At 47.0% G+C, this 72,089-nt stretch overlaps 2 non-coding genes across 2 annotated transcripts; one reads left to right on the forward strand and one right to left on the reverse strand.

Moving 5' to 3' along the window:
* Window positions 1-28,559: 28,559 nt before the first annotated feature.
* Window positions 28,560-28,640, reverse strand: trnas-gcu (transfer RNA serine (anticodon GCU)). The gene has a single exon. It is a non-coding gene; the product is annotated as a tRNA-Ser (tRNA).
* A 2,305-nt stretch (window positions 28,641-30,945) lies between these two features.
* trnar-ucg (transfer RNA arginine (anticodon UCG)) lies at window positions 30,946-31,034 on the forward strand. The gene is given in 2 exon segments: window positions 30,946-30,982; window positions 30,999-31,034. It is a non-coding gene; the product is annotated as a tRNA-Arg (tRNA).
* Window positions 31,035-72,089: the final 41,055 nt, after the last annotated feature.

Below are 72,089 nucleotides of genomic sequence, written 5' to 3' on the forward strand. Positions count from 1 at the left end.
GCCTCCTGTAGATACTGCTCACTCCGAGAAGCGATGTGATTGTGATGCGTTGGACAGATTCACTGCTTCGTTGAGAGAGTGGGGAGTGAGGGACATCGGACAATTCGAAGCCCAGAGGCAGAAGCAGGAAGATGTTGGAGCAGGGCTGGGCACAGCTGGACTGTGGCTCCCAATTCTGGTTCCGTCAATTTAGGATGGATGTGGACGTCTCCGTCATGTAGCCGAGAATATTCCTGGGAACATTTCCACCGGTAAGGAACCTCAGACGCAGGTTAGACCGGAAAAGCTGTTATCACTCGTCCTGGAGCAGAGAAGCCGAAGAAGTGTACAAAGGCTGTGGTAAATCTAGTCAAGAAGAAAAGAAGAGCTGACGAAAGTTTCAAGAAGCTCGGTAATGATAGAGAGCTGGAAGATTATAAGGCTAGCAGGAGGAGCTCAGGAAACAAGTTAGGAGAGCCAGAAGGGGCCATGAGAAGGCCTTGTCGAACAAGATTAACGAAAACCCCAAGACATTCTAAAAGTAAGTTAAGAGGCTAAGAAGTGAGAGAATAGGACCAATCAAGTGTGACAGTGGAAAAAAGTATATGGAACCGGGGGAGACAACGGAGGCACTTACTGAGTATTTTGCTTCAGTATTCACTACGGAAAAATGATCTTGGCGATTGTAGGTGTATCCGTGCCCCCAATTTAACCCCGTTCGCCTAAAGTAAACCGTCGTCGCCCCGCCAATAGTGCAAAACGTCAGTGTAAATAGGGTGTAATGCCACTCCCTCTCCCCGGTGTGCTGCGTGGCCAAGCGGTTAAGGCGTTCGACTAGCAATCTGAAGGTCCTGAGTTCGAGCCCCATCCAAGGCAATGTGTTATTTACTTGAGCAAGGGACTTATTCAGTCCACCCAGCAGAAAGTGGGTACTGACAAACTGCTGGGGGCTAACCTCTCGGTAGGCTGGCGCCCTGTCCGGAGTGGGGGCAGTCTCACGCCACAGAAACCGGCATTAGCACCGGCTGATGAGCCTATTTTTAAAAAGTACACGCTCGCAAAATAAATGCCAGACAATACACCAAAGGCGAGTAGATAATTGCAACGTTATACTTCTTAGTGAAGAGTTAGTGAAAAAAGATAACCGAAAGGCGCCAAATCAGTAAGTTTATCAGATTGTGCATCTAATATTTTAATACGTTGGAGCTCACGCCTCCGGTTCCATCCACAAAGACGTTCGGCCACGAAGCGAACCGCCGAAGTCCAGTATCCACCGCCCCGGAACCGCTGTGTCCGCTCTTCACACGTCCGTCCTCCTCGCTCGCCTCCCGGAAAAGACCGCGAACTCCCTCTCAGCTCACACATACGAGATAGCATGACAATTCTCCATTGGTTAGTTCAACCTCTTATCCACAGTTATAATCCAAACATTCCAGATACAGAAACCCGTTACAGCACTGTAACATTACGGAGAAGCCATTTTGTTAGCCTGAACAGTTAACATCACAGTTACTGGTACTGAGAGTCCCACAGGGATAACTTACAGCAGACTGAAAAGCCTGAGCAGGTAGATTTTAAGGAAGGGGATCTGCTGGATCTTTTGGAAAACATCAAGTTGGATAGATCACCGGGAATAGTTGAAAGCCTACAGCAGCAACGTTCCCCAAATCTTCCAACGCTACATCGACGATTGCATAGTTGCTGCTTCCCGCACTCGTGCTGAGCTCGTCCATTTATTCAACTTTGCCTCCAACTTCACCCTGCCCTCAAATTTACCCGGTCCACTTCCGGCACCTCCGTTCTCTTTCTCCAGCTCTATCTCCATCTCCCGAGACAATCTATCCACTGGTATATTTAATAAACCTACAGACTCACAGCAGTCAAGACGGTACCTCTTTCCACCCTGTCATTTGTAAACAAAGCCACCCCTTCTTTCAGCTCCTCCGTCCCCTCTGTATCTGCTCTCAGGCTGAGGCTTTTCATTCCAGCGCAACTGAGATGTCCTCCTTCTTCAAAGAAAGGGGCTTCCTCTCCTCCAACATCAACACTGCCTCACCCGGATTTCTTCCATTTCACACACATCTGCCCTTACACCATCCTCCCGCCGCCCCATTACGGATAGAGTTCCTCTTTTTCTCCCTTACCACACCATAACGCACACTCTGCGCATAATTGTACGTAACTTCCACCACCGAGCATCTTTCCATCCTTGTACAACCCCCGACCATTTCTGCTTTCTGCAGGGATGACTCCCTGTGTGACTCCCTTGTTCCTCCTCACTGATCTTCCTCCTGACACTTATCATTACAACTGGAACAAGCACAACATCTGCCCTTACACCCCGTCATGGCTACACCTTTTGGTTGAGGAAGTGGGAGGATCTAAAGGAGAAATTATTGAGAGTGAGGACAATGGTGGAATGAGATGGTGGAATGAAAGTCATTGCGTGGAATGAAAGATAGAAATGGGGAGCTTTGGGAACTTTCTACTGATGGATAGGGTTATATAGGAACTGGGGGTCGATGGTATATATAATATGATATGTATCAGTGCACGAGAGAACATTGAAAAGATCCAAAACTTGTGACCTGTCATGGATGTGTATAAGAAGGGAATGAACCATGGGGAATGAAACTGAGTCAAGGAATACAGATATGATTTCAGTGGGGCAGAACAATCTGTAACAAAGTGTTTACCTGAACAGGGTCGATTGTGGGTATTGGGTATGAGGTAGAAACGGGAGACGCCGGTTACGGGAACTATGAGGGTGCTGCAGTGCAATTTGATCCCCAGAGCTAGTAAGGTTGGTAATAGAGTTGGGGACAAAGGCCTGGTGCTCCGTGGTGGGTTCCTTTTCGAGAGGTTATTAGCAGAAGATGTCTGAGAGCTGACGCTGGGCCTCCAGAAGGTAGTTCTGTCTGAGCGCAAATTAACCTTTCTGGACTTTAGAGCAATAATCAAGCACTGATTGCACCTAAAAGTAGTGGTGAATTCCTGATTTCACTACACCTTAAGTTATAAACATTCTAATAGCGATAACTAAACTGAAACTACAGCTCACCTAACTTTTATGAACCTTTGTTTTTGGAGAGGGAAACGTGAAGCAAATCGGCACGAGATATTGAGGAATTTCGAGATAAGTTTGCTATTCAGGAAATTGCTAACGACTTGTTACTAGCTCAATGTTTTTGAAGTGAGATAGCAACTCTGTGTTGCACAGTATGTTTCCAGAATTTCCGAATTACACACAGGGGCAATTTTACCGTCGGGGCTCGATCATAATATGTTGCTCTACTGATTGGGATGTGTGTGTAAAGTGATTTGGAATGGCATTAAATTGTCCGTTTAAGTGGGTACAGTTGACTGTCAGCGCGTCACTTTAATTTTGATTTAATACTGGGTAGATAGCCTTAAAATAAAGTTAACTGAATTGAATTGAATATATTTCTGACATCCTTCGTATAATGAGGATCAAAAATCTCTACGTTTTTTAACGTCTAAATGTGCAATGTGCAATTACATTCATTTAAAATAAGTTGTGTTTAGTACTACTTTTAGACAATTTGTACTGTTCTTGATATTTTCGGCAGTCAGTGTCTGACCGGAAGAAGGACAGACGTCTGGATTTCCAGACATGTCAACCTCTTTTCACCACAGCCTGATAACACATGCAGCGTGACAGAGAGAGACCGGAGTGAATGTGATCGGATGGGAAAGAGGCATCGAGCTTCCTGTCACTCACGAGCACACAAAAATATTTCAATAACTTAACCATATAACCATATAACAATTAAAGCACAGGAACAGGCTACCTCTGCCTTTCTGGTCCGTGCCGAAAGCTTACTCTCACCTAGTCCCACTGACCTGCACTCAGCCCATATCCCTCTATTCCTTTCCTGTCCATATTCCTAATATAACCATATAATTGTTAAGGAAAATTCGGTTGAGAAAAAAAAAGATCGGGGAATGCCTGTTTTGATTCTAGGTTTACAGTTTAAAATCTAAGTGTAGGTGTTGAAGACTTGAGAAACTGGCGTGATGTGACGTGGAATCAAAATAATTTCCAGTATAGATTAAGACTACAGGAGGCAGAATTAGTCGTTCAGTCAATCTTTTAAGATTCAGCCAGACGAAGAAAAGATCGATAAATCTCCCGGTGACATGCTGGTAAAGGAGGCAAACTGGAACAGTAAATAAAATGAAAAATCCGGACAAGAAGGGAAAGAGAATGGATGCCGGGATGCCGGGATGCCAAACACGGCCGGGTCATTCCAAAGGTTTAGATAATGGCAACTCCGAGAGTAAATCTCTTTGTTTTCGATTCCGGATGTTAGAGGGATTGATGTGCAAGGTAAAATACATTTTACAGGACGGAAATATCTAAGCCTTCTAATCTATATATACATATTAAAAACGATGCTTCATTTCCTGAAATAATGTAAAGGCAGAACTGTTGGGAACAGCGACGTTTTCAGGAAGTTCAATTTATTAATCCGCTTGTAGAGCAGGTGTGGATTTATTTTCGAAATGGGAGAACTACTTGACCCTTTCAACTGAGCGGTATAGACATCTGAAATGTTTCAAAACTAAAATAGCGGGGGAGATCAAAAGAACTTTCACCTGCTCTCTGAATCTGGTCTGGGTCACTCCGTAGATAAATGTATTCGTGCAGCTGCTGAAATTCTGAATCACAGAACCCGCAAATTGTGCCTGAAAAAGCCGAATGGACATTTCCAGGTCTGCGTAGAGGCATCGCATGAGAATGAAGACCAAAGTGGTTGTCGCCCAACAGAGAAGGAAACCCGCCGACAGGCTGAAGAGCAGAATGATGGATTGTCTCCGACTCTCCATCTCCGGGTCTCGCTGTTCCCCGCAATTTCCCCGTCCCTTCAGTCCCCTGCGGACTCTGCTCGCCGTCAGTATCTGTCTGACGGTCAGAGCATTGAGGGTCAAAATGAAGAAGAAAGGAAGTAGCGGATTAAACAGACGGTCCACCCAATAAAACCCCGCAAACGATCCCGAGAAAAGAAGCCGGGGTCTACCGAAATAGACCCAGTTACCCGTCACCATCAACGCTATTGTTTATATATACAGAAAATACAATGGGATGTTTTTTAAACAGAAACCGATAGATAATGGACCGATCACCAAGCCTGCAATTCTGGGGGTGCAGTATTTTGTTTCAAATTTAGCGGAGCAAATGGCCACAAAGCTATCGAAAGTGAAAGCGACAGTAAACCACACGGAACAGTCAACGGCCACGTGACACAGGACGTAGTGGACAAAGCAGAACGGAGCGTTGCCCAGGAATCTGTATAGTCTGTATACTTAACCCATCTGGTAGAACAGGACTTCGATAATCACCACCATTAGATCCACCGCAGCCATCGCCACCAGGTAGCGCGTCACACATTTGGAGAGACCACATTTTCCTCGGCAGAGAACGATGATTGCCATAAGGTTAACTACAGTAAAACAAAAAGGACCAAAGACAAGAATTAAAAGTCAAACCACATTTTGTGTAGTCATACCAACATCTTTTGTTTGCTTGCAATAAAATCCATAGTTCGTTTCTACTGGGCTGTGTCACTGGAAGTAAATAAAATGTGTTCATATGGCTTCTTTCACCAGCTGACCGCAGCATAAAGCACTTTACAGTCGAGGATGTTCACATTATCTCTTCACATTCATGATTGTAGCAGCTATAAGTAGAGTCCGAGAATAGTCGAGCACAGGAACCTCGGCCCAGTATCTCCATTCCGCCCATTTAAGCCTGTCCCCTTTGTCCACGCTTGGATCGCATCTCCATAAACCTTTCACACTGATGAATTTGTCCAGGTGTCTAATATTGTTAATGACCCTGTATCAGCCACTTCGTTTGCCAGGCTGCTTCCTACAGAGACCATCTTCTATGTGATAAAATACCCCTCGAAATACAACTACATCTCTGCCGTCTGACCTTAAACCTATAGTTCGTGACTCCGCAAGCCCATGGAGCGAAGCTGATTGGACACAGTGACTGTACCTATACATTATCAGTGTTTTACGCTCATCTGCCAATCACCTGCCTGAGGGAATAAAATGACACACGGCCGAAACTGTCCCTACAACTCCGGCCATTCTGCATCTTTGAACGTCCTGCCTGCCCTCCTTTAGTGTATTTTGGCCTGCCCTATAAGACGACGCCGGAACTGTCACCAAACCTCCAAGCACGGCATCTCCAAGGAGAAAGGTCGTGTAACTAATGTGCGGACGGAGAATTATACAAAGGTGACATCAGCAAGGGAAGCGCCAGAGATTCTTCAGAAGAAGAGCCAGGGAAGCCCCGGTTGTAATACGATTGCCAGGCCAGATTCCAAAACCACGGTCTTGCACGTCAGCAACGATCCCCCGTTTTAGAACACAGAACACAGAAAACGTGCAGAACAATACAGTCCCTTCGGTCCACAAAGCTGTACCGATCATGTCCTTCCCTTGGCAATTATCAAGGCTTACCCATAGCTCCCTGTTTTACTGAGCTCAAAGTACCTATGCTTTCTTTGTTTTCTTTTAGTTTTACTGCAACGCATGCATTTATGCTCATCAAACATGAACTACAACTCAACACAAGTAAGCGATGGCAGACGGTCTCAGCGAGTTGAAATCGAAGCTATTTACTGTGAGCTTAAACCTCAATCGATCGCTCAGGTGAACGGGTTCTAAGGAGTATGGTCCGCTAATGACAAGAGATTTTTATTGACATGGATTGTGAGTGTTGTGTCTGTACAGATCGAAGTCTCACGTCACCAATGAGAAGACAGCAGGCAGTTCCACTGACAAGTCCGCATGACACAGGTTAAAATAGCTACAGAGCAGGAGACTGAGAGGAACGAGACAGCATTTTCGGGACTGACGGGGACGAGTTGAACATCTGAAAGGGAGTGCTGACAGATGAGGTGATCAGTGAACAGCTCTGGCTCTACAAATTGTTTCAAGCGTTCGGGATATTTTGGAGCAACCCCATATGAATGCGGCCCGCCTACACAACAATTCTGACATGGAATGAGAGTGAGAAACAGAAAGTCACCCCGTAAATAAAAATATGGCATGGGCTTTTTGTTTTAATAAACACGGATTAAAATAACACCAGGAGTAGCTGAGAGCGGGGTGAGGTCCGCTTCCGTATAAGTAACTGACAAGTACTTACCGGGAATACCGACAATCACAATCACTGTGTAACAAACAGTCCTGTCTTGTAGCATCGTTAATCGTAGGCTGTTAGAATTTGCAGTTCTGCTCGGAATGTTACCAATTTCTACTTTCCATGAAAGACAGCGCCAGGAAATAAACTCAAAAAGGTATAACAATTTCCAGGAAGGAATTTCTTTAGCGTTTATCGGGTGAAATATTCACGGCTCAGACGTTGTTGAGAGTCCACCGCATCTGCGTGTTTCTGTTCTAACTGTATCTGAGTCACGAACTGGCATTCTTTTATAGAATAATCAGTTACCGACAATGAAAACAGCTTGTACAGTGATTGGTGTTAATTACCGCTAATTAGCAATGATATCTCTGCTTTAGCGAACCGTAATGCCGATGGGGAAATAACACGCCTCTGAGTTCATGGAACCGAACGCTCAGCATCATGAAGCCTCAAGAGACGGCCGATGATAGGATCGCAACACCAGATGCGATGTTGTCAAACTACTGCGTGTAATGACAGGACATTATCTGCGCATCGCTGGTGACGACAGGTGTCTGTAATCCTGTGGGTGAGTCCACCTCATGAGCGCTGATTCCGCTCTCACACTGCGAGTGGAGTCTTTGCTCAAATACCAATGATAGTAAATCTAATTAAACAATAAACTGCCTTGTTGCTTTTCCGCGATGACGCATCTTTTTATACGTTTCACAGTTACTTTGTTCAGGTGATTTGTGTTTGTTTGTGATACATTAACATTGACGTTATTGGCGCAGACCATTGATGTTGTTACTGTTACCGTACTCACAGCAAACACAGATATTGGCAAGAATGCAGCGCGAAATACAAAACAACGACCCCCTGCATTACAGACCCGATCCTCTACCGTTGCCGTCGCTTTTAGTCCCAGAGACAGAGAAAAGGGAAACCATTGTGTCAAATTAGGATGTAATGCAAATAAGTCCTAGCAAAGATATTAAAAATGTTACCGAGTAATCAGATGATGTTGAAAGTTGGACTTCAGAACATAATTCAGTGAAAAGATAAAGTGCTTATCAAGCTGCTAAACAGAGATGAACTGCGTAATGGGGCATCAGTACACGGGCACAGTAAAGCATCAGGATAAAGTGAGCTGTATCTGAAGCACGCTGTTCTCGGGTTCAGATAGTGAAACATGCAGAAGCAGGGAGCAGGGGTTCTTTGACAGTTCATAGAACCTCAGATTACAATAGGTAAATCAGGGAGCATTCTGGCACTAATTGTCGAAACCCTTTGTACGTGCTGAGAATAAAATGTTTGATTTTGCGCAGCGCTCCCCTCCTCGACGATCATTACGGAACGCCCCGGTTCACATGCTCACTGCTGTGCAGTAGGTATCTCGCTTTAGCAGCTTATCTCAGGAGCAGTTTGCTCTGTTTTCAGCCGTTTTTAGGTTATCGTTGAAGATAGACGTTGAGGAACGTGTCTGGTCTAATTAGGATGGTGGGACTGGGAGAAGGTTCTAAATAACGCTGGGGACGGGGACTGGTGCAGTTTGTGAGCCACACGAAGGTTTGTCTTCTTCCTCGTTCCTCTGGAGAGAGGATGCAGGACGGTGGAGAGAATCGGTCGTAGGATGTGATCCAGTGGCGAAAACGCGTTTCGATGGAGACAAATTGCGGAAGTCTACCAACGATCGGTGACCATGGCTGTTTTGCAAGATTGGATTTCCAACCTGTGCACATTTGACTGTTGAATTATAACAGGCCCTTTTATTTATGTTTTCTTTTTTTCACTAACCCTCTGGTTAAGTTGACGTTCATAGATATCATTGTTTGTAACGGTATGCAGTGTGCGATCTGTTACTTCCTGCCGGCCCTCCAATGCTGGTGCAGTAGACAATGCTGCGTTCAGACAAGCAGGGAATCGGGTGGGCGGGACGTCGCAACCCCAGCGATTTGGCGAAACAAACTCCTATACACCCTAGGGGTAGGAAGGCTGAGAAAAGTCGTATTTTGTCGCGGAATCGAGTGGCTGTTACCGAGAGGCGAACGAGCTTCATTTCCAGAGATGCCCAGTAAAGGCGATCTCATTCTGGGAGTATCGTTATCAATCTGTCACTGGGTGAAAACAATTCTTCTTAATATTCTCCCTGAACCTCTTACTCCTTACCTTAACTCGTGCCCTCTTATTATAGGTCACACTTCTATGGGTTTATACATCACTATCAGATCTGGCTAAAGGAAAATAAACTCAGCTCATACGGGCTCTCTTCATATCTGAGGCAGATTTATCGTGGATTTCACACTTTCTCCAAAGCAATTCTTTTATATGGTAGCATCAAAATCTACACAATATTCTAGATGTTTTATCAAGTTGTTGTTATGCTGCGGCATTCCAAATTGCATGCTGTATCACTCTGTCTAGCATCTAGTGTTACGTTCTGGGATTATATTGGTTGAACGCTGTGCCATTGCTCTAAGAGTTGATTGAGTGAGTTTGTGTATAAACCTGTGTTGAACTAAGGTCCGGAAAGGTGATTCAGACACGTGGGTATGGACGCCGCAGGGATTGAGTGTTGGAGCGATTCAAATGGATGCGTGTGCTCTGACCGGGCTGGATATACGCAGCCCAGATGAGTTGTTACTTAGGGTTTTAAGTACCGTTGGAGCATTAGGAAAGTTTACAATCATGGAAGGGAAGTTAGACCAAACAGCAGGCAAATATTTCGTTTTATTTCAGACTGGCGCAGACGTAGTGGGAGTGGATCTGCCTGGTACCATGATAGTATCCGGAGAGGCGGGGCCATGGGCCGTCCATGGTTTCAGAGAAGAGAGAAGTGTATGTGAAGTGCCGAGTTTGGAAGCCGAGTTTCCTGTAGCTGAGAGCGGAGAATTTAAAGACAAGTTGCTCTCGTTTCTGCGAAGTGCGGGTAAGTCGGGGAACTTCGGAGAGATCCAGTGAGGGAACATCCTGGCTTCTCGTTCGGAACACGTTCCTATCAATCTATCAAGGGAAACACTGAAGCGAAAAACACTATTCCTGCAGGCTTAGTGGCGCCAAGCTCCAGTGTATCCCTACGGATCGAGGGATTTATGCTGGAGACATACGACGCAAGTTCTCAGCTTTTCTGCTATACAGACCCTTCTGCAACTGGCATTTGACGCATTTACCATTGACACCGCTCAGTGCCTAGAGCTCTGGGACTTTGGTACTGATGACTACCCGTATGCTGGTTACCTGTCATTGAAGCTGGAGATTTCGGAGGCAAATCTGGGAGTAGGTGAGGTCCATGATAACTTGCTGTTGGCAGGTCCGGACCCGATTGCGATGAGCGAAGCTTCAATTCCTGTGGGAACAGATACTCCTATTGTGCGGAGGCTAGTGGGAACCTGAAGGTGAAAGTTGGCGACAGCTTTCTGAAAACCTTGCCGATTCACCCAGTTTTCAGAGCCGCTTTTGAGGAACGGCAACAAAAACCCCAGTCTGGATGTTGAGCACAAACGAGGAACTGTGGGGTACACCCGGACCTGGCACGTCGTGCTAGGCCTGGAGAAGTCGCTCGAGTGATTAGAAATCGCAAATATCCCGGAATGGCTGATTGCTGGATGCCCCGGAAGACCATGGAGGAGTTTCGCTTACCTGCTGGGGTACTGGTGAGTCCCGAACAGCAAAGTCCGTGGGTTGTACAGATAGACAGTGATTGTCAGGAACACCTCGGAGAGGAAGGTGAGGAATGCGGATGGTACAGCTTTTTCCTGTGACTGTAATGTCTAGTTTCCCCATGGGACAAGCAGGAGAGAAAATATCTCCAGGAAATGGTAGGTTCACAGCCAAGTCATCCAACTTTGGTGACTCTCTGGAACCCGGAGTTTGACAGAGAACATGTTGAAGTTCCAAGATGTCTTTTCCACTGACAAGTCTGATGTAGGTTGTTCCATGAGCACTCGCCACACCGTTCGAGTGACAGAGGGCCCGCATTCAGAGAAAGGTCTCGGCCATTCGCACCCGCCGAAATGGAGGACGTTCGCTGTACATGCGAAGCTGAAGGAGGCTGAGATTATCACAACGTCCAGCAGTCCCTATGCGACCCCGATAGTGGTAATGAGGAAGAAGAATGAGAAGGCCCGAATATCTGATGACTATCGAACTGTGAACCGACGCACAGTCGCAGACCAGTGTACTGGTCGGAGACTCAAGGAAGCGCTGGCCTGACTGCGTGGAGCGATACTGTTCAGTATACTGGACCTCAGGAGTGGGTATTATCAGATGCTCATGAGTGAGGCTGACTAGGAGAAGACCGCATTCATACGTCCACGTGGATTACCTCAGTCTGCAATAATTCCCCAGGACATATCAGGAGCCCCTGCTACATTCCTGCGTGCCATGAAATTGCTTGAGGTCCTGGTGTACCTGAATGATCTCATTGTCTTCGGTTCCACCCTGGAAGAACACGAGGCGAAGCTATTGAAGGTGTTTGGCCACCTGAAAGCTCGAGGGTTAAAACTGCCACTAGACAAGTACCAGTTCTGCAAGTTGTCCGTCAGTTATGTTGAGTACATATTCTCACGGGATGGAGTAGTTGCGGATTAGTCAAAGACACAGGCGGTGACCAAGTGGACAAGGCCTCAGACTGTGAGCGCCCTGCGCTCGTTCCTTCAATTCTGTGGGTACCAAAAATGCTTCATGAAGGACGACTGCAAGAAAGTCGACCTTTGAATCAGCTTCTGTCCGTTTACTCTCCTTTGCGATAGAAGAACGTAAGAAGATGCTGATGAAGTTTATCTCAGCCTTCCGGATATATTTTGAGAAATTTGAGCAGGTTTTGCTGCTGAAAAAGCCGCTGATGTAAGCGTCTGTGTTGTGTTTTGCAAAGCCTCGGCTGCAGTATGTATTACATACAGACGCCAGCCAAGAGGTGTTAGTGGGCCGTCTGTTTCAGGTTCAGGGCATTGGGTTAAGACCTGTTACTTCTGTCATCCGGATTCCGCCACTCTCCGAGCGAAACTACCCTACAAACAAGTTGGTGTTCCTCGCATTTAAATGGTCTGTGGTGGATAAGCTAAGTGATGAACGCTGAACGACACGATGAACACGATCACACGGACGGAATTATAGGCCAAACGTTAACTGATCAATCGACCAATCCCGTCATGTCACATGACACACCAATAAACAGTCGCCCCGTGGATTGGACATCTCTCCGTTCTATATGTTTTTAGGCGAAACAAGCTTGATAATATTCCTCCGGTTTACTGGTTCGTTCTGATCGGCGCAATCCAATAAACCCAGGTTCGAGAGATTCACCGAATCCCGTGATTTCAACTGGGGATTCGCTTCGTTAGGTTGCCGGGCTAAACTGGCTTGTTTACTAGATCGCTGTGGAACGAGGGATTCACTTGACCTTCTCCCGTTGTGGTCCAGATGTCGGCGGCATGCACTATCATCCTCACGTGCCGAAGTTTCTTGCCTGTCCTCTTTCACCACGACTTCTCCTTTCATCCAGGGTTCCAGCGAACGTAAACCGGATCTCCCACTTCAAAGTTCCGATGTACGGCATTTCAATCGGACCGCCGTTTCATTGTCTCTCTTACCCGGTCTTCCGGTTCTGTCGCAATAAATCTAATCTGGAATGGAGCTTGCTGTCCGTAAATCCCTGTGAGGTGGTTTGTGAGGTTTTCCTGCATTCGGAAAAGAAGCCAGTGGATCCAGTGGAGTATGTCCCCATTCAACTTTTGTGTCCCTTGTTCGACAGTCTGAACAACTTATTCAGCCATACCGTTTGAAGATGGGTGATAAATGGGCGTATGTTGCGATCAAACTCCACTGCCTTGTAAAATAGTTAAAATCTCTTACTTGTAAACGCGGGACAATTATCACAGTATCGGGGATACCATGCGTACAAAATAGTGTACGTAAAATGTTTATCGTCGAAAGGCCGGTCGAAGTTTTAACCCATATATGTCAAACTCAAGGCCCGCGGGCCAAATCCGGCCCGCGGTGGAATTATCTTTGGCCAACGAGATAATATCTAATTACTATTAAAGCTGGCCCCAGTAATCGAAGCGCCTATGGCGTATGATATGGCTAATGATGAGTTTATTCAGGCACCATGTTTTCAGGGTTTTTAGTGTTTATTCGGCAGTCTTGCTCGCCAGTCTTCTTCATAAGAAACGGAATTTGTAAAGTGAAACACTTTGTAGTTATAGCAGACACTGAGACACATGAGAGCAGGCTGAAAAAACGGAGGCAACGAAAGCTGCGTTCGCACGCGTCCGACTGATCCGGCCCGCATGAAGCTGCATTTTGCTCAATCCGGCCCGTGACCTAAAATGAGTTTGACACCCCTGTTTTAACCGCTTTGTCCTCAATCTATTTAAAATTCCCATCGGCGATGACCAGGGAATCCGCGTAGTGAACGTGTAAACGTCTCCAGGGACTGGTTGTCAAATGCAAATGGAAGATGCAAATTTGCCAACTGGTTGGCAAATGGGAGCGTTTATAGGTCGCATGCACGAGCAATGTGCTCGATGCCTTCATCAATTTTCGGCCATCAAACGTAATTCCGGGCCAAAGCCTTCATACGTCTTATGAGGAGTAGATCATTTGCCATTTCAGCGTGCTTTCTTAGACTTCAACTCCTTTATCAATATCAAAATACGTTAGTGTCTGGGAATCCATTTTACCTTCTTGCAACTGCTCGGCAAATAATATTTGGGTTGTGTATTTATGGAATGGTGACCTACATCATCAGTGAAATTCAGCGCATCTTTTTTGCATTGGATTTGATGAGTGCCCTACTGTGAACACTCGAGGAAAGTGGAAGTTGGTTACCAGAACGTAGCTTCATCAGCAATTCCACATTGCTCCCCTTATCACTTCATTTCTTGAATATTGAGATCACAGCTCTGTGTATCAGTGTGGGAATGTCATGGGAAAAAATCTGGTTAAGAAATTTTATGCATATACAGCTCAGAAGGCAGTTCATCTAAGCGAATAAGGAGTCAGGGTGGTCTTGTGCCGGGGACGTCATATCTTACAAATATAACTGAGATTTTAAAGGAATAATCTCGATGATTTAACGAAGCAGGAAGGTAGGTGGAGTTTGGATGGACTTCAGTAATATTTCTAAGAAGGCTCCCATGGCAGATACAGGGACGCCGAGATGAATTGGCAAACTAGTCACAATATTATCTCGGTAAGTGGATGCAAATGGTACTATGTGCGTGCCTCTCTCTTCCCGGACGCCGGCAATAAGCGGCGAGTGTAGATTTGCTGCTGGGTCCTTTATTGTTTGCAAAACAGTATGTGAACCAAAATGTAAACTTAATGCACTTGGTGAAATAAAATTCTGGGACGACATACAGACCTTTGCAGGGTCACTTTTAGTTGTAACCTTGCAATGCTAGGTCATACCTTTCTGAATGCAGTGGGATAAGTGGACAATACAAGGGTTGTTTGTTATACGTGCATTGTTCACCCAGGCTTTGAGTGGAAGAATTCAGACTCGGTCTTACAGCTGTACGGAGCACTGGTTAAAACAGACTGAGAGCAACGTGTGCCACGCCATGGGAAGGATGTTGTAAGGACTGAGCGATGGTGGATCAAAATTTACCAGATTGTTTCCTGGTCTGTGGGGAAGGGGATAAACTATAAGGAGAAGTTTGATTGTTTCAAGTAGAAAATAAAGTGAAGGGTCCTTGTAGAAGTTTATACAATTAGGAGGAGGTGTATAGCCAACAACTTTGTCTTTCCCTCGTCAGCAGTGGCTAAAACTACAGACAGATCGGAAGATATTCTCTTTTCACCCGGTGCTGCGTGTTTATGTCTACAGCAGACGTGCTGGATGCAGGTGATAATAAAATAATGGAAACGTGTCTGGATTAACAGAGGTAGAGAGGGATACGGGCTGTATTATGGCTCTGGGGATTGACATTGGTCGCCATAATTGAGCTGGGGTAGAATCTATGTAATAATGACTCCCCGCTGCAACCTACAAGAAGGTGGCTCTGTCACAGCCGTGACCGCGGCGTATCTCCGGTACCAGTATAAAGGTCACTGCGGTTGCTCCACCTTTACCCGAGTTACGCTGCGGCCAAATGAGCCCTGAGCGTCAACGCAGCTTTGAAGCGCAACGAGTGAATGAGCGATCAGGTGCCTGGACTGTTGATGACGTCACGGTTATGAAGGACGCACCTGCACGGAAATGGAGTGTTATTTTATTCCAAGTCAATTGAATGACGCGACCCATTATACATAAAACCCAAATATACATCGCGACCCAATGACGGATGCCCGATGCGGAGAATTAGTGGTTAATGAACTTTCGACATTTAGGAGCATGTGCTTTGCTTTATTTGTATTTTTTAACCAATATTAAAAACAAAGTCCAAGGGGATTTTAACACCAGCCGCATGTCTTCTCTAAACTTAGCTTGGGTCGCTGTATAAATGCAGGTGTTCGTGCAGGAACTCAGGTACATGAGCATATAGCCGGCTTCAGTGGCGACATAGGCAGAGTCGGTGTAATCGCCGTCATAATGCGCGGTCCCTGCGAGTCGGGTGGTCATAAAGCTCACGGTGACCGTCAGCCACAACAGAATGAAACTGCCAGACACACTAAAGAGTAAAATGATGGATTTCCGGCGGCCTTCCATCTCGGGATCCTTCTGCGCTTGACTGCTGTGACCGCGCAGTCCGCGCCGTACTTTACTGGCTAATAAAATGCATCTCACTGTCAGTCAGTTAAACAGGGCTATCAGAACGAAAGGTAATATAACCGTTAACATACTCTGCAGAAAGGAGAATGCGACTCCCGCAACTGACGACCTGAACCACGAGCTCGTCTGACAGCCCCATGGAATACCGTTAACTATACGCACAGGTTTAGACTCAAATAGAAACGGGACCCTCTGTAAATGCACCAGGAGCGGCACGGTTATAATGCCAGCAACAGCTGTTCTCGCTGTGCAATATTTCGCTTTAAGCTTCTGACAACAGATCGCTACAAACCGATCGGCTGTGAACAGGACAGTGTACCAGACCGAGGTTTGCAGGCTGGTCGACGTGAAGTACAGGACGACCTTACAGGCAGATGTGTAGGACAGGAAGGAGAATGGAAACTGGTACATGACGATATGATACGCAATTACACAGACCATCATCACCAGGAGATCTGCTGTTGCCATGGCGACCATGTAGTGGGACATACATTTGGAAAGGCCGCAATTCCCTCGGGAGAGGACCACCATCGTCAGTAGGTTAGCTAGGGAAAGAGTCAGAAATTGTGAGTTACAAACAGGGAAAGGAGAATTGTTCTCAGAATCCAATGTGAAAATACTATTCCGACAGTGATCGGCAAAATTACCGCCGCAATATGTTCCAAGACAGAAGAAAATCTCCCAATTCAGAGAACAAAAATTGATAGGAGCTGAACGTGCATTTGCTCTGGGTTCAGTTGCTGGTGAAATGCTCTCGATTTCCCTTGGCGATGTAACCGAGAGGGGGCAACACTGCTGCTCATTCGCCATCACAACTCAGAAAAATAGGAGAGATCACCAGCTTCCCCCATACCTCCCTTGCGCCCTACATTCCCTACCCGTGCGATAGTCATTTCGATTACTCCTACCCTCTAAGCCCCATTCAGACACCAGCTGTAGGGAATGAGAGCCGTGATAGAGCTGAACCCAGTAGCTGCAGGAGGGTCGGCTGATGTGCAGCCGACAGATTCCACTCATTACTATTGAGCCAGTACTGGCCGGGAGTAAGTGGGGTCGCGCTCGCTGTCGGTCACCAGTCCCAGGGTGAAACCGATGCACTCGTTCCCTCGGTTTAATCAATGAATGAGGACAGGACCCAGTGAACAGGATCGGAATTCACTGACTCGCCTATTGTCGCTTCTACACAATCTAGCTTAAACTAGAAGAGTTTCAGAAGCGTCTACCAATAAATAAGCTCTTCCACTTAGATATATCTGCCATTTGGATCCCATTCATTTTCAGCTTAAAGGTGCGATAGGGAGAGATTAATTCAAATCTCTAGCTGGACACCCCATTCTTGTGTTAGCTATATTTACTATAATTCCCAACTGGTACGGGTAAGACATATAATCAAAGGTTTGATCGGAATTCCACAAAGGGGGGAGGGAGTGACAGCGAAAGAGCGAGAGAGAGAGAGAGAGAGAGAGAGAGAGAGAGAGAGAGAGAGAGAGAGAGAGAGAGAGAGAGAGAGAGAGAGAGAGAGAGAGAGAGAGAGAGGGTGGGTGGGAGAGAGACAGAGACACAGAACGACAGAACGGGAGAGAGGGAGGGAGGGAGGCGGAGAGAGAGACAGAGAGAGGGAGAGAGAGAGACAGAAAGAGACAGAGACAGAGACAAATAGTTCAGCTACGGCGGCAGTTTGTACAATCCACAGCGTTCCACAATTCGTTCTGTTCCACTGCTCATTCACCAAAATTTCGGTCACAAAATGTATTTCAATCTGCGGTATCAAATTTCCGCTGGCAATGTTCAACAGTGGAGAGGATTGATCTCTCTGAATTTCAGCAGCATCGTCTGCGATGAACTTTGGAGGCGGGGGTGGCAGTGAACTTGATCCTGGATCAGCGTGGAGAGCGGAGACGACCCGTTCAGCAGCAGTAGTCTGCCGTGTCTCCGCGCTGGGTTGGTTTCGCCGATAAACAACACCCAGTGAAATGTCTGTTAATGGAGGACCGTCCATAACATTTCAGACAGAGGATGTGTCGACTTACCCGGAACACCGAAAGCTGCGAGAATAGAGTAAAAAACAATCCTTACATGCCGGATTGTTGGTAGAGCCATTATCGGGTGTTGTACAAAATGTGCCGCACCCCTTCCCTAAGCTCCACTCGCCTGTGCTCTGAGCTCTCTGCCCTTTTATACCTTAATCTATGTCCCGTTTAAAAAAAAACAACAGCAGCAAAGATTGCACAATAACTCCAGCTGGTTACAGTCAGTTAACAAACAAGGTACCGTCTCTACTTTTGTGCTTTCTCGGCACCACAGGGAATATTGAAAGCTCAGTCCATAACGCCTTCTGGTAAAGTATACAATCAGAAAGTTTTTAAAGCTGTTCCACGCAATCTGTATTGAAATGCCAGTCATGACCTGTCACCTACTTTATTGCTGCCTTCACATTCATTTTATTTGATATTAATTGAATGACATCTCCCTCCATATCTCTCAAAGCAAATGTTAGCTTTGAGTCAGCTCACGATTTATCCTGAAACCAACCCCACGTCATATGAACATTAGAGGGAGCTTTCACATTCTGCATTAGTTGCCCAATGTAATTGTAGACAATACAGATTTCATCACCTCATTCCAACTTTGTCCATGCTTCTTCAGTCACAATGAGCTCAGCAGCCCATTGTGCAGGCATGATTGACACTGACAGTACGAAATGTATCGAAGTATCCCTTGACTGTTAACGTTAAAGGCTTAAAATCTCCACTATAACCCTTGGGGCAAAAATTACCAATACCGATGGGCATCGGCTTTTGTAGTTCCGAATAAGGTCTCAATAAATGACGGTGCATATTATGGATCATCATTGGCTCCTCATTTCCATCATCAGAATCGGAACCAGCATCACGTTTACTATCTCCAGTAAACGTCGTGAGATGTCTGTATGGCGCAATACGACCAAAAGCGCTAAAATAAACAAGAAGAAATAAATAAGTAAGAGAGGTAGCGCAAAAATAATGCAAACAGTGACGTAGTTTTTTTTTAATTTAAAAAAGCTTAGAAATAATTTAGAAAGCCGGTGCTTGAAGAGAATAAGCTCAACTAAGATAACCATATAACGATATAACAATTACAGCACGGAAACAGGCCATCTCGGCCCTTCTAGTCTGTGCCGAACGCTTACTCTCACCTTGTCCCACTGACCCGCACTCAGCCCATAACCCCCGATTCCTTTCCAGTCCATATACCTATCCAATTTTACTTTAAATGACAATACCGAACCTGCCTCTACCACTTCTACTAGAAGCTCATTCCACACAGCCACCACTCTCTGAGTAAAGAAATTCCCCCTCGTGTTACCCTTAAACTTTTGCCCCCTAACTCTCAACACATGTCCGGATATACGAGGCTTAGCGAATATTTTGGTGATACTGACGACAACTGCCTGAACTGTTGCACAGCCATGGACAAGGATATGAGCAGAATATATTGGTAAGTGTTTAATTTTGGAGGAGAACCCATCATGATGCTATGAGGCAGGAACCTGGGGATGTAAACTAGGAACGGATGTGTTCACGGAAATGCCCAACGTTAGTGTGTCCTTGCTTGGCGTTCTGGGTAGGTAAGTCCCACTGAGGTAGGGAAAGTATGCTAACTCGAAGGGGTCATGGCTGTACCGAGATGTGGAATATCCATTCCCGAGGAAGAATGAAGTATGCTTAAGGCTTAAGAAGTGGAGATCATCAGAGAGGTTTCTGGAGAGTTACAAGGTCCCCAAGAAGGAGCCAAACAATGGACATAAGTGTTAGGAGTGTACATTGGCGAGGAGGAGAACAGGAGGACGAGTGCGCAGAAGCGATGAAGGATGCAAGAGGAAAGAAACATGTGCCTGCAGTCGGAGGCAGTAGTCGAGGTCGTCAATGAATGATGTGCTTCAGTCTTCACCAGTGCAGAGGTTCCCAACAGATTTTATCCCGTGGACCAGTACTATTAAACAAATACTCCGTAGAGCACAGAGTAGGAATCCCAGAGGGAATTTGATGAATGTGGGGGCAGCGTGAACAGGCTGATATGCTGGAATATGTCAAGGTTTCGAAGGAAGATGCATTGGAGATTTTGAGGAGCATGAGGGTAGATAAGTCCCCGGTAGGGAAAGGAATATAGCACATGTTACTAATGGATGTGTGGGAAGAGATTGCTTCGGGTTTGGTGATTATCTGTGCGTCCCCACTGGAATTGGTGCGAAGCTTTAGATGGTGGGAGGTTCTGACAAATATCACTATTTTGTTCAAGAAAGGTTCCAGGATTAACCCTGGGGATAATAGACCAATTACTCTTATTTCAGTGACGGGCAAAATTGGGGAGAATTTCTGGAGATACGTTTAGGAGCTCCACAAGTCTCGGCACATCGACCTGTAATTGGAAATTAGATGTCCTCACTATTCATAACGAAACGTTGAAACGAAGCAAGTGCGCATCAAATCCCTAAAACTTCAACACAGGTGCCCGCAGTGGTGTGTACGGAGCCCACGTCTCTACTCTCTCTCTCTTCGCCCATCACTGCACTCCCGCTCTTGCTACAAACTCCGTCATCATAGTCGCAGAGGACACAACAGTGACTGGCCTAATCACAAAGACTAATGAATCTGCATATAAAGAGGATGAACCTCAAACTTCGACCAGCATTAAGGTGACAATAGAAATGGTAATCGACTTCAAACATGCAAGAAGTCTCGAACAAGCCCCGCTATCCCTAAATGGTGACGTAATGGGGAGTGGTCAGAGGTTCAGGTTTTTGGGGATGAATATCACCGAGGAGCTCTCTCGGTCCATCAGCAAAAAGCTCGTTAGCAACAGAAGCACAACAGTGACTCTACTATATGAGGTGATTAGTGAGAGCTAATCTGTCTCAAAAATAGCAGGTCAACATTTTATGTGCGATAGAGAGCATACTGACACACGGAATGGCAGTGCTGTACTCTAAATCCAACGAGACAGATTGAAAACCATTCAAACGGTGGTTTAGGACGGCTCCAAACATCTCTGCGGCTCAACTCCCGGATGGGAGAAAATCGAACTCTCGATGCCTACGGCAACAGTAAAGACCCACTCGATCCTGACACTGTTTGTTTAATTTCCTGCCATCTGGTAGGAGATAGGGAAACATCTTCACCATGGCCTCGGAAATTTCATCCCGAGGGCCGTTTTTCTGCTGTATAATGCTGCGCCCTGCCTGGCCAATGACCCGTGAGTGCTACCGAAATCATTTGTTTATATAAATAAAGTATTTGTCTTGTTTTAATGAATCCGTACCGCACGCATTGCAAATATCTGTTTTGCCCAGGCTGGAGCAGCACCGCAATTTTGTTGTCTTCAGCCGTGACAATAAAGTTCAATTGTATTCTATTGATTTGCCGAAGCACAGACTGATTAGGGATAGTCGACAGGACGTACAGAAGAGCAGAACATGTCTCACGAGCATAATTGAATGCCGTGAGGAATTGCCAAGACATATTGATTAAAACCGAGGACTGGAGATTGTGAATATGGATTTTATAATGGCCTATTCGCCCAACGATAAGCTCATTGAGGAGGGTAGGAGGCATGAGTTCCATGGGAAATTACCTGTGCGGATTCAGAATTGGATTGGCCGCAGAAGGCAGAAGCTGTGCTGGTCTTCATTAGATAGGGGAATGAGTGTATGAGTCGTGAGATAATTTTGTAACCCTATAAAACCCTGCTGAATCCTCACTTTCAGTTTTCTGTTCCGTTCTGATCGTCATATTATAGGAAGGATGTCGAATCATTAGAGATGGAGCAGAGGAGATTTACTGTGATGACGCCAGGATTATGAAGAGAGGTTGAGCGAGCTAGAGGTTTGTTTTAGGAGTTCAGAAAATAAGCTGTGACGTTGGAAAGGTGTAGAAAATTATAAGAGGCAGAGACCGATTGTACAGCAAGAGATACTGTATGTTTCCCAGGCAGAAATGGCGAATACATGGAGGCATAACTTGATGGAGTTGGTTGAAAGTATTGTGGTGATGGCAGAGGCATTTCTTTTACACACTGAGTGGTGTGTAGGTGTAGCGCTCTGTACTCAGTGACGTAGTGTCGTATCCGTTAGTGACATTCCACAGACTCTCAAATAGGCAGGTAGCTGAAGGAGAAAGATGAGGGCCATGTAGTAGGAAAGGGTCAGATTGATAATGGAACAGACTAAAATATGGGCACAACCGAGTTCCTGCGATGCCATATTGTTGTAAGCTTTATGCGATCATGTGTTAATGAAACGTTCAGGGAGTGTCTTGTGACCAGGTACCTCCTTATTGGTGCCAGCAATGCAAAGTGCTCTGGATCCTGAGGGTCCTTAATGATGGATGCCGTCTTCCTCAGACATTGCTCTTTGAATATGGGGGGAGCCTGATGCCATTGCTGGAGCTGACTGACTTTACAACACTTTTTGACTTTTTCCGATGTTCTGTATCAGCGCCTCCACACCTGACGGGATTGAACAGCCCGCATACTGTCCAGTGTATATCTCTAGAAATTTTCTGGAGTCTTTTGCACATCACATATCTTCACAGACTTTGACATCATTAATCATCTTATACTTTTTCGTAATTGCCTCTTCTCCAGCTCATCATCTGCAGAGCAGTGGACGGGAAATGGAAATGGAAACCTCTCGGCCTTTCCACTGCTGGCCCATCGATGAAGACGTACATGTTTACAGTTCAAACTCGGAAGTGCATTTATTATCAAGGTATACTTTTTTCAACATTTATATCCGGCTCCTTACAAATAACCACAAAACAAAGAAAGCCAATGGAACCGGTTAAGAAAGATGACGGTCAAACCCCCAATGTACAGAGAAAACAATCCGGAATGGCCAATGCTGCAAACGATAAACCTCACCAAATAACGTTCAGGACTGAAGTTCAGGAAAGTGAATCCCTTGACAGGCAAGTAGCCAGACATTGCAAAAACCGTTTCAGGGATATGTCCCTGCCTCAGTTCAGTGCAGCACCGAGTAAACGTCGCGGAGCACCGAGCCGAAGCGACCCGACCCTCATCCAATCTGGTCCGTCGTTTAAAACGTCCAAACATTGCGTCGTTCCTGTTTTCGGTCCCGGGCCCTTGTGCTTCAAAAATCTCTCGGGCCTGGCCTCACCGCCTCGGTTCTGCTTGTTCCGAAATTTCCAATTCGGCCCCACTTCAAAAACGATCTAATCTCGGATCTGTCCTCGGTCTCGAACACGGGGTCGGACTCCGCCTCGCCTTTGTACTGCCACATCGAATCGCCTCTAAGTCCGCTCCAGCAATGGCTGCACATTGGCTCTTTCTCGGATCACCGACCTGGACCCCGACGGCTAGATTCGGCCTTCAAAGAAGCACCGTCCAGCGCTTTTGAGCTTTCAGTTCACACGCAGAAATGCCGGTTCATACAGGCGTTCCGAAGCTCAGCTCCGAATGGAAAGATAGAGCCTTTTGTTTGCAGCAATCGTTTACCAGGAAAAAATTATAAAAATATAATATTTGGGCTGTTTATTTATGGAATGGTGACTTACATCATCGGTGAATTTCAACACCTCTGTTTTGCATTGGATTGATGAGCGTCCTACTATCAACACTCGTGGAAATTGGAAGTTGGTGACCACTGACCAGAACGTAGCTTGGCGAGCCACATCCTGATCAATAGGAAGAGATCGGATACTGTGGAACGTTTTGGTTTGGATGGAGGCCGAGTTCGGCAAACACTGGCCAAGTGCCCTTTCTTTTGGCAAGTAGAACTTAATGAGTCTTGGTGTCAACGGTCAGTAGGCTTCTGGTGAAATTCAGCGCAACGGTAACATCGGAAATCCCGGAGTATAATTCCTGTGATTCTTAGCTAAGGACACATTGTTAACGTCAGTACCATCTGCCGCCCTTGTAGATGATGTCACTGCTCTTTGTACTTGGCACTCTGGCAACAAAACTGCATTTTTATCCGCCGCTTCGATGCCATTTGTGATATCAAAGGCTGATTGAAGTGAGAGCTCTGATTCTGCCGATAAGCGACGCTGAATGCGAACATCACGCTGACGAGTGAGCTATCTTATATCATAACTCCTTGAACAGCAACGTAAGCACAAAGTTCAGTCAGTTTTCTTAATTCAGCAAAAAACGTTGCTAACGATTCATCTTCTAGCTGAAAACGAGAGCTGAATCTAACGCGATGCACAATATCTTTTCGCGGTGTGCTACATGCAGCGCTGAAATAACGACACGCAGTCGGTGAGCTGCAGTTGCAAAAGAGATTTATTCAAACTTCGCGGACTCGCTTTAAAGTCTTCCTGATCCCGCTCTCCCCGGGCGGGAATGCTGTAGGGGGCACGTATTCACAGTCCCGTCCCGCGCGCGGGTTTTTCCCCTTGCTGGTGAAGCAGGCTTGGCGCCCTTTTTGGGACCAGCCTCTATTCCGGCGCGCGCCACTTTGTAAGCCGGTTCGAGTGCGCTGGGAAGTGCGTCGCAACAGTCTAATGGTTTAGGATTGTAATGAGATACAATTAATCTCAGAAGTTCCTCAGAAAATTTCAAAGAAAGCAAATCGAGATTCATCAAACTTCGGACGATGTTGTTTGTTTCCAGTCTGCATAAATCGAGCAAGATAGTAACCTTTTGATTGGCTCAGTGATATTGTTTGCCGCGAAGAACTAGTCAAATTTTTCAACGCAAACCTCGTTGTCTGTGAAACACAGTGTTACTGAACTTGTCCAATTATGGCCACTGTTCAAATGTGAACATAGATTCTAAAAGAGCGAGTGTCACAGATCGCATCCTCGTCACCATTGTTTTACGTAAGAATATTAATCGTATCCAGTGCAGCCGAACAGGTCTGCTTGACTCGTAATCACGCAGAAAAAAAATTAGCACGCTCACACGCACAGAATTTGTAGGCCAAACGTGAATTGATAGATTGAGAAGCCGGCGACATCGACCCATCCCGTGAAGTCACATGACAGTCTGACAACGCCCACACGGTAGATGGGATACTCCACTCTCACCTCTATAACCCTCACTTCCTCACTTGTAACCCCATTCTCCCTTTGTCTTCTTATCCCTCTTCCTCTACCTCTGTCTCAGCATTCACTTTCACCCTTCTCACACTCTCTCTCCCCCTCCTTTCCCAACTTCCTCTCTCCCAGCTCGCTCTCCACCTACTGTATCTCTCGACCTCTCTCTATTCCGCCCCTCTCTGCGTTTCATTCTATCCATTTCTCCATTCACCACGACGAGTCCCTCCCACTCCAACCTCTCCCGACCTCTTTCTCTCTCTCACGGGACCGTGAGTGTGGTCACGGTGACTTTTATGATAAGCTGTTTCGAGGAGCTGATGATGTCCGTCCTCATCTCCACCGTCAATTGCAAGAACATCGAATGATTCACGGAAGAGGCTTCTGTGGTGAGTAGGATTTTTCAGTGTACGAGGTGTGTGTGGGGAGAGATGAGAGAAAGAGGGCAGAGATGCAAATGAGTGATGTGGAGAGAGATGGAAGAGAGAGGGGATGATAGAAAGGGAGAGAAAAAACTGAGAGGTGTGGTGAAGAAAGGGGTGAGGGGAGGAGACGGTGGAGAGGAAGCGAGAAAGGGGGAGAGAGGTGGGGTGATGGCTGACACCGGGTGATGATGGTTGTACTCATCTTGTCCCCTCTCTCCACCCCTTCCTTTTCACCACTCTGCTCTGCAATCTCTGACCGTTCCGCGTCTCCCTGCCGTGGATTGTCGTCACCCATGCCAACCAGTCCGGAACTACAGACCTCGTCTCCATCTTCTCCAGAATACACGCCTTCACTCGTGCCTTCGACGGAAGTCTCTGACGATCCCCTCCCACTCCACCGTACAGTCTGATGCAGTTGAGGCAAATGGCGTGAGAAGGGCAGCCAAATAGTAGGGCGGGGTTCGGAGACCGGTTAAGGATTCTGGTCTCTCCTCGTAACCACCTTCCTCCCCTTGCGCACCCCAGATCCAACCATGCTGTGAGTTGACCACTCCGCCCTCGCCATCCCGTCACCGTCGGCTCGGCTTTACTCGTCGTGCATCGTATTCTCAGCCAGCGGTCATTTTGTGATGGAAATCTGACCTTAGCTTCACCCCACTGCCATTCCCCCTTACTTAGTCACTGCCCCACCTCACCGTCCCGTCACTCCTGATTCCCTCCACCCCATTATTGCCTTTGTCCTCCTTTGAGTGAGACACTTGCCCACGTTCACTGTCCTGTCACTCATCACTGCGTCCCGTTACTCCTGAAGAATTCCACTCTCTGTCCACTTGCTAAGCTCTCTATCACTTTCCATCTCATCCTGGCTGACGGCCAATTTGGGCTGGATTCTCCTACTATCTTAGAAAGACTTTCACCGTCCGCACATTCCTCTCCCTGTTGATTCAATCCCAACTAGCCCATCCCCACTCCCCTTTCCATAGCCCTCCTCTCTCACAGCTGTCCGCCTAAACTTTTGCAAGCAGCCATTTTGTGACAAGAAGTGCCGACCCTCTCAACCACCTCTCCACCAATAGGTGAGTCACTCCCTCACGTTCACCGTCGTCACTTTCCTCCGCGCCTGTCACTTGCAAAACTCCACCCTCCCACGCCCCTCGATCCACGCACCACTTCGATGTTGTACATCTTTCGCTGGTTGACTGATATTGCGTGTTGCCAACTTTCACACCTCTCTCCCAACTCTACATCCCTCTGTCATCCACTGTCCTACTCGTTCCATCAGTCCCGTCATTTTCCTCCCCAACCGCTCGCCCTCTCTCTGGCGGTACCTCATCCTGGATAGGGAATATTTTGTGATGGGAACTTTCGCTCCCCCACTCGCAACCTCCCTCCGTCTTTGAGCAACTCGCTGGGCACCAGCCAGGACAATTTGGCGGCGATAGAGAGGATAGGGAATGGTCAGAGAGCCGAGTGTTTCAGGAGTAAAGGGACGGAGTGAGGAGTGACGGGACAGTGAGTGTGGGGCAGTGACTCACTGAAGAAAGGGGGAAAGGGAATAATAACATGGAGGGGATCAGGTGCTCAGCTCTCCGTCCCATCCACCCTGACCGCGTCACCGACTCCTCACTCTCCATTATCCCCTCGTTCCCTCCCTCTCCCATTTGCTCCCGTCCATCTTATGCTAGCCAGCGGCTGATCTGGGAAGCAGGCACTCTCACCACCCACCCATCTTCAACTATTGAATAAGTCACTCACTACTATCGCTCTCCTCACTGTCCTATAATTCCACTACCTAACCGTCCTTTCACTCCTCCCCGTTCTGCCATTGGATTATCCACGTTGGTCTCCATTTTCTGACAGGAACTTTCGCCCCGTCAACAAATGTAAGCGAATCAGCGGCCATTTTAGTTCAGTCCGTTACTCTCTCCCAGTCAACAATTTAAATCGGCCCATTAATGTGCCACTCCATCCGTTTTGGCCATTTTATACCGGTGGGTCTCTCCCTACCTGTTGGCTGCTTTAAGACTGCCCGTCTCTTCCTCCGTGTCGGCCATTATAACAAAGGAGACAGGGACTATTTCCGGTCGGCCCGCCATTACTTCTGACTTGTCAGTTTGACACTCCGTTCCTGGCCTCCACTTTGCTGATAGTGTATCCCTCCCTCCCGGGTCCGCGAGTCATTCCCTCCCTGGTGACAATGTTATGTCGGCGAGTCACTCCCTCCCCACTGATAATTTTATATTCTGGCTTTAATCCATCCCTGGCTCCTATTTTAATCAACACGCAACTGGCTCCATGGTGATCATTTTCAATTAATCATACCCACCCTATCGGCCATTTTAACTCGGGTTGTCACTCCCACCCTTGTATCACTCCCTCCTTGTACCTCCTTGCCAGCTTCTTTAAAGTAAGTGACCCCGGCCATCTTAACTCCGTGCGTGACTGCCTCCCGAGTGCCCATTTCAACAACAGTGATGACTTTCAGCTTAATTCCGCCCATCGCTCAATGCAATTTACACTCATCCAATGTATTCCTCCTTGGAGGAAGGATGTAATGCTGAATCTTTATAAGGCATTGGTCAGACCGCAGTTGGAATATAGTGAACAGTTTGGCTCGCTGATGCAAAAGCGAATATGTTGGCATTGGAAGCGGTCCAGAGGACGTTCGCGAGAATGATCCCGGGAATTTCAAGGTGAAATATGAAGAGCGTTTAATGAGTTTGTACTCTCTGTAGTTTCGAAGAATGACGCGCTGATGCCATTGAAACTTATCGATTATGAAAGGCCTGGGTATAGTGGACATAGAGAGGATGCTGCTGGTCGTGGAGAAGTATAAGAAGAGAGGAAGCAACCCCAGAATATAAGGACGCCCATTTAGAACAGAGATAAGGAAGGACTTCTGTAGCCAAATGGCTAGGAATTTGTGGAATTTATTGCCACAGATAGCCGTGGAGGCCGTCAATCGATGTATTAAAAGAGGTGATTGACAGTTCCATAATCAGTAAGAGGGTCACGTGTGACGAGGAGAAGGTAGGAGATTGGGGTTGAGAGGGATAATGTATCAGCCATTCCCGATGGTCTCAACGGTCTAATTCCTTTCCTAATGCTATTGTTTTATGGGCAAATTTGAACATTAATTCTAATTGTGAACATTATTTTTCATGACTCACAAAACAAACTATCTGGTAAACACTGTAGATCTGGATGTTTTCCAACCGATGGCTCCTCAGATAAAGAGGTCGCGACGAGGGTGGGATTCGAACCCACGCGCGCAAGCACAATGGATTAGCAGTCCATCGCCTTAACCTCTAGGCCACATCGTCTGTTCTTCTGTCTCTTCTGTTCCAAGTTATGAACTTCTTCACAGCACGTAAAATCTCCGCTTATGTTCTACACATTTGTTTTCAGATTCCACCTCTATTTAGTTTGCCTGTAATGCTTATTGAAATTCATGGACATGGGGAAGGAAGGCTTACGGAGATAGATGCTAACCACAGCAAAAACAGAACTAGCTATACTGGCATTTCAGCCGCTACCAGCCGTGCTATGCCAGATTTGAACGATTCAGTGCTCTGTAACTCTGAGAAACAGCGTGTTTCGAGCTGTACAGTGAGATAGCACCGTATCGAAGTAAATATACGTCTAGTGGCTTATTTATCATGTTGTCTGACTTCAAGAAAACGGATATTATAGTTAATTCTCATCCGGCTCCAAAATAAACGGCTTTTCGTGTATTGGCAATTGTAAGAATCCGATAGCTACTAAACTAGAGAAACACTGAAGCGCACCCAGCACTGCCTGAGGCAGCAGATCCCAATGTCCTAACCTTCACCGACACAAACGCAGGCCGGTCGGTTCTGGCGTCTGCAAGTGCTGGCTGAAATATAGAAGAAGATAGCACGCCCTCTCTATCAATGACGAATTCATTTTATTGGACCATTTTTTGTTTATTCCAATCCCAGAATATAAGACCGCCTCAAAAGTCTGTGGCGTGCGTCTTTACGGATGGCATTTTTTGGTAAGAGAAACCAGTGAAACAAGAATATTACATTTAAACGAAAGTTGCCAAAATTTAGTGATATTAACAACCGTAGTCGAATGTTCATCTGGGATGAAAACACCTGCGTTTTAAAATTACGTTTAGATCGGTCAGCTCATGAGTCATCGCGCGGAAATGCCTGACGGCAATTCGCACGTTTCGCATTTCTTGCTGAAGACGATCGTGTGGCCTAATGGGTAAGGCGTCTGAATTCGAAGTCATCAGAAGATTGCAGGTTCGAGTCCGATCACGGTCGTTTTACCAACCTGACTGTTTTGGTTCCATTCTGTCACCAACTCTCTGCAGCACATTTGCCTCATGTGAAACAACTGCACGCACGGGGATTAACCAGATTACTCCGCCCTGCTGGGAAACGGAGCGAAATATCACGTCTTCATTATACGCAACATATAATGTTATGTGTCGCGTCTGTGATGTACTTCTACAAAAACTTACATACACAACGCGTTGAAGCTTCTCAAACTTTCGGGACGAGCTGATGTTTGGGAGGTGATATGTACTTCACATTGACCTCCGTTTCCGACCCTACCTTTTCTGAACGAATTTTCAACCCCGCACTGATAATCACTTCTCCCGTCTCGAAATCCTCCTCTAATTCTTGGACAACCCGATCTAACTCTCTGCCTCCCCCGGACGTTTTCATCTCTACTTGCCGACGAGACATTATCCGGCTCTACGTTACATCACTTACTCCTCGTCGAATTTGATTCTCTCCGAACGCACTTTCCACCTTCCACACTCTCAATGTACCATCGAACAGCAAGCAAAGGGGTTGCTGTTTTAATGTGGCGGACTATCGCCTATCTTGTAGAGACCAGGCAGTAGCTTTCAGACACCTCCACCTACACGGAGAGGGAGATACATCAATGGGAAGGGATAGCTGGAGAATGACAGACCGACAGACCAACTCAAACGGGATCTTCTGTAAACCCCAGAGAGCTAACCTGCGATTTCTCTCTCTCTCTCTCTCTCTCTCTCTCTCTCTCCATCTCTCTCTCTCTCTCTCTCTCTCTCTCTCTCTCTCTCTCTCTCTCTCTCTCTCTCTCTCTCTCCTCTCTCTCTCTCTCTCTCTCTCTCTCTTCTCCTCTCCTCTCTCTCTCTCCCCCCTCCCACCACCCCTGTATCTCTCCATCTCTCTCCGTTTCTCCCTTCCTCTTCCGTTCCCCTTCTGGCTGGTAGACTTTTTGTGCTGGGTACCATTGACAACCGCTCCCCAGAAATTGTCAAATGAATGGCATCGACCCTGATCGTCCACTCACTCCTGGCCCTGCTTATGCAATCCTAATTGGGATTCCAATCCCAGAGTATAACGCCGCCGCTAAAGTCAGTGACGTGTGCTTTTGAGAATTCCTTTCTGTGTGACAGAAAGAGATAATTGAATTTAAATGAAGAGCCCAAAGCCAGAATGAATGTAGAGATATTGAAAACAATGGCTGAATGTTCACCTGGGATGAAAACACTGCCTGCCAGTACTTTTAGCTCGGTTGGGAAATCAGTCTACACGTGGGAAACTACTTGCAGCAGTCAGCAAGTTCCCCATTTCCCCCCTGACATTTCTCCTGCAATAGGACCGTGTGGCCTAATGGATAAGGCGTCTGACTTCGGTGCTTGATTGGAAGTCATCAGAAGATTACAGGTTCGAGTCCTGTCACGGTCGTTTTGCCAAACTGGCGGATTCGGTTCCATTCTGTCTGTCACTCCCTGCAACATGGTTGTCTCAATTCCGCGTGGGGATTAATCGGGTACACCACCCTCGGGGAAAAGGTAATGCCTCGTCTTCGTTGTAAGCAACCTATAATAGTATGTGTCTAGTCTTTGCAGTATTTCTGAAAGCACTTTCATAAACAATTCCTTGGGGCTTCTCAGTGCTCTCCATCAACTGACTAATATTCTCTGGCCGTGACCGTCTCATTTTCTCTATGGATGTCCAGTTCCCCCCATCAAAAGGGCCTTAAAGCTCTCCACTTATTTCACAAAATATAAAAAAAAAACAATTCCCCTCGTCACCACCATCCTCCGTCTGGCAGAACCGGTCCTCACCTCAACAGTTTGTCCTCCAGCTCCTCCCACTTACTCTAAGTTCAATGGGTATCCATGGAACTCGCATAGGACCCAGATACATCTGCATTTTCGTAAAACAGTCCATGTACCAAACCTTCGCCGGTAATGCACCCCAACGCTCCCACCGCTACGTCGACCAATGCATTGCTGCCGCTTCCTGCAGTCGTGCTGAGCTTGACAATTGCATCAGCTTTGTCTGCAACTTCCACCCTGCCCCACGTCTCACTCCATGCAAGTAAGTCAAAAGGAAGGAGAAACCAGAGGTCCATAAGCCAGTCCTCTTCGGAGGACGAGAGAGGGTCAGCAACTTTAAATTTGTGGGTGCAACTATTTCAGGGATCTGTCCTGGACCCATCACGTGCAATTGTTAAGAAAGCACGACGGCGCCTCTGTTTTCTTAGGAGTTTGCGGAAATTCGGCATGGCTTCATTCAATGCCTTTGAATGTGAGTTCCTACAGTCTGTGGTGGGTTCGGCTCAGTACATATCCGGTAAAGCTCTCTCACCTTTGGGCACATCTCTCTTTGGGGACTTTGCTATTGCTTATTTGGTGGGTGGTGGGCGCTGATGCTTTTTCCTGAAACGTGGCGGGGGGGGGGGTGCTTACTGTTGCATGCTTTATTATTTCCCTCAACCCCCATTTTCCTGCCTTCTGCCGTAACCTTTGACACCCTGACTGATCAGAAAACTACCAACTTTAGCTTTATAAACAGCCAATGACTCCGCCTCTGCAGCCGTCCATAGCAATGGGTTCCACAGACTCACCACTGAGATGGCAGAAATTTCTCCTCATCTTTCTTCTAAAGGGAAGCCCTTGTATTCTGAGGCAGTGCCGTCTGATCCTAGACTTTCCCCACTATGTGAATTATTTCCACCACATCCACACTCTCAAAGTCTCTCAATATTCTGTAATTTTTAGTGATATCACCCAACATTTATCAAACGCTTCCCGCACGTTAACCCTTTAATTTCGGGATAATTGCCGTGTGCTTTCCCGGGCACCTTTCCAATGGCCGTGCATCCTTCCTTAGATAAGGTGATCGAAATTGCTCATTATCCCCGATGTGCTGTCTGATTATATTAAGCCTCAGCATTTAATTTTGTAGTCCATACAAAATGAATGCTGACGTCTCATACACGAGGAAATCTGCAGATGCTGGAAATTCAAACTGACGAAGGGTCTCGGCCCGAAATGTCGACAGTGCTTCTGCTTATTGATGCTGCCAGCGCCCGCTGTGTCCCACCGGCATTTTGTGTGTGTTGTTGTCTGGAGAAGGGAAGATCTGATTGGGGAAAGAGGTAAAAAGCTGGAGAACAACACACAAAATGCTGGTGGACGTCAGGACGAAGGGTCTCGGCCCGAAGTGTCGACAGTGATTCTCCTTATCGATACTGCCCGGCCCGCTGTGTCCCACCGGCATTTTGTGTGTGTTGTTGTCTGGAGAAGGGAAGATCTGATTGGGGAAAGAGGTAAAAAGCTGGAGAACAACACACAAAATGCTGGTGAACGTCAGGACGAAGGGTCTCGGCCCGAAATGTCGACAGTGCTTCTCCTTATCGATGCTGCCTGGCCCGTTGTGTTCCACGAACATTTTGTGTGTGTTCTTGTTTGCTCACATAGCATACCGGCTGATTTGATGTATATGGGGACGGCAGCCTGTAAGATTTTGAAGATGTCCATGATGACGTCAGTACTCTGGCGTGCACACTGCCTGAGCAGTCGGCCTGGGATTTTGACTGACCCGGCAGCTTTATGGGGACCGGCTGCGTGCTGAGTCGTTCCTATGTCTACCGGTGCTGCAGACAGCGGCTGCCAATCTGTTAGACTCCATGTTCATGTGAGTTTGCTCTCTGCGGAATCCATCTCACGTTCGGTACCACTGCTACCGACAGCGTCTGCTCACCTGTAACGCGTTATCTCGACGGGGACTGGCTCTCTGCAGATTTGCTCTCGTCTCTGCCGCTGCTGCAGATAGTGGCTGCTCAGCTGGGAAGTGTTATGTTGACGGGGACTGGCTCTCTGCAGATTTGCTCTCGTCTCTGCCGCTGCTGCAGATAGCGGCTGCTCAGCTGGAAAGTGTTATGTTGACGGGGACTGGCTCTCTGCAGATTTGTTCTCGTCTCTGCTGCTGCTACAGAGAGCGGCTGTTCAGCAGGGAAGTGTTCTGTTGCATCCCTCGAAGCGTGCATCGCATTTCCTTGAGATATTCGGTAGGGAGGCCGACCTGTAAGACTTTGTGTTTTTGTGGTTTTGCTCTCTGCAGAGTCCTTCTCATCACTCTCACTGCTGCAGACCCTCATGATATAAAACATCTCGTTAATCCACCCCTCAGCGTCCTGTGCAGCAGGGAGACATCTGTCAGTTTACGCAACCTCGCCTTATAACTCAAACCGGGTGTTCCAGGTAACATTCTTATGAAACGTTCCCGGTATGCTTTCCAGTCTAATGCCTTGTCTACGTGTATAACCGGTTACAACGAATATGCTTCCACAGGCTTGGTTCATCCAATACTACGAATTCGCCAGCACCCTGCCATTTACTATGCAAGAATTGCCTTGCCTTAACTTTACAAAGCCCAGCATCTTGTCAAGTTAAATTCCCCCTGCCATTCGTTGGCCCCTTTCTAAGTTGGTAAATTTAGAAATTTGTAAATACATTTACATGAATGTAACATGATTCACTTTTTCTGCTCGACTATTTAAAACTTCATTATAAACAAAGAGGAAGGCAAATACTAACTTAATTCGTCAGTACCACTGAACATGGAAGATTACACACAGAAAAATGCCCTTTGTCCCACCTTGTCTGTACTGAACGACACCAATCGAAATAGTTCATGGGGACATCTGAATAAAAATATATGAACACGCAGCAGCAGCTATTCAGTAAGGACCCGGTTGATATGATCGTGACCCGCATTCCCCATTCCCTCACGCACACCCGCCGCCGCCATTGCTCTTCACCCCAGTTCATATCAACAGGCAAGACGGAGTGCCTGTTCCTTGGGTGTATGGAGGGGGGCGGGGTGCATTCGGTCCCGGAACGTCGTTCCGTGTATCAAACTGAGCAGAAAAGACATGAGAGCTGCCATATTCCCGCGACATGACGGCAGAATCCCGATCTCACATCCATTCTATTATGTACTGTTAGCCAGAGACTCATTCCACCGATATGCAACTCTGAGCGTCAAAGGAAGTCATTCCTGCCTGTGGCCATCAAACTTTACAACTCCTCCGTCGGAGTTTCAGACACCCTGAGCTAATAGGCTGGTCCTGGACTTATTTTTCCACTTGGCATGATTAACATTATTATTCTTTAATTATTTATGGATTTACATTGCTATAATCTTCACTACTCTTGGTAGGTGCGGCTGTAACGAAACCCAATTTCCCTCGGGATCAATAATGTCTGTCTGGCTGTCCGGCTGTCTGTCTGACTATTGCCAGCCATTAGCCATGATTTGTTGTCAGGTAGATATTTTGAATAACGGTGACGTCATCAATACCCTTCAGAGATCTCGCATATTCATCGATGTTGATCTGTCCGTCGTAGGTAGCCGTCTCTCTGAACATGATCCAGTCCGTGGTTAAAAAACCGCCCCGAAATGCCGGGGTTCCTCCCTCTGGTCAGGTTTGTATCTCCCTCTGAACTCGTTTGACTAGCTTCATCAGTGGTTGATATGCAGGAGTCTGCATAACCGATAACATGTCAGAGAGGCAGACACAGTGCCACAGACCCGGCCACTGTGGCTTCTCTCTGTTAGATCACCGCCCCACAACAGTGTCCAAAGTGATGAGGGGGTCTGGCCACAGGGATACTCTGCACTGGCTCCTTAACCCCTTTCCTCTTCCTGATGGTCACCCAGTTTCCTGTGTCCTGCACCTTGGGTGTAACTAACACTTTATTTGTCCTAGCTGCCTCCCCTCAGCCTCCCGATTTATCCGGAGTTAATCCAGTTCCAGTTCCAGCTCCGTAACGCGGTTTGTTAGAAGCAGCAGCCGGATGCACCTCTGGCAGTTGTAGTCATCAGGAACAGTGGAGGTCTCCCTGCCTCCCGACATTGGTGAAGAGGAGTATTCAACTATCCTGCCTGGACTCTCTGTTGTCCTAACTGATCAGATGTAGCTTACCTCGAGATTCTATTTACTTATCTATCTATCTATCTATCTATCTATCTATCTATCTATCTATCTATCTATCTATCTATCTATCTATCTATCTATCTATCTATCTATCTATCTATCTATCTATCTATCTATCTGTTTGTTTATTTATTTATTTATCTATTTCTTTCTTTCTTTCTCTGATTGAAGTCTCTCTTCGTTGAAGCCCAAAAAACTAAAGCCTGAAGATCACCACTCTCACTCAGTCCACTCAGACTGTGGCCACTGCGACAATACACAGACACTGAATTATTTGTACATACTGCTATAGAGTTTTATAAAGTTTCAACGTAACTTCCTGGCTTTTTAATTCAGTGTCTCGACTAACACAGGCAACCATGCCATTTGCCTCCTTAACAACCTTATCAATCTCTGTAGGTATATTCAGGGAGCTGCGAATTTGTAAATCAATATCCTTCTGCTCATCAACACAGTTCAGGGTCTTGCATTTGACAGTGTACTGTCTCTTTACATTTGACCGACCGAGGTGCCGAGGAGAGCGTCCAGAGAAGCTTCACAAGGATGATTCCAGGAATGAAAGGGTTATCATACGATGAACGTTTGATGGCTTAGCGTCTGTACTCACTGAAATTCAGAAAGATGAGGGAGATCTCATTGACTGAACTGATAGCAACGTACTGCCCTCTACAGTGCCTATTGTCTTGTTCATTATTTATTGTAAAGCCTGCACAGTTTTGTGCACTTTATGCAGTCCAGGGTAGATCTGCAATCTGGTGTAGTTTGTTTTTGTTTTTTTTTTTGCGTTGTTTTACGTAGTTCAGTGTAGTTTTTGTATTGTTTCATGTTGCACAATGGTCCTGAAAAGTGTTGTCTCCTTTTTCCTGTGTACTGTACCAGCAGTTATGATCGAAATGACCATAAAAGATGACTTGACTTGACTTGACTTGACACTAGTCGGATGCTGAAAGGACTAGAGAGAGTAGATGTGGAAAGGATGTTTCCCATGGAGGGAGAGTCCAGCACAAAAGGGCACAGACTCAGGATAGAGGGGAGAACTTTCAAAACAGAGATTCGAAAAATGTCTTTAGCCAAAAGGTGGTGAATTTGTGGAATTTCTTGCCACGGGCAGCTGTGCAAGACAGGTTGATCGCTTCTTGATCGGACATGGCATCAAAGGTTACGGGGAGAAGGCTGGGAACTGGGGTTGAGGAGGGGAAAGAAAGGATTAACCATGTTGAATGATGGAGCAGACTTGATGGCCGGGTGGCCTAATTCTGCTCCTCTGTCTGATGGTCTTATGATCAACACTAATCAAATCTCACTGAGATTTCTCAGGTCCTCTTGAATTTATTGCCAAGTGCACAAGTACGGGACAGAGAAACACTGACTTGTGGCAGCATCACAGGCAAGTACATTCAGATAACACACGGAACATAAATTATACAATTCTCTGTCAGTGACAATATTGAAATATGTTTTAGGAGCAGAACAAAAGGGGATGAGCGGTAACACATGTCAGTAACAATATGGGAACATAGGTTTTACATAATTTACAATAGATGAATATACATCTGTGTCGTAATCAATATATAAATATATTTGTGTCATGATCAATACGTTAATATCCATTTTGCGTCAATAACAGAATTGGAAATGTTGAATTTGGTCCCTCAGCCAAATACCTGACACAGATTGGGAAGCCACATCTGGGGATTCGGGGTTAGAATCAACATCCACCCAGATTCCCACCTCTTCCTGGGACACCCCCGCATCCACATTCCCTGCCCTCTTGGGGAACATTCCCTTCTCCTCTTCAAGCCGGAGGAGCACACAGGTGCGGGATTCACCGATGGAGCGGTACTTTCCGCTTCCATAAACCCGCCCAACTGTGCACATCCCCGTGCCTCCCGTTCCACTTCAGGGCAAATGGGCGTGAGCTCTACGGTCTCGGGGGCCGACTTCTCAAAGTGTTTGGATTTCTTTTTCGCTTTTTTGCCCAGCGCAGGATCCACCCCGTCCCTCGCCTGAACCTCCCTGCACGTAGCCTCAGGATCACCCGCCTGAACCACAGAGGTAGGAGTAGGGACTGGAACAGACGTATTAATAGGGACAGGGGTAGAGACAGGGTCAGGGGAAGGAGCAGGGGCAGGCACAGGCGTAGGAGCAGGAATGGAATCGGGGCAGAGCTAGCTGGGGCAATGATTCCCGGTGGACTCTCTGAAAGTGCCCCACCTCCCCGCACGCAAGGCACCGTGGCCGCTCAGAGCTCCAATACACCTGATAATCTATCCCCTCGTGCCGGACAGTAAACCGGCCCTCAACTTCGTCCTCCTTTTCCAGTTTCATGAATACCTGTCGCCGGAAAGAGATTGCGGTACGCAGGGTGCGTCTCCTGAATTTGTGCCTGATGGCAGTTATTTCTGACCGTACTTGCCCCAAGCGTGCTAGTGCGGGAAGCAGGTCCTCGTTGGGAATGAAAGGCTTTACGTGACCGAGGACGATGCGTTGTGTGGGAGCATTTATCAGCTCCATCTGTAAAAAGATGTTCTCCACCGTGATCCCACTACTGAGGGCCCGATGCACCAACTCATCATTCCTCAGATAAAACACTGCCTTCCCGAACTCTTTCTCAGTGGCCAAAACACCATCTCTCCCCTACAAGTCCTCCATAGCCTCCGCGCACTTTTCCAGGGTAGTTCCAGGACGCAAAATACATTGGACCCCGCGTTCCACTTTCACCGACCGAAACAGGGCGTTGTCCGAGGCTGGAGAGGCAGCAGCCTTTGCATAACTCCCCGAAGGCCTGCGACTCCCTGTAGACCGGTCCGGCATGTTGCTTTTGTGTCCGAATCGAGAATGATACGGTGGTGGTGCTGCTTATACAGTCCTGGAGCGAGTTGAGCAACTGGCCGGAAAAGTTTGTACTCGACAGTACCTTGCTGGCTCAGTGCCAGAAATTCCAACGCCAGGAAAGGCTCCGTTAGTCCTGCAGGACTTCCAGGCCGTGAGAAATCGAGACGTCTCAAACGATGTTTCGGCTCCTACACCGAACGTGAGTCCCGACGATAGAGATGGAAGGAGGTTGTCCCGATGTCAGTGGGGGAACAACGGCGTTTGTCTCCGGTTTTTGGAGCGACCCGGCTTCCTGGCGAGTTGCCAACGGCCACAGCAGGGTGCTACGCAGTTCGCAACCGTCAACGAACTCCGTCCAAACTGGCAGAAAAACTCCAAACGAAGCTTCCACACTAACCCAGCCGCTCATTAAGATGTTCAAGAGACGTTTCAAACCAACTCCAAGTAACTCACGACCTTCATACAGCAGTTTTTCCTCGATTTCTCCCAGCGCAATCAGAACAGCTCCACTCTGTGTCTGACCCCTTTTTTTGAATGAAATCCATTATTACAAATATCGGTGCTATACAATATATACAAAACAGTGGCAAACACAATTATCGACAACAGACATTACACCAGAATGCAGCCATCTCTATCCATGATGGTATTTACACCTCGCGGAGCTCAACGGTCTCGAAACTCCTCTAAGGTCGCCGTGGACTGCGCGTGTTCTTTTTCAATATTTTCCCGGGCACGAACATACCCCCTAAACATTGCCAGGCAGTCTGCCCGGGGAGATCCTCCCGCCACCCGTTTCCAAGACCCTTGAATGGCGGATTTTGCCAGCCAGAGAGGCAAGTTTACAAGGACATCCTCATCCCTCCATGCCCCCCTCCTTACTTGATATAAGTAGGGTGGAGCTAAAATGTAACCAGAAGGCGAGAAGCAGCCCACGCAAATATGCAAAAAGAGGCTGCAGCCTCGTACACTCCATGTACATGTGGTACACGGTCTCCTTCAGCCCGCAGAAGTGGCATGTGGGTGGGAGATCCATGTACAAACTGAAGAACTTATTGCAGGGCACCGCTCTATGCAGCACCCTCCAGCCGAGATCCCTTAGGTTCATGGGAAGAACCCCCTCGTAAAGGGATTTCCAGTGGGGACCCTCCTCACCTCCGGGTGGAAAGACCGACCGCCATGGCATGTCGGGACTGTGGACAAGGGCAAGGACGTGGAGGGTGTGGAGCAGCAGCCCATACAAATACCTCCTACTTGCATCCCTGAATGGGACTGTGGTTATCAATGAGAGACGGCTCAAGTTGTGTGGACACGGCTTCCGGAGAAGATTGCGGGGCCTGGACCAGACAAGCAGCTTGGCCTGAGTCGGTCCACACACCTGAGCCACAACGACATCCACTGAGGTAGGGCAAGGGTCCGCCAGGACCTCGCCCTCCGCCAGAGGAGGGGATTCCCGGCCTGAGGCGACCATGTTCCAGACTCTCAGTAGGTCCTGATAGAAGCCGGGCAGACTCCGCAAAGCAGTACGGCTGACGCCCGCCGGTGGTAGCCGCATGTCTTCGTGAAGACAGCAGCCCCTCTGGAGGAAGAAAGTCGCCAATACGTGCCACCTGGGAGAGTGCTCGGCGTCCAGGAATCTCTGCAGAGTCCTGAGGCGGAGAGCCGCCAGTCGCGTTCGAACGCACACCAGCGACTGTCCGCCCTCTCCCACTGGGAGACTCAAGGCCGCTGCAGAGACCCAGTGCTTCCTGTTGCCCCAGAAGAAGTCCACTAACTTCCTGTGCATTCTCGCAACAACCGGGGCAGGAGGGGCAAAGGTGACCATCCGATACCACAACATGGAGGCCATCAGCTGGTTTATGACCACCACCCTGCCTCGATAGGAAAGCACTCTAAGAAGGCCTGACCAGCGCCCCAGCCGGACCATGACTTTCGTCTCCAGGTCCTGCCAGTTCGCCAGCCAGGTCTCCCCAGAAGGACTCAGGTAGACTCCCAGATAGAGGAGACGCCTAGTACTCCTCTCAAAAGCCCTCATTTCCTCCGGCAGGGAGTCCACCTACCACTGACACGCTAAGAGTCCGGAAAATTTCGCCCAGTTGATCCTAGCGGAGGATGCTGCCGAGAAAACTTCTTGGCACTCGCGCAGCCTCCGCAGGTCATTGGGATCTGTCATCATGAGGAGTACGTCGTCGGCGTAGGCCGAGAGGACGACCTCCATGTCCGGTTCACACAGATCCAGGCCTGTCAGCCTTCGCCGAAGAAGGCTCAGGAATGGCTCGACACAGATCGCGTACAATTGACCGGAAATGGGGCACCCTTGACGTTCTCCTCTCCTGAAGGGAATGGGCGCTGCCAGTTATCCATTGACCTTAATAAGGCACTGCGCGGCAGAGTATAGGAGCCGAACTCGGGCCACAAAATGTGGTCCGATCCCAAAGGCCTCCAGAGTGCCCACCAGGAAACTGTGGTCTACCCGGTCAAACGCCTTCTCCTGGTCAAGGGAATGAAACGCTACCCGGGACCCAGTCTCCTGCTGCAGGTGGATCAGGTCCCGTACTAGGTGGACATTGTCCTGGATGGAGCGGCCCGGGACCGTGTAAGATTGGTCAGGATGGATCACCTGTCTCAGTACTGACCCAAGGCGGTTGGCCGTTGCCCGGGCGAAGATCCTGTAGTCCGCGCACAAGAGGGAGACCGGGTGCCAGTACTTTAGCAGGCGGAGGTCCCCCTTCTTGGGCAGTAGGACCACGACAACTCGCCGCCATGAGAGGGGCATTTCCCCGGTGGCCAGGCTCTCCCCTAGAACAAGGATGTAATCATCCCTCTGGACCTTCCAAAAAGCCTGATAAAACTCTACACTCAGACCATCTAAGCCAGGGGACTTAACCCTCCGGAGTTGCCGAAGGGCAGTAGACAGCTCCTCCCGAGTCAGGGGAGCGTCCAGACGCGCTGCGTCCTCTGGGCTGACCTTTGGCAAATCTTCCCAGACCTCACTGCACGCCCCGCATTTGACGGATCTGGTGAGAATAAGGACCGATAGAAAGTGCGGACTTCTTTGATAATTTCGTCGGGGTCCGTGATGGAGGAGCCGTCAGCAGCCAGTAGCTCCACCAGCTGCTTTTGAACTCCCCGCCACTTCTCCAACGAGTAGAAGAAGGGTGAGCCGCGGTCCAAATCTTGCAGCATTTGGATCCGGGACCTCACATATGCGCCTCGAGACTGCTGAAGCTGCAGATTCCTGAGTGCGTCCTTCTTCTCCTGGTATTCCTGCCACAGCTGTTGGTCTCCAGCGGTCGGACCTAGACGGGGCTCTAGGTCAAGCAACGCTCTCTCATGCCACTCAATCTCAGAGCCCTGCCTCTTTGTCGACCCCCTAGTGTACTCCCCGAATAAAAACCGGATGTGGGCTTTGTCCACATCCCACCACAGCCGTAGGGAGCAGAACTCTCTCCGTCTCTCTCTCCAGGTGGACCAGAACGCTCGGAATGAATCCCGGAATCGGCTGTCCTCCAGCAGCCGGTTGTTAAAGTGCCAATACCCAGATCCCACCCGAGGGTGCAGAGGAGTAAATTCCATCCACACAAGGTGATGATCCGAGCACGACACCGGCCGCATGGAGGACGCCGACACGCGAGAGACATAAGCCCGAGAGATATACAGGCGGTCTATCCGGGAACCCCCCTCTCTAGATCTTCTGGAGAAGGCGCTAGAGTCGGGGTGAACATTCCGCCAGCTGTCCACCAAGTCAAAGGAGCCGACTATCTCCTTTAACTTTTTCGCCGATGCTGGGTCGCGTTAGAGACCCGAGCGGTCCTCCACCTCGAGGGTACAGTTGAAGTCTCCCCCGAGGATGACGCAGTCCCCAGGATCGATGGAACTCAGCAAGGTGGACAGCTGACAGAATAGGCGCGTCTGCATCACCCCGCGCCTCGGAGCATACGCGTTGATAAAATGCAGCGGTACTCCATCGAGGCGCACAGCCAGGTGGAGCAGACGGCCGGGCACAACATCTTGGACTCCTACGATTTCTGGCCGAAAGTCTGGGGCCAACAGAATCGCCACCCCGCTAGAGATGGAGCTAAGGTGACTCATGTAGACCCCTCCCTGCCACTCCAGGAGCCAAGCGGACTATTCTCCCGGGTTGGTATGGGTTTCCTGCAGGAAACTCACCGCCTATCTCCCAACCCTGAAGACTGAGAGATTGTTATATCTGCGGAGAGAGCCCCTGCTACCGTTTACATTAAGACTAGACTTCAGCGCCAGTACCCTTCCCACTGAGAGCGGTGGCGCGCTCAGCCGCACTAACCCTAAGAAAACCAAGAATATTCTTTGCTTTCCGGGTCCAACAGCTACCATCGCTACCCTGTGACCCACCATCTCCCGAAGGAGAGAGGCTGCTTTTCACCCTAATGTCCCTCACCAGGTCATCCAGGAAGGATTTCAGCTGCCGTCTGTCATTCCCCGACACAGAATTCCTCTTCCCCTTCCCCTTCCGTCCGAGGATGACTCGCAGGGACTTCACCAGCCTCGGCATGCTAGGCCAGCGAAGCGAGGCTAGTTTAGGCCGATGCTTTGCACCCACGGAGGAGTGAATAAACTTTCTAATCTCCTCCACAGGTATCAATGGGGATTTCTCAGGAGCGGTGACGGTGTCCATTGTCTCGCTATCAAAGGAATCTCCCTCCAACCCCTCACTGCAGACAGAACCTCCATCTTCCTCCTCGTGTGTTGTATAAGGTGGCTGCCCCTGTAACCCACACTGCGCAGCGGGTACCTCACTCATACCTTCCCACTCCACCATCGCATCAGTCTTATCCACAGTTACGACGATGGAGGGAAAATCCCCAGGGACTCCCTACAGGCCATTAGTTGATGGGGTCGGCATGCAGGTTATGTCACCCTCCCCAGGAGACAACCATGAAGGGGACCCCAGCAGCTCTGGTCCAAGGGATTCACCGGCAGCCTGATGCTGACAGTGAGAGAGCCTGGTCTCCTCTCCGCTCATACTGTTTAATACACTTGCCTCCAGGGAGGCGCTTACTGCTCAGTCCTGGGTGGAGGGCTCCAGGTCTGTTTTAGTTGTGCCAACAGGCCTAGCACTAGCTTCCTGCACAACCACACCACCTACCACAGGACTGGTGGCTACATCTGGGGATTCAGGGTTAGAACTTCCTCCATCCGGATTCCCACCCCTTTCTGGGACTCCCCCTCATCTACACTCTCTGCCCTCTTGGGGGAACATTCCCTTCTCCTCTTCAAGCCGGAGGAGCACACAGGTGCGGGATTCACCGATGGAGCGTTACTCTCCGCTTCCATCACCCCGTCCGACTGTGCACTTCCCCGAGCCTCCCGCTGCTCTTTAGGGCAAATGGGCGTGAGCTCTGCGGTCTCGGGGGCCGACTTCTTCATGTGTTTGGATTTCTTCCTCACTTTCCTTCCCCGCACAGGCTCCACCCCGTCCCTCGCCTGAACCTCCCTGCACGTAGCCTCAGGAACACTCACCTGAACCACAGGGGTAGGAGCAGAGACTGGAACAGACGTAGGAATAGGGACAGGGTTAGAGACAGGGTCAGGGGCAGGAACAGAGACTGGAACAGACGTAGTAATAGGGACAGGGTTAGAGACAGGGGCAGGAGCAGAGACTGGAACAGACGTAGGAATAGGGACAGGGGTAGAGACAGGGTCAGGGGCAGGAGCAGGGGCCGGCACAGGTGTAGGAGCAGGAATGGGATCAGGAGCGGAGGTAGTTGGGGCACTAGCTCCCGAAGGGGACTCCCTGGGTTTTCGGGTGCGAGGACAGTCCCTCCGAAAGTGCCCCCCTCTCCGCACGTATGGCACCGTGGGCGCTCAGAGCTCCAATACACCTGATAATCTACCCCCTCGTGCACGACAGTAAACCGGCCCTCAACTTCGTCCTCCCTTTCCAACTGCATGAATACCTGTCGCCGGAAAGAGATTACGGTACGGAGGGTGCGTCTCCTGAATTTGTGCCTGATGGCAGTTATTTCTGACCTTACTTGTCCGAAGCGTGCTAGTGCGGGAAGCAGTTCCTCGTTGGGGATGAAAGGCTTTACGTGACCGAGGACGATGCGTTGTGTGGGAGCTGTCACTAGCTCCGTCTGTAAAAAGATGTTTTCCACCGTGATCCCCCTACTGAGGGCCCGATGCACCAACTCATCATTCCTCAGATAAAACACTGCCTTCCCGAACTCTTTCTCAGTGGCCAAAACACCATTTCTCCCCAACAAGTCCTCCATAGCCTCCGCGCACTTTTCCAGGGTAGTTCCAGGACGCAAAATACATTGCACCCCGCGTTCCACTTTCACCGACCAAAACAGGGCGTTGTCCGAGGCTGGAGAGGCAGCCGCCTTGGCATAACTCCCCGAAGGCTTGCGACTCCCTGTAGACCGGTCCGGCATGTTACCTCTGTGTCCGAATCGAGAATGATACGGTGGTGGTGCTGCTTATACAGTCCTGGAGCGAGTTGAGTAACTGGCGGGAAAAGTTTGTACTCGACAGTACCTTGCTGGCTCAGTGCCAGAAATTCCAACGCCAGGAAAGGCTCCGTTAGTCCTGCAGGACTTCCAGGCCGTGAGAAATCGAGACGTCTCAAACGATGTTTCGGCTCCTACACCGAACGTGAGTCCCGACGATAGAGATGGAAGGAGGTTGTCCCGATGTCAGTGGGGGAACAACGGCGTTTGTCTCCGGTTTTTGGAGCGACCCGGCTTCCTGGCGAGTTGCCAGCGGCCACAGCAGGGTGATACGCAGTTCGCAGCCGTCAACGAACCCCGTCCAAACTGGCAGAAAAACTCCAAACGAAGCTTCCACACTAAACTGGCCGCTCACTTAGATGTTCCAGAGACGTTTCAAACCAATTTCCAAGTAATTCAAGACCTTCATAAAGCAGTTTTTCCCCGATTTCTCCCAGCGCAATCAGAACAGCTCCTCTCTGTGTCTGACCCCGGGTGTGTCTAATGGGAGAATTGGAGGAAACATCTCTTTGAGTCTTACACTGTGCGTGTGTGTAATCCGTCGATGTGGAGGGAAATTCATACTGTCTCAGACCCCGAGAGAGTGTGATGGGATGCTGAGGGGGGAGATTAACTATGTGTCTGACTCTGGGAGTGTGTGCTGGGACGGAGGGGAGGGAGATTCACTCTGTATCTAACACGGAGGGAGTGTGATGGGATGGTGAGGAGGTCGTTTCTCTCTGTATCTGACCCCGGGAGTGTGTGATGGGACAGTGTGGAGGGAGATTCAATCTATATGTGACGCCGGGAGTGTCTGATGGGATGGTTTTGACGGATATTCACTCTGTGTCTGACAGCAGAAGTGTGGGATGGTATGATGCAGAGGGAGATTCACTCTGTGTCTGACCACAGGAGTGTGGAATAATACGATGCAGAGGGAGATTCACTCTGTGTCTCTCCTTGGGTTTCTGTGATAGGACGGTATGGAGAGAGTTTCACTCCGTTTCTCACCCCGGGAGTGTGTGAAGGGACAGAGGGGAGGGAGCTTCACTCTGTGTCTGACTCCGGAAGTGTGTGATGGGACAGAGGGGAGGGAGATTCTCTCTGTCTCTGACTCGGAGGGAGTGTGATGGGAAGGTGTGGAGGGAGCATCACTCTGTATCTGACCCCGGGAGTGTGGGATGGTATGATGCAGAGAGAGATTCACTCTGTGTCTCACCACGGGACTGTGTGCTGTGACTGTGCGGAGGGACATTCACTCTGTGACTACCCTGGAATGCCTGAAGGGATGGTTTCGAGGGAGCTTCACTCTGTGTCTGACCAAGAAGTATGTGATGGGACAGTGTGGTGGGACATTCAATCTGTTTCTGACCCCAGGAGTGCGTGATGGGACACTGCGGAGGGAGATTCAATCTGTGTCTGACCCAGAAGTGTGTGATGGGACAGTGTGGTGGGAAATTCAAATTGTGTCTGACCCTGGGAGTGTGTGATGGGACAGTCTGGAGGGAGATTCACTTCGTGTCTCATCACGTGAGTGTGTGAAGGGACAGTGTGTAGGAAGATTCACTCTGTGTGTGACCCTGGGAGTATGTTATGGGAGAAGTGGAAAGAAGTTCTCTCTATGTCTCTTCTCGGGTGTGTGTGTTGTGACTGTGTCGAGGGACATTCACTCTGTCACTGTGACTGCCCTGGGAGTGTCTGAAGGGATGGTTTCGAGGGAGCTTCACTCTGTGTCTGACCCAGAAGTGTGTGATGGGACAGTGTGGAGGGAGATTCAATCTGTGTGTGACCAGGGAGTGTGTGATGCGAGAAGTGGAGGGAACTTCTCTCTGAGTCTGATCCCGGGTGTGTGTGATAGGACAATTTAGAGGGAGATTGATTCTGTGTCTCACCACAGGAGCGTGTTTTGTTACAGTGTACAGGGATATTCACGCTGTTTCTGACCCCGGGATTATCTGATGGGATGGTTTTGACGGATTTTCACTCTGTGTCTGATAGAAGCAGTGTGGAATGGTACGATGCAGAGGGAGATTCACTCTGTCTCTCTCCCAGGGTGTCTGTGATAGGACGGTGTGGAGAGAGTTTCACTCTGTTTCTCACCCCGGGAGTGTTTGATGGGATGGTTTCGACGGAGCTTCACTCTGTGTCTGACCCTGGGAGTGTGTGATGGGACGATGCAAAGGGAGATTCACTCTGTGTCTGACCCAGAAGTGTGTAATGAGACAGTGTGGAGGGAGATTCAATCTCTATGTGACCCCGGGAGGGTGTGATGGGAGAAGTGGAAGGAAGTTCTCTCTGAGTCTGATCCCGGGTGTATATAATGGGACGATGCAGAGGGAGATTAACTCTGGGTCTCACTCCGGGACTGTGTGTTGTTATGATGTCGAGGGTGATTCACTCTGTGTCTGACCCCCGGAATGTCTGATGGGATGGTTTCGAGGGATCTTCAAACTGTATCTCACCCCCGAAGTGTGTGATGGGGCAGTGTGGCGGGAGATTCAATCTGTGTGTGACCCCGGGAGTGTCTAATGGGAGAATTGGAGGGAAATTCTCTCTGAGTCTTAACCTGGGTGTGTGTAATGGGTCGATGTGGAGGGAGCTTCATACTGTCTCAGACCCCGAGAGAGTGTGATGGGATGTTGAGGGGGATATTAACTATGTGTCTGACTCTGGGAGTGTGTGGTGGGACGGAGGGGAGGGAGTTTCACTCTGTATCTAATACGGAGGGAGTGTGATGAGCTGGTGAGGAGGTCGTTTCTCTCTGTATCTGAACCCAGCAGTGTGTGAAGGGACAGTGTGGAGGGAGATTCAATCTATATGTGACGCCGGGAGTGTCTGATGGGATGGTTTTGACGGATCTTCACTTTGTGTCTGACCCCAGGGGTGTGGGATGGTACGATGCAGAGGGTGATTCACTCTGTGTCTTACCCTGGGTGTCTGTGATAGGACGGTGTGGAGAGAGTTTCAGTCTGATTCTCACCCCGGGAGTGTGTGATGGGATGGTGTCGAGGGAGATTCACTCTGTGTCTAACTCTGGAAGTGTGTGATGGGACAGAGGGGAGGGAGATTCTCTCTGTCTCTGACTCGGAGGGAGTGTGATGGGATGGTGTGGAGGGAGCATCTCTCTGTATCTGACCCCGGGAGTGTGGGATGGTATGATGCAGAGAGAGATTCACTCTGTGTCTCACCACGGGACTGTGTGCTGTGACTGTGCGGAGGGACATTCACTCTGTGACTACCCTGGAATGCCTGAAGGGATGGTTTCGAGGGAGCTTCACTCTGTGTCTGACCCAGAAGTGTATGATGGGACAGTGTGGTGGGACATTCAATCTGTGTCTGACCCCAGGAGTGCGTGATGGGACACTCCGGAGGGAGATTCAATCTGTGTGTGACCCCGGGAGTGTCTAATGGGAGAATTGGAGGAAACTTCTCTCTGAGTCTTACCCTGTGTGTGTGTGTGTAATGGGTCGATGTGCAGGGAGCTTCATACTGTCTCAGACCCCGAGAGAGTGTGATGGGATGTTGAGGGGGGAGATTAACTATGTGTCTGACTCTGGGAGTGTGTGGTGGGATGGAGGGGAGGGAGATTCACTCTGTATCTAACACGGAGGGAGTGTGATGGGATGGTGAGGAGGTTGTTTCTCTCTGTATCTGACCCCATGAGTGTGTGATGTGAGAGCGTGGAGGGAGATTCAATCTGTGTGTGACCCAGGGTGTGTCTAATGGGAGAATTGGAGGGAACATCTCTTTAAGTCTTACCCTGTGTGTGTGTAATGGGTCGATGTGGAGGGAGCTTCATACTGTCTCAGAGCCCGAGAGAGTGTGATGGGATGTTGAGGGGGGAGATTAACTATGTGTCTGACGCTGGGAATGTGTGGTGGTACGGAGGGGAGGGAGATTCACTCTGTATCTAACATGGAGGGAGTGTGATGGGATGGTGAGTAGGTAGTTTCTCTCTGTAAATGACCCCAGGAGTGTGTGATGGGACAGTGTGGAGGGAGATTCAATCTATATGTGACGCCGGGAGTGTCTGATGGGATAGTTTTGACGGATATTCACTCTGTGTCTGACAGCAGAAGTGTGGGATGGTATGATGCAGAGGGAGATTCACTCTGTGTCTGACCACAGGAGTGTGGAATAATACGATGCAGAGGGAGATTCACTCTGTGTCTCTCCTTGGGTTTCTGTGATAGGACGGTATGGAGAGAGTTTCACTCCGTTTCTCACCCCGGGAGTGTGTGAAGGGACAGAGGGGAGGGAGATTCACTCTGTGTCTGACTCCGGAAGTGTGTGATGGGACAGAGGGGAGGGAGATTCTCTCTGTCTCTGACTCGGAGGGAGTGTGATGGGAAGGTGTGGAGGGAGCATCACTCTGTATCTGACCCCGGGAGTGTGGGATGGTATGATGCAGAGAGAGATTCACTCTGTGTCTCACCACGGGACTGTGTGCTGTGACTGTGCGGAGGGACATTCACTCTGTGACTACCCTGGAATGCCTGAAGGGATGGTTTCGAGGGAGCTTCACTCTGTGTCTGACCAAGAAGTATGTGATGGGACAGTGTGGTGGGACATTCAATCTGTTTCTGACCCCAGGAGTGCGTGATGGGACACTGCGGAGGGAGATTCAATCTGTGTCTGACCCCAGGAGTGTGTGATGGGATGGTTTTGAGGGAGCTTCGCTCTGTTTCTGACCCAGAAGTGTGTGATGGGACAGTGTGGTGGGAAATTCAAATTGTGTCTGACCCTGGGAGTGTGTGATGGGACAGTCTGGAGGGAGATTCACTTCGTGTCTCATCACGTGAGTGTGTGAAGGGACAGTGTGTAGGAAGATTCACTCTGTGTGTGACCCTGGGAGTATGTTATGGGAGAAGTGGAAAGAAGTTCTCTCTATGTCTCTTCTCGGGTGTGTGTGTTGTGACTGTGTCGAGGGACATTCACTCTGTCACTGTGACTGCCCTGGGAGTGTCTGAAGGGATGGTTTCGAGGGAGCTTCACTCTGTGTCTGACCCAGAAGTGTGTGATGGGACAGTGTGGAGGGAGATTCAATCTGTGTGTGACCCAGGGAGTGTGTGATGCGAGAAGTGGAGGGAACTTCTCTCTGAGTCTGATCCCGGGTGTGTGTGATAGGACAATTTAGAGGGAGATTGATTCTGTGTCTCACCACAGGAGCGTGTTTTGTTACAGTGTACAGGGATATTCACGCTGTTTCTGACCCCGGGATTATCTGATGGGATGGTTTTGACGGATTTTCACTCTGTGTCTGATAGAAGCAGTGTGGAATGGTACGATGCAGAGGGAGATTCACTCTGTCTCTCTCCCAGGGTGTCTGTGATAGGACGGTGTGGAGAGAGTTTCACTCTGTTTCTCACCCCGGGAGTGTTTGATGGGATGGTTTCGACGGAGCTTCACTCTGTGTCTGACCCTGGGAGTGTGTGATGGGACGATGCAAAGGGAGATTCACTCTGTGTCTGACCCAGAAGTGTGTAATGAGACAGTGTGGAGGGAGATTCAATCTCTATGTGACCCCGGGAGGGTGTGATGGGAGAAGTGGAAGGAAGTTCTCTCTGAGTCTGATCCCGGGTGTATATAATGGGACGATGCAGAGGGAGATTAACTCTGGGTCTCACTCCGGGACTGTGTGTTGTTATGATGTCGAGGGTGATTCACTCTGTGTCTGACCCCCGGAATGTCTGATGGGATGGTTTCGAGGGATCTTCAAACTGTATCTCACCCCCGAAGTGTGTGATGGGGCAGTGTGGCGGGAGATTCAATCTGTGTGTGACCCCGGGAGTGTCTAATGGGAGAATTGGAGGGAAATTCTCTCTGAGTCTTAACCTGGGTGTGTGTAATGGGTCGATGTGGAGGGAGCTTCATACTGTCTCAGACCCCGAGAGAGTGTGATGGGATGTTGAGGGGGATATTAACTATGTGTCTGACTCTGGGAGTGTGTGGTGGGACGGAGGGGAGGGAGTTTCACTCTGTATCTAATACGGAGGGAGTGTGATGAGCTGGTGAGGAGGTCGTTTCTCTCTGTATCTGAACCCAGCAGTGTGTGAAGGGACAGTGTGGAGGGAGATTCAATCTATATGTGACGCCGGGAGTGTCTGATGGGATGGTTTTGACGGATCTTCACTTTGTGTCTGACCCCAGGGGTGTGGGATGGTACGATGCAGAGGGTGATTCACTCTGTGTCTTACCCTGGGTGTCTGTGATAGGACGGTGTGGAGAGAGTTTCAGTCTGATTCTCACCCCGGGAGTGTGTGATGGGATGGTGTCGAGGGAGATTCACTCTGTGTCTAACTCTGGAAGTGTGTGATGGGACAGAGGGGAGGGAGATTCTCTCTGTCTCTGACTCGGAGGGAGTGTGATGGGATGGTGTGGAGGGAGCATCTCTCTGTATCTGACCCCGGGAGTGTGGGATGGTATGATGCAGAGAGAGATTCACTCTGTGTCTCACCACGGGACTGTGTGCTGTGACTGTGCGGAGGGACATTCACTCTGTGACTACCCTGGAATGCCTGAAGGGATGGTTTCGAGGGAGCTTCACTCTGTGTCTGACCCAGAAGTGTATGATGGGACAGTGTGGTGGGACATTCAATCTGTGTCTGACCCCAGGAGTGCGTGATGGGACACTCCGGAGGGAGATTCAATCTGTGTGTGACCCCGGGAGTGTCTAATGGGAGAATTGGAGGAAACTTCTCTCTGAGTCTTACCCTGTGTGTGTGTGTGTAATGGGTCGATGTGCAGGGAGCTTCATACTGTCTCAGACCCCGAGAGAGTGTGATGGGATGTTGAGGGGGGAGATTAACTATGTGTCTGACTCTGGGAGTGTGTGGTGGGATGGAGGGGAGGGAGATTCACTCTGTATCTAACACGGAGGGAGTGTGATGGGATGGTGAGGAGGTTGTTTCTCTCTGTATCTGACCCCATGAGTGTGTGATGTGAGAGCGTGGAGGGAGATTCAATCTATATGTGACGCCGGGAGTGTCTGATGGGATAGTTTTGACGGATATTCACTCTGTGTCTGACAGCAGAAGTGTGGGATGGTACGATGCAGAGGGAGATTCACTGTGTGCCTCACCCTAGGTCTCTGTGATAGGACGGTGTGGAGAGAGTTTCACTCTGTTTCTCACCCCGGGAGTGTGTGATGGGATGGTGTCGAGGGAGCTTCACTCTGTGTCTGACCCCAGGAGTGTGTGATGTGACAGAGGGGAGGGAGATTCCCTATGTGTCTGACTCTGGAAGTGTGTGATGGGACAGACGGGAGGGAGATTCACTATGGGTCTGACTCCGGAAGTGTGTGATGGGACAGAGGGGAGGGAGATTCACTATGTGTCTGACTCCGGAAGTGTGTGATGGGACAGAGGGGAGGGAGATTCTCTCTGTCTCTGTCTCCGGAAGTGTGTGATGGGACAGAGGGGAGGGAGATTCACTATGTGTCTGACTCCGGAAGTGTGTGATGGGGCAGTGGGGAGGGAGATTCTCTCTGTCTCTGTCTCCGGAAGTGTGTGATGGGGCAGTGTGGTGGGACATTCAATCTGTGTCTGACCCCAGGAGTGTGTGATGGGACACTGCGGAGGGAGAATCAATCTGTGTGTGACCCGGGAGTGTCTAATAGGAGAAGTGGTGGAAACCTCTCTCTGAGTCTTATCCCGGGTATTCGTATTGGGACGATGTGGTGGTAGCTTCATACTTTCTCTGTCCCCGGGAGTGTGTGATGGGACTGTGAGTGTGGAGATTCACTATGTGTCTGACTCCGGGAGTGTGTGATGGGACAGAGGGGAGGGAGATTCTCTCTGTCTCTGACTCGGAGCGAGTGTGATGGGAAGGTGTTGAGGGAGCATCACTCTGTATCTGACCCCCGTATTGTGCGATGGTACGATGCAGAGAGAGATTCACTCTTTGTCTCACCACGGGACTGTGTTGTGACTGTGTGGAGGGACATTCTATCTGTGACTGCCCTGGGAAAGTCTGAAGGGATGGTTTCGAGGGAGCTTCACTCTGTGTCTGACCGAGAAGTGTGGGATGGTACGATGCAGAGGGAGATTCGCTCTGTACTACCCCAGGAGTGTGTGATGGGAGAAGTGGAGCGAACTTCTCTCTGAATCCTATCCCGGGTGATAGGATGATTTAGACGGAGATTGACTCTGTGTCTCTCCTCAGGAGTGTGTTTTGTTATGGTGTACAGGGAGATTCACTCTGTGTCTGACCCCAGGGTTGTGGGATGGTACGATGCAGAGGGTGATTCACTCTGTGTCTTACCCTGGGTGTCTGTGATAGGACGGTGTGGAGAGAGTTTCACTCTGATTCTCACCCCGAGAGTGTGTGATGGGATGGTTTCGAGGGAGCTTCACTCTGTCTCTGACCGGAGGAGTGTGTGATGGGACAGTGTGGAGGGATATTCAGTCTGTCTCTGACCCCGGGTGTGTGTGATGGGACGATGTTTGGGTAGCTTCACTCTGTGACTGTGCCGGGGGAGTGTCTGATGGAGGGTGTAGAGGAAGCTTCACTCTGTGTCTGACCCCAGGAGTGTGAGCTTTAAGATTACCTGTTTACTCTGTACCAAATAGAAGTTGGTGTTTTAACTTATCATTGTTATTTGATAAAAAAATTCTAATGTTTTTGGAAAACCATATTACTTTTTTCTTTAAAGAAAATTTTAAGGGAGATACTGCTGGTACTATAGTCTAGGATACTTTTAAAGCATATATTCGTGGAGAAATTATCTCTTACTCTACCTATAGAAAGAAAATAGCTGACAAAGAAAGGTATGATCTAGCAGCGATATTAAAAGATCTTGATCGAAAGTATGCCCGATCTCCGGATCCAAGTATATATAATAAGCGTATTGAAATCCAATCCAAGAATAATCTTCTGCTGACTTACCCAATTGAACAACAGCTGTTGAGAGATAAAACTCAATTTTACATTCACGGGAATAGAACAGGTAGTTTATTGGCCAATCGCTTAACATCTTTCACAGCTAATCGTCAAATCACAGAATTTTTTAAAGATAATGGTATTAAGATATCTGACCATTCTGAAATTAACAACGTATTTAAAGACTTTTACCTTAAGTTGTATCAGTCTGACTCTTCTTTAGATGATACCTATATGAATGCTTTTTTCAGCAATATCAACATTCCTACTTTGTCTGCTGATAGTCTAACACAGTTAGATCAGCCTATTTCCAATGAAGAAGTGGCTGAGGCTATACGTGCTTTACATTCTGGTAAGACCCCAGGACCTGATGGCTTTCCTGGGGAGTTTTATAAAACTTTCACTACGTGACTTGCACCTTATTTATCCTCTGTTTTATCAGAGTCCTTTAAATCAGGTAAACTCCCTCAATCTTTTTATGAAGCTTTTATTTCTCTTATTCTTAAAAAAAAAATAAAAATCCAGCTGAATATTCTTCATACAGACCAATCTCTTTATTAAATGTTGATGCACAAATCTTATCCAAAATCTTAGCTTGAAGACTTGAAAATATTTTACCATCTATCACATGACCAGACAGGATTTATTAAAAATCGTGACTCACATTTTAATATACATCGGTTGTTGAATGTGAAATATTCACCATCCAAAAAATATCAGAGTGTATATTATCCTTAGATGCAGCAAAAGCCTTTGATAGGATTGAGTAGAATTATCTTTTTAAGACCTTAGAAAAGTTCAATTTTGGGCCTAATTTTATTCGTTGGATTAAATTAATTTGCTTGTCTCCTACCACTCAAGTTATTACGAACTCTCAAATTTCTAAGCTCTTTAAATTACAGCGGGGAACTAGACAAGGTTGTCCTCTTAGTCCTTTACTTTTTGCTTTAGCTATAGAACCCTCAGCAATAGGATTTCGAAAATCTAAGGACATTATAGCATTTCAAAAATCTGGTATACAGAGGGAAGGTATGACTCATAAAATTTCATTATACGCTGATGATATTTTACTTCTTATCTCTAACACTGAAACTTCTTTACCTTCGGTTCATTCTTTAATTTCCCAGTTTAGTTCTTTTTCAGGATATAAGATAAACTTACATAAAAGTGAGCTATTTGGAAAACCCTGAACATCCTCTACATAGCGCCATCCAGAGACAGAGAAGCAGTTTCAGTGACAGGTTACTGTCGATGCAATGCTCCTCAGACAGGATGAAGAGGTCAATCCTCCCCAATGCCATTAGACTTTACAATTCAACTGCCAGGACTTAAGAACTTTTTTTAAAGATATTATTAATGCTTTTTTTGAGTTAGTGATTTAGATGCATATCATATTATTACTGAGTTAAGGATTGTATGTAATGAGTTTCTGCTACAACAAGTGTATGGGACATTGGAAAAAATGTTGAATTTCCCCATGGGGATGAATAAAGTATCTATCTATCTATCTATCTATCTATCTATCTATCTATCTATCAAATGCCAAATTTCCAATCGAAGTTGTTACAAGTCAATTTACATATCCAGGTGTAACAATTACTAAAAACTTCAAGAATTTATTTAAAGAAAACTTAAACCACTTATTGAATTATGTGAAAAAGATGCTTTCTAAATGGTCTCCTCTTTCTTTATCCCTAATTGGCCGAATTAATTCGATTAAAATGAAGATTCTTCCTAAATGTTTATATCTTTTTCAGGCCTTACCTATTTTTATTCCTAAGACCTACTTTTACTCTTTAGATTCAATTTTAACATCTTATATTTGGAATAATAAGCAAGCTCGTTTAAGTAAAGTTTACCTACAAAGAAATAAAGAAATGGGTGGATGAGCCCTACCCAATGTAAGGTTTTACTATTGGGCTGCCGATATAAGGAATATTACTTTCTGGTCTTATTTATCGTAAAGATTGCCCATCATGGGTCTCCTTAGAATTTAATTCTGTAAAAAAAACTCCTCTATTGTCTCTCTTCTTGGATCATACTCTTCTTTTTCAGCAAATAAAATAACAGATAACATAATTGTTAAGCAAACTTTAAGGATTTGGTCTAAATTTAAAATATTTTGGTTTAGCGAATTTTTCATTATCATCTCCCATTCTTCTTAATTATTTTTAACCCCTCCATGACTGACAAAGTCTTTAAGGATTGGGATGAACTAGGTATTAAGTGTTTTTGGGACCTGTTTATCTCAGGATCTCTTGCTTCATTTGACCAATTGTCAACTAAATTGGCACTCCCAAAAACACATTTTTACAGGTACCTTCAAATTAGAGATTTCTTACGTTTCCAATTAACTACTTTTCCTATAGGTCCTGATAAAAATTTACTGGATGATCTTTTAAATTTAAAACCTTTTGTTAATGTTTCTATTGCCGGTATCTATAACTTGCTGATTGATTCTGGACAAGACTTTTTAGATAAAATAAAAAAGCTTGGAAGGATGACCTAAATTGTCAGATTTCTGATGATAGATGGAATAGAATTCTTGAACGGGTTAATAAATCATCTTTCTGTGCTCGTCATTCTCTTCTACAATTTAATGTGGTTCATAGAGCTTACATTTCTAAACAGAAGCTGTCCAGTTTTTATCTGAATGTTTCTTCACTTTGTAATAAATGCAACTCTGCTGATGCTTCTTTAATTCATATGTTTTGGTTTTGCCCTAAAATTGAAACGTTTTGGCGGGAAGTATTCCATACCTTCTCACAACTTTTTAGGGTCCAATTTGACCCAAATCCCCTTACTGCCTTGTTTGGTATTATTGCAGATGAAGATATAACTTTAAATACTTCTAACCTACAGGTTTCAGTTTTTCCCTCTCTTTTAGCAATGAGAGCAATCTTGCTTAAATGGAAGGAGTCTACCCCTCCTACACATCTTCAATGGCTACGTGATATTATGTCGTATTTAAATTTAGAAAAGATCCGCTGCTCGGTCTTAAATTCGAAACAATCTTTTTATGGTATCTGGGGACCTTTCCTAAATTACTTTTCCAATTTATAAAGTTTAACAATGCACAGTCTTTTATGTATATTTTTATCTTCTTTTCTTAAGCGATTATGTTTTCTTTTCTAATTTATCCATTATCATCCATCAGCTTTTTTCTTTGATAGTTGGTAGGGGGTTGACTTTTTTTTATATAAAAAATTTCATTTATGCTGTATGACCTATCTTTAAATTTTTGATTACAGTGGTATACCTTTATGTGATGTGCTATAACATTTTGATCAATTTTGTTGCAATATATGAATGTACACACTTTATGTTGAGATGTGTTGAACTCTGTAAATCTTGTTTTTTTTTCTTCTGAATAAAAATATTGTAAAAAAAAAAGGTGTGTGTGCTGGTACAATGAAGAGGGAGATTCACTGTGTCTGACCCTAGGAGTTTGTGATGGGACAGTGTAGAGGGACATTCACTCTGTGTCTCATCCCGGGAGTGTGCAATGGGACGGTGTGGAGGGTCATTCAGTCTGTGTGTGACCCCGTGAGTGTCTGATGGGACAGGCCATCTTGGCCCTTCTCGTCCGTGCTAAACGCTCTCTCTCTACCGTGTCTCACTGACCTGCACTCACCCCATAACCATCCATTCCTCTCCTGTCCATATACCTATCCATTTTTTTTTAAATGACAAAATCAAACCTGGCTCTGCCACTTCTACTGGAAGCTCTTTCCACACAGCTACCACTCTCTGAGTAAAGTTATTCTCCATCGTGTTACCCCTAAACTTTTGCTCCCTAACTCTCAACTCATGTCCTTTTGTTTGAATCTCCCCTACACTCAATGGAAAAAGCCTATCTACGTCAACTCTATCTATCCAACATAATTTTAAATACCTCCATTAAGTCCCCCCTCAACCTTCTACGCTCCAAAGAATAAAGAGCTAACTTGTTCAATCTTTCCCTGTAACTTAGGTGCTGAAACTCAGGTAACATTCTAGTAAATCTTCTCTGTACTCTTTGTTTTCGTGACATCTTTCCTATAATTCGGTGACCAGAACTGTACACAAAACTCCAAATTCGGCCTCACCAATGCTTTGTACAATTTTAACATTACATCCCAACTCCTATACTCAATGCTCTGATTTATAAAGGCCAGTATACCAAAAGCTTTCTTCACCCTATCCACATGAGATTCCACCTTCAGGGAACTATGCACCATTATTCCTAGATCACTCTGTTTCACGGCATTCCTCAATGCCCTACCATTTACCATGTATTATTTCAGTTCATCGGGTGCTGGGGGCAGCAGTAACCCCAGGTCACTGATTCTCCTCTAATGAGACTCATGTCCGACACCAAGTCAGAAAGTTACAGCGGTTTATTGTTAGCATCATGACAAATGTAAATCGACTCACTCACAGTCACACACAATTAACTGACAGGCGACAGCGAGTGACAGGTTGAATAATCAGTCCCGTTTCTCACCGTCACTCTGCATCGGGGAACCGATGATTATAAAATCACACTTCAGGGCTGTGTCCGGGATCGCTGCAGATCCAGGGTCACTACCGAGGGATTTGTCCATTTAACATCATTATATCGGCCAGACTGCCGAATGCACCGTCCTCAGCAAAGGGAGCAAAATGATTCTCTCCGGGATAATCCCACCCCTGGACACCAGTGTCCCAGACTGAGCCCCGGATCCCGGGCTCTTCCCGTCTGGGTAATTCTCCGGGGTGTCACGTGGGAATCCCAAACACGCACATCCGGCGGAAGCTGCCCCGCCGGACAACAGGCGGAAACACGTCACTGCGGGACCGCAACGAGCGAAGCATAGCACCAGATGCGAGCCGGTTCCCTTAAAACCATTGGGAATCACCCCGGGCGCGCGGCCATTAAAGGTAAGGGCGGGAGTTAAAGCAGAGGGCGGGGAATTGGCCAAGATGTCCCCATCCCGCGGGCGGGGATGTTTACACATTCAGATGTTCACATGTCCACTGTCAGTCCGGGTCTGGGTTCCTGCAGAGATCTCAATTCTTTCCCCCCGGTCTCACTGAACCGATTCCCCGTCAGCCTGAAACAGATGGGAGAATAAAGATGAAATAAACAGATTACACAACGGTGTCAGTAACAGGGGACTGGGGTTAATGTTTCAACAAAACTCACAGACAAATATCACCCGAAAACCCGCGGATCCGCTGATATTTTATCACATTGAACATTAATACAAACACTCACCCAATCCACTCCAGAGTCGGGAGGGTTAGTATGAGGCGGCGGAGAGCGGGGACAGATCGGTCTGTCAGCGAGTTGTAACCAAGGCTTAGCCCCGTCAGTGATGGGTTTGTACTGAGAGCGGAGACGAGATCCTCGGCACCAGAATCTGTGAGACCGACATTGTACAGCCTGGAGATGAGAGAGAGGGTGAGGGTGAAGGACACAGAGAGACAGGAGACGGTACAAATCCCCAGTGTATATCAGTAACACAATTACTGATCACATTAATGTTCAGTGTCAGACACCCAGTGACTGTAAACACAATCTCCCACAGTCTGGTACTTACCCCAGTTTCTGTATTTTACACTCCGGGTTCCTCAGAGCCGCAGACACCAGTTTCACTCCTGAATCTCCCAGTTTATTCTTACCCAGGTCCAGCTCCGTCAGTGATGGGTTTGTACTGAGAGCGGAGGCGAGATCCTCGGCACCAGAAGCTGTGAGACCGACATTGCCCAGCCTGGAGATGAGAGACAGTGAGGGTGAAGGATACAGAGAGACAGCATACGGTACCAATCCCCAGTGTTTATCAGTAACACAATTACTGATCACATTAATGTTCAGTGTCAGACACTCAGTGACTGTAACCACAATCTCCCACAGTCTGGTACTTACTCCAGTGTCTGTACTGTACACTCCGGGTTCCTCAGAGCCGCAGAGACCATTTTCACTCCTGAATCTCCCAGCTCATTCATCCCAAGTCTAAACACAAACAGATACATTGATGAAAAAGTGATTCAAACCGTGGGTCTGAGGGAAGTTCTCTCACACGGATATTTCAGGAAACATTAAACCTTTCAGTAAATCACTGATCAGAGTTCCCATCACTGTCAATGTCCCTCACTGACCAGCTCCAGGGTATTCACCGAATGGTATTAATTTATTCTGCCGGTGTGACACTGTACACTCCATATATTCTGTCCCATTGCCCGAGGGTCGGAAGGGGCAGGGTTGAAATGTGGGAGAAGGTCCCACAATGAGGAAGATTTGTGAATGGGGAAATATCAATGGGAAATGGTGGAACAGACCCGACCAGAGGAGAAGGGATAGGGAGAGAGAATGTGCAGGAGGAAGGGGGATGGGGAAGAGAGATCCCACAGGAGGAAGGGGGATGCAGAAAAGAGATCCAACAAGAGGAAGAGGGATGGAGAAGGGAGATCCCACAGGAGGATACCGATGGGAAAAGATAAACACACAAGATGAGAAATAGATGGCAAGGGAGAGATGTGTCTGAACTGAGGCCAATAATCAGAAGAGGAGATGAGTCCATGGAATCTGGGTATCTGGTAGTGAGCACAGTCACACAGGTGGACTGATGGTGATCGTCACACACGGGGAAGGGCAGGTGAGGACAACCTCACAATGGTATTTCTTTCCTTCTAACTGGGACAGTCTGCTGACAGTCTCTTGTCTGTCACCGGGAAGGGGGTGTGAATCTTTGAACCACCTGCTGCAGACAGTGTCAGTAACAGTGAGAAGGACCATTGTCAATGGACGTGTCACAGGCAGCGAGAAACATGGCCATTCCTGTGATTTACTACCATTAAACCAATGGCCGTTGTTCACTGATCTGATGAAGTCTCCAACATCCCTTCACAAGGAACAACAGAACCCACCCGCCTTGGGGATTTACTGACTGACCCCAAGGGCATTTGTCACAATTCTTCACAATCTGATCTATTACAGTTTAACCCAAATCCCTTTACATTGAAACAACACAATGAGACAGTTTCACAGTTCAGAGTGAGAGATAAATCAAGTTACCTCAACTCCTGGCACTTGTGCAGCCCGGGTCCCAGCCGCTGGATTCCTTCACACTGAATGTGGCAGCGATGCAGGTCGAGGTGTTTTATTGTATCACAGAGTCCGATGGCATGAGACAGGACCGCGCAGTCAATCGGGGTCAGTGTCATTCCACGGAATGAAAGTGTTTCTACAGGTCCCAGTGCGGCCTGAGCCAGCCCACGATTCTGAGACTCAAACAAGTAGTGCAATGTGTTCAGGAGGGTCCTTTTACCAAATTCACTCCATGTGTTCCCACTCTGGCGTTTAACCTCCTCCTTCACCCAGTCAATCACGTGGCAGGTTGTTTCAAGAGGAAATGGACCCAGAAACTCCTCCAGGCCCCGAGCTGTCATTGGGGAGGAGAGTCCAGCAACAAAACGGAGAAATACCTCAAATCGCCCATCTGTCGTGTTGTGGGCTTCAGTGAGAAATTTCAGGATATCCCTGGGATGTGGATTCAGGAATTGTGCGACTGCAGCTACAAACTCTTGGATGGTGAGGTGTGGGAATGTGTACACCACGCTCTGGGCAGAATCCTCTCTCTCCAAAAGCTCCATCAGGAATCCAGACAGGAACTGGGAAGGCTGCAGATTAAACTTGATCAAATCTCCATCAGTAAACACAATCCTCTTATCGAGCACTCCTCTGAAGGCCATCTGACCAACCCTGAGTAATACATCACGGGGGTTCTCAATCTCACGGCCGTGGTTTTTCAGGATGTTGTAAATATAGTAGGAGTACAGTTGGGTGATGGTCTTGGGAACTCGTTGTGGGTCCCTGACTCTTTGTGTGAAGAAGGGGCCCAGTGCCAGAGCGAGGATCCAGCAGTAAGAGGGGTTGTAGCTCATGGTGTACAGTATCTCGTTCTCCTCCACGTGTTTGAAAACAGCTTCCGCCACCGTCAGATCTTCAAAATACCTGATGAAATATTCCTTCCGTTCTTCACCAAGAAATCCCAGGATTTCAGCCCAGACACTGATCTCTGCCTTTTCCAATAAATGTAACGCAGTGGGGCGGGTGGTCACAAGCACTGAACACCCTGGGAGCAACTTGCCCTGGATTAAACTGTACACAATATCAGACACCTTGCGCCTGCATTCAGGATCGGTGCATGTGTACTGAGGTTCTGTACCTCCCCGATTGTCAGCAAAATCAATTTTGTCATTGAATTCGTCCAAACCATCAAATATAAACAGCAAACCCTCTGGGTTCTTCCAGACCTCTCTCAGGAATTTCCCAAAATAAGGATACTGATCCAGAATCAGTTCCTTCAGGTTTATTCTGCAGTTAATGGTGTTTAAATCCCGGAATTTGAAACTGAACACAAACTGGAACTGTTGGTATATTTTCCCCGTGGCCCAGTCATAAACGATCTTTTGTACCATTGTTGTTTTCCCGATCCCCGGGACTCCGGCCACTGCTGCTGAATTCCTAGATTTGGATTTACTCCGGGAAAAGCTGCTCTGGAACAACTGATCACTCCGGATTTTTTCCAGCTCTCTGTGAATGTGTTTCTGTCTCCACTCCTCGTGGTCTCTGCCTCTTGCCAGCAGCTCATGTTCCACCAGTGTCCGATCTCGAACAGTAGAAATGACCGTGAGCTCAGCGTATCGATCAACCAGCTGGAAAACTTTCACCTTCTCCCTCATCAGGATCGTGTTCACTCTCAGTGTTTCAGTTTGTGCCCGCAGAGTCTCCTTGTGTTTCTGCTGAACATCTTCCATGGGAACAGAGAACATCGTCAAAATGTTAAATGGCTCAACTGATAAAGAATTTTATAACTGCATTTCAGCATTGGGTGTTTGAGATTACATGAATAGATAGATAGATAGATAGATAGATAGATAGATAGATAGATAGATAGATAGATAGATAGATAGATAGATAGATAGATAGATAGATAGATAGATAGATACTTTATTCATCCCCATGGGGAAATTCAACATTTTTTCCAATGTCCCATACACTTGTTGTAGCAAAAACTCATTACATACAATACTTAACTCAGTAATAATATGATATGCATCTAAATCACTAACTCAAAGAATCATTAATAATAGCTTTAAAAAAAAAGTTCTTAAGTCCTGGCAGTTGAATTGTAAAGCCTAATGGCATTGGGGAGTATTGACCTCTTCATCCTGTCTGAGGAGCATTGCATCGACAGTAACCTGTCACTGAAACTACTTCTCTGTCTCTGGATGGTGCTATGTAGAGGATGTTCAGAGTTTTCCATAATTGACCGTAGCCTACTCAGCGCCCTTCGCTCAGCTACCGATGTTAAACTCTCCAGTACTTTGCCCACGACAGAGCCCGCCCTCCTTACCAGCTTATTAAGACGTGAGGCGTCCTTCTTCTTAATACTTCCTCCCCAACACGCCACCACAAAGAAGAGGGCGCTCTCAACAACTGACCTATAGAACATCTTCAGCATCTCACTGCAGACATTGAATGACGCCAACCTTCTAAGGAAGTACAGTCGACTCTGTGCCTTCCTGCACAAGGCATCTGTGTTGGCAGTCCAGTCTAGCTTCTCATCTAACTGTACTCCCAGATACTTGTAGGTCTTAACCTGCTCCACACATTCTCCATTAATGATCACTGGCTCCATATGAGGCCTAGATCTCCTAAAGTCCACCACCATCTCCTTGGTCTTGGTGATATTGAGACGCAGGTAGTTTGAGTTGCACCATATCACAAAGTCCTGTATCAGTTTCCTATACTCCTCCTCCTGTCCATTCCTGACACACCCCACTATGGCCGTGTCATCTGCGAACTTCTGCACATGGCAGGACTCCGAGTTATATTGGAAGTCTGATGTGTACAGGGTGAACAGGACCGGAGAGAGTACGGTTCCCTGTGGCGCTCCTGTGCTGCTGACCACCGTCTCAGACCTACAGTCTCCCAACCGCACATACTGAGGTCTCTCTGTCAAGTAGTCCACTATCCAATCCACCATGTGAGAGCCTACTCCCATCTCCGTTAGTTTGTGCTTTAAGATCTTGGGCTGGATGATGTTAAAGGCACTAGAGAAGTCAAGGAATGTAATCCTCACAGCACAACTGACCCCATCTAGGTGAGAGAGTGATTTGTGCAGCAAATACGTGATAGCATCCTCCACTCCCACCTTCTCCTTATACGCAAACTGAAGCGGATCCCGGGCGTGCCTGGTTTGTGGCCTCAGATTCTATGCTCAGATGAATTCTATGCTTCCATGGATATGATGACAGAAAGTAAAATTCTGTTCACAGACACTGGAACTGAGAGCGATGGATGCCCCAGAAAATGTCCAATCCTCATATTCTGATATTAATTAATTTTGAAGTGAACATTCACCTGATATCCTATCGCAATCCTGACTGCACTTTCGTTACAACATTTGTCTATATTTAAAAGGCGAGAAATATTGCAATATAAAACCATAAATATTTAATTAAAAATAAGTTAATCATGTGTTAATCAAGTGGAAATAAGTCCAGGACCAGCCTATTGGCTCAGGGTGCCTGACACTCCGAGGGAGAACTTGTAACGTTTGATGGCCACAGGCAGGAATGACTTCCTGTGACGCTCTGTGTTACATGTCGGTGGAATGAGTCTCTGGCTGAATGTACTCCTGTGCCTAACCAGTACATTACAGAGTGGATGGGAGTCATTGTCCAAGATGGCATGCAACTTGGACAGCATCCTCTTTTCAGACACCACCGTTAGAGAGTCCAGTTCCGCCCCCACAACATCACTGGCCTTACGAATATGTTTGTTGATTCTGTTGGTGTCGTCTACCCTCAGCCTGCTGCCCCAGCACACAACAGCAAACATGATAGCACTGGCCATCACAGCCTCGTAGAACATCCTCACCATCGTCCGGCAGATATTAAAGGACCTCAGTCTCCTCAGGAAGTAGAGACGGCTCTGACCTTTCTTGTAGACAGCCTCAGTGTTGTTTGACCAGTCCAGTTTATTGTCCATTCGTATTTGTAATCCTCCACCAGGTCCACACAAAACCCTTGGATGGAAACCGGGGTCACCGGTGCCTTAGCCCTCCTCAGGTCCACCACCAGCTCCTTAGTCTTTTCCACATTAAGCTGCAGATGATTCTGCTCGCACCATGTGACAAAGTTTCCCACCGTAGCCCTGTACTCTGCCTCATCTCCCTTGCTGATGCATCTAACTATGGCAGAGTCATCAGAAAACTTATGAAGATGGCAAGACTCTGTGTTGTATTTGAAGTCCGTGGTGTAAATGGTGAAGAGAAAGGGAGACAGGACAGTCCCCTGTGGAGCCCCAATGCTACTGCCCACTCTGCCTGACACATAGTGTTACAGATAGATAGATAGATAGATAGATAGATACTTTATTCATCCCCATGGGGAAATTCAACATTTTTTCCAATGTCCCATACACTTGTTGTAGCAAAAACTCATTACATACAATACTTAACTCAGTAATAATATGATATGCATCTAAATCACTAACTCAAAAAGCATTAATAATAGCTTTAAAAAAAAGTTCTTAAGTCCTGGCAGTTGAATTGTAAAGCCTAATGGCATTGGGGAGTATTGACCTCTTCATCCTGTCTGAGGAGCATTGCATCGACAGTAACCTGTCGCTGAAACTGCTTCTCTGGTACTGTAAAGCATTGTTTGCATCATTAGCAGATGATGAACACAAAGGAACTGCAGAGGCCGATACAGCTTGGCACCAGAAGTGTCACGGCAGTTGCCAGACCGCGTTGAATACAACCTAAGACTGTCCTAGGGGCTCCAGCTCCAGATTTTTTCCCACTGGGTTTACTCCCAAAGTCTTCCCCATGAGGGGTACAGTTGCTATGAGGGGGTACATGGGAGACTCATACAGAAAATTAACATCCTTGAGAACTGTGCGAATTGTCCTGGCTGCCGGGGACCCACACTGGGAGAAATATCTTTCACTGGCAGTTGGTGAATCTGTGAAATTATTGTCATAGACAGTTGAGGAATTCAAGTTATTTGGTATATTTAAAATGCAGGTCGATATGTTCCTGATTAGGAAAATCATCAACATTTACTGGGAGAAGGCAGAATAAAGGGGTTGAGAGAATTTGCAGAGCAAATTCGCTGAGCCGATTGGCTTAATTTTACTCCTAGGTCTTAAGGTTTTAGGGAGCATCTGGAGTATTGTATTCACTTCTGATTGTCCTGCTCTTGCAAGGATTGGAGAGGGTGCAAAACAGGTTCATCAGGATGTTGCCTGGATTCGGTGGCATGTGCTATAATTAGAGGCTTGATATACTTGATTTGTTTACTCTGGTGTTAGAACAGAGATCTGACAGAGGTGTACAAGATTGACAGATAAGAGTTTGGGTCGACAGCCTTTATTTTGTTTGTTTATTTTTACATAAGACTGGTGTCTAATACCAGAGGGTCTTTGGTTAAGGTGAGATGGGATAAACTCACAGCAATTGTCGGTAGGCTTTTATTCACAGAGTTGTGGGTGCCTGGAATTTACTGCCTGGGTCGTGTCGGAGGCAACTATATTACAGATGCTCCTAGATATACATGAATGTGCAGGAAATGCAAGGATATGTTCAATAATATAAGAAAGGATACCAAAGTATTTTTTTTCTTTCCCAGATAAATAAAGAATAAAAAAGGAGGTATCAGACCACTGAAAAATGATGTTGTAGATGAAAAGGAAATGCCAGACAAACTCTGTGGAGTTCAACAGCGGATTGTACCTCTCCCTATAGATGCTGCCTGGCCTGCTGCATTCCGCCCGCATTTTGTGTGTGTTGCCTCTATTTCCAGCATCTGTAGATTTCCTCGAATGAGCGAATGATTAATGTTGAATTTTGATTTCCAGGTTTTGCCAAGTCACAGACTAACATTTGAGATGTGGTTTCAACTGTGCATTTCATCACTCACCGATCAGTTGAGTGGGTAACTCAGATAACCCTTGGGCGATGTTCATGTACTCCTGTGGATCAGGACCTGTTTAAATATATTTTTTAAAAATCCATGGAATCAGAGCTAAAATAATTAAAATAACTAAAATGATTATTTCAATGTGCCTTTGTGTTCAGTGCATGGTTTTAACATACCGAGATCCTGTATTTCCCTCAGTATTCTGTCCAACTTCGGTAACTCAGTCCTCCATGTCACAAAGGATTCCCACATCGCCCTCCGGGCCCGGGAGCCTTTGTCCATCACCAAACTGAGGAAGAGTCTGGAACTCTCTGCCCGATTTCCCTTCTCTGTCAGTTCAGTGACTTCCTACAAAAGGAAAACGGTGACATTATTGTGGTGCAGACAGACAGAAATGGAGAATGTTGAGGAAAATATCTGTTCTTGGCCCCGGTAGCTTCAGAACAGATACAGTCACTGGGCTGCTGCCTCATCCTCCCTGGGTTCAGTCATTAACAGAGAAACAGTAACTGAAGGAAATTCTAAATCAATAGTGTGTAAGAATAAGGACTTACTGACACCCTGAAGTATATTCAATGTGATTAATTTACTTGTCCGTCAATGTGCAAAATTATATCAAAAAGATGTGACAAGATGTGTATGGTGGGCATCACTGAATCGTGGCTGAAAGAAGATCCTAGTTGGGTAATTACATCCATGGATAAATATTGAATCGAAAGGATAAGCAGGTGGGTGAAAGGGTTGGGTTGACTCTGTTATTAAAAATGAAAAGTCCTGAGAAACAGGTGATATCAGATTGGACGATATAGATGTTAACAGACTGCGTAGGTAAAATGACCCTGATGGAAATTATATACAGGCCTGTTAACGGTAACCAGGATGTGAGCTACAAATTACAACGGGAGAAAGAAGCGGCATGTAAAAAGGTGAATGTGAAAATTGTCATGGGGAATTTCAGTATGCAGGTAGCTTTGGAAAATCAGGTTGGTGCTGCATTCCAAGTGAGGGAATCTATAGAATGCCTTTTGAGTGAAGCCTATGGTTGATCCCACTATAGGAAAGGTGTATCTGGATTCGGTGTTGTGTAATACACCAGATTTGACTGGGGAGCTTCAGGTAAATAAACCCTGAAGAGGCAGTGATCAGAAAACAGCAGAACTCACACTGCAGTTTGAGAGGGAGAAGGTAAACTTAGATATATCCGTGTGACTGTATCTGTGTAAAGGAATTACAGAGGCATGAGAGAGGAACTGAGCAAATAAAAACTCGAAAGTCACACTAAGCTTTTATTAATGCTTTTTTTGAGTTAGTGATTTACATGCATATCATATTATTACTGAGTTAAGTATTGTATGTAATGAGTTTTTGCTACAACAAGTGTATGGGACATTGGAAAAAATGTTGAATTTCCCCATGGGGATGAATAAAGTATCTATCTATCTATCTATCTAATAGGGACAATGGCAAAGCAGGAATGCCTGAGGTTTCTCGGAGCAATTCAGAAGGTGCAGGACAAATGATCACAAAGATGAAGAATTATTCTAAAGGGAGGATGATCAACCGTGGCTGACAAGGTAGTCAAAGCAGCACAAAAGCAAAGGAGAGGGCAAAGAATATTACAAAATATAGTAGAAAGCTGGAGGACTGGGATGTTTTTACAAACCAACAGAAGGCAATCAAATAACCATATGTACAGAAAATATGAAATATGAAGGTCGGCTCGCTAATAATGTAAAATAGCTCACAAAAATGTCCGTCTGATATTGAAGAGTGAAAGAGAGGAATGTTGATATTGGGCCGCTGGAAAATGACAGTGGAGAGGTACTGTCAGGGGGCAAGGAAATGTCGGAAGTTATTAGCAAGTATTTTGTGTCAGTCTTCACTGTAAAAACACTAGAACGTGCCAGATATTTGAGAATGTCAGGTGGCAGTAGTGAGTGTATTTGCAATTATTGAAGTGAAGGCGTTCGGGAAGCTGGAAGTTCTGAAGATAGAGAAGTCCAGATCAACTGCACACGGTTGCTTCTGAAAGAGGAGGCTGAAGAGATTGTGGAGACATTAGTAATGATCGCTCAAGAATCACTAGATTTAGGGATTTGGCCCAGATGCAGGTCAGTGGGACTAGGCAGAAAAAATGGTTCGGCACAGCCAAGAAGGGCCAAAAGGCCTGTTTCTGTGCTGTAATGGTCTATGGTTCTATGGCTAAATTTTGGAATGGTTCCAGAAGACCGGCCATTTTAAATTGTAGGCCAGTTAGCCTGATCAGCGTTTTGGAAGATGTCAACAGCCCATACTTGAGGATAAGGTTTCGGGATATTTGGAAGCACATGGTAAAAGAAGGCCAAAATCCACGGAAGAGAATCTTGCCTGACAGACCTGTTGGAATGGTAACATTCATTTTGAGAGCATTAGACTATAAGAACAAGCACAGGCTAGACCACACTTGCATATTGTGAACGGTTTTAGTCCCCTGATCAGAGAAAATATGTGATGGCATTGTGGAAAGTCCAGAGAGGAATCTAAACTAACAGAACCAGTGATATTAAACCTGATTTTGATGAGAATGATTCCTGGATGCGCCTGTACTGGCTGGAGTGTGGAAGGATGAGGGGAATCTAATTGTAACCTGTGGAATATCGAAAGGCATTGAGAGGATGTGGAGATGATGTTTCCAAGTGGGGGAATCTAGAACCAGATGGAACAGCCTCAGAATAGAGGGACGTCCATTTAGAACAGAGATGAGGAGATTCTTTAGCCGAGGAGTAGTGAATCTGTAGAATTCATTGGCACTGACAGCTGCGGAGACCAGGTCATTCAGTATATTTAAATCAGAGGTTGGTACCTTCTTGACTAGTGAGGTCAGCAAAATTCACTGTGAGAAGGCAGGAGAATGGAGTTGAGAGGGATAGTAAATCAACTATGATGTAATGGCGGAGCAGAATCGACGGACCTAATGACCTATTTGTGCTTCGATGCCTTATGGTCTCATGATGTGTAAAGACAACCGAGCATTAATGAATGTCAGTGCGGCCGTCTTATGATGGAGATGGTTACTGCCTGGCACTCAAGTTGTAAAATGGTGATAACTTCCTGAATGTAGGCATGGGCTTCCCGATTAACTGAGTAATTATGAGTTAAACATTGAATAGTCTTCAAGCAACATACACCTATGATGGAATTAAGGTAATTGAGGATGCAAATGAAGATGGATGAGCTTAGGACATTACTCTGAGAAATAAGAGCAATGATGTCCTGGGTTTGAATGATTGATCTCCCAGAACAGTTACCAGTAGAGCATTAGAAAGATTTCCCATAACACAAATAATGGACAATAATTATGGTATAAATCAGCATAATTCCCTGATGGTCCACTGCACTGTAAAATAATCCCTCAGTTTCACTGCTACCAGGTCTGAGGAGTTACAGTTGTGAAAGATTTAAAGGTTTCAGATGATGAATTTACAGATGAGCATTCACCTTTACAGATTACTCCTCTTGCCTTTAGATAATGCCTGCCTGATTCATTGCATACAGCACCAATGAATCCCAACGAGAACGGAGTCACTCACGGGTATAACACATTTGATTTTCTAATACCACTCATAGCTGAATAGTCAGATCTAGGACAAGACAATCACTGCTTGTGAGCTGCAAGAAGAGTGACCTGAAATGGTGTGTCCCTGACTCCCATTAGACAGATATTCAGCAAGTTATCAGATTTCTTTTTTGTTTTTTTTTTCCCTTCCCTTTCATGCCAACCTATTGACCTTCTTCATTTTTAGGACAACCTTTTGATTTTTGGGATCATGAGATATCAGCAAGTCAGCAGATTTATTTTATGTCTATAACATATAACCATATAACAACTACAGCATGGAAACAGGCCATCTTGGCCCTTCTAGTCCGTGCCGAACACTTACTCTTACCTAGTCCCACCTACATGCACTCAGCCCATAACCCTCCATTCCTTTCCTGTCCATATACCTATCTATTTTTTTTTAAATGACAATATCGAAACTGCCTCTACAACTTCTACTGGAAGCTCGTTCCACACAGCTACCACTCTCTGAGTAAAAAAGTTCCCCCTCGTGTCAACCTTAAACTTTTGTCCCCAACTCTCAACTCATGTCCTCTTGTTTGAATCTCTCCTCCTCTCAATGGAAAAAAGACTATCCACGTCAAATCTATCTACCCCCCTCATAATTTTAAATGCCTCTATCAAGTCCCCCATCAACCTTCCATGGTCCAAAGAATAAAGACCTAACTTGTTCAACTTTTCCCTGTAACATAGGTGCTGAAACCCAGGTAACATTCTAGTGAATCTTCTCTGTACTCTCGCTATTTTGTTGACATCTTTCCTATAATTCAGTGATCAGAACTGTACACAATGCTCCAAATTTGGCCTCACCCATGCCTTGTACAATTTTAACATTACATCCCAACTCCTATACACAATGCTCTCATTTTTAAAGGCCTGCGTACCAAAAGCTTTCTTCACCACCCTATTCACATGAGATTCCACCTTCACGGAATTATCCACCATTGTTTCTAGATCACTCTCTGTTCTACTGCATTCCCCAATGCCCTACCATTTACCATGTATGTCCTGTTTTGATTAGTTCTACCAAAATGTAGCACCTCACACTTATCAGCATTAAACTCCATCTGCCATCTTTTAGCCCACTCTTCTAACTGGCCTAAATCTCTCTGAAAACTTTGAAAACCTACTTAATTATCCACAACGCCATCTACCTTAGTATCATCTGCATACTTACTAATCCAATTTACCACCCAATCCTTCAGATCATTAAAGTATATGACAAACAACATTGGACAAGACAATCACTGTTTGTGAGCTCCAAGAAGAGTGACCTGAAATGGTGTGTCCCTGTCTCTGATTAGTTAGATATTCAGCAAGTTATCAGACTTCTTTTTTGTTTTGTCCCTTCCCTTTCAGGAAAACCTATTGATCTTCTTCATTTTTAGGACAAACTTTTGATTTTTGGGATCATGAGATATCATCCAGTCAGCAGATTTATTTTATGTTTTGTGCTTTCTGCTTCTCTCTTAGGTCAAACTGTTGATGTTTGTGGTCATGAGATATCAGCCTTATGCGTGATCTTCCACGTCTAACCAGTCGTAGAGATTTTTGAGGAAGTTACCAGGAAAGTTGATGAAGGCAAGGTTGTGGATATTGTCTACATGGACTTCAGCACGGTATTTGACAAGGTCCCGTATAGGATGTTGGTCAAGATGATTCAGTTGCTCAGCATTCGAGATAAGGTAGTAAACTGGATTAGGCACTAACTTTTGGAGGAGTCCAGAATGTGGCTATAGACTGTTGCATTTCTGATTGTCGCCTGT

This window comes from Hemitrygon akajei, unplaced genomic scaffold (assembly GCF_048418815.1).
Source record: "Hemitrygon akajei unplaced genomic scaffold, sHemAka1.3 Scf000047, whole genome shotgun sequence".
NCBI lineage: Eukaryota > Metazoa > Chordata > Chondrichthyes > Myliobatiformes > Dasyatidae > Hemitrygon > Hemitrygon akajei.